At 40.0% G+C, this 62,088-nt stretch overlaps 3 protein-coding genes across 3 annotated transcripts; 1 reads left to right on the top strand and 2 right to left on the bottom strand.

Annotated features, from left to right (window-relative positions):
* Positions 1 to 15,526: 15,526 nt before the first annotated feature.
* On the top strand, positions 15,527 to 23,792 carry LOC129106897 (reticulon-4-interacting protein 1 homolog, mitochondrial-like). Its single transcript, XM_054618170.1, has 9 exons — positions 15,527 to 16,132; positions 16,243 to 16,394; positions 17,489 to 17,557; positions 17,954 to 18,078; positions 18,596 to 18,644; positions 18,983 to 19,119; positions 19,554 to 19,737; positions 21,500 to 21,595; positions 22,693 to 23,792. Exons 1-9 carry the CDS (start codon positions 15,835 to 15,837, stop codon positions 22,867 to 22,869), a joined length of 1,287 nt encoding a protein of 428 aa, XP_054474145.1. The 5' UTR covers positions 15,527 to 15,834; the 3' UTR covers positions 22,870 to 23,792.
* Positions 23,793 to 24,210: 418 nt separating this feature from the next.
* Positions 24,211 to 47,628, bottom strand: LOC129106896 (beta/gamma crystallin domain-containing protein 1-like). The gene is made up of 22 exons (XM_054618169.1): positions 47,378 to 47,628; positions 43,870 to 45,281; positions 40,024 to 43,384; positions 39,514 to 39,693; positions 38,591 to 38,629; positions 37,779 to 37,897; positions 36,479 to 36,635; positions 36,160 to 36,299; positions 34,570 to 34,696; positions 33,568 to 33,603; positions 32,202 to 32,362; positions 31,892 to 32,015; positions 30,821 to 30,966; positions 29,522 to 29,648; positions 28,754 to 28,783; positions 28,512 to 28,624; positions 27,884 to 28,016; positions 27,375 to 27,514; positions 25,865 to 25,988; positions 25,344 to 25,502; positions 24,790 to 24,952; positions 24,211 to 24,305 (listed from the first exon to the last, which is right to left on the bottom strand). Exons 1-22 carry the CDS (start codon positions 47,378 to 47,380, stop codon positions 24,217 to 24,219), a joined length of 7,083 nt encoding a protein of 2,360 aa, XP_054474144.1. The 5' UTR covers positions 47,381 to 47,628; the 3' UTR covers positions 24,211 to 24,216.
* Positions 47,629 to 53,700: 6,072 nt separating this feature from the next.
* On the bottom strand, positions 53,701 to 55,384 carry LOC129107493 (melanocortin-2 receptor accessory protein 2A-like). The gene is made up of 3 exons (XM_054618992.1): positions 55,267 to 55,384; positions 54,607 to 54,706; positions 53,701 to 54,178 (listed from the first exon to the last, which is right to left on the bottom strand). Exons 1-3 carry the CDS (start codon positions 55,382 to 55,384, stop codon positions 53,701 to 53,703), a joined length of 696 nt encoding a protein of 231 aa, XP_054474967.1.
* Positions 55,385 to 62,088: the final 6,704 nt, after the last annotated feature.

Here is a 62,088-nt window from a genome sequence, read left to right as displayed (position 1 = left end):
TCTTTTTGCTTTTCCTATGTTGTTAGAAAGTATAGATGATTAGTCAGAAATAACTGTGGCAATAATTAAAGACTGATTGACCATTAAATTGATTTCCAGTGTATTGGAATATGTTTCGCCATTGTTCATGACCTCAGTATGCTTAATTAAGTTTTGGTACAGCTCATCCCTTCCTGTTAAATATATCAGGTAATTTGCAATCAATGTCAAGCATCTGGTATTTATCATCAGTGTAATTCCTCATGTGACGTCTAAGTTTAGCACTGAAGCACAGGCTTTGTCACAGAACAGTTTGACCAGTTTTAAACCCTCCACCCTCCATCCTCCTCCTCTTCCTCTTTTTCCTTCAACAGGTGGTTTCCCAGAACAGCACAAAAGTCACACCGGGGGGAAACGCCACCTACAACCCCAACGCCACCACCATGGCCACAGACACCCACAGCAGTTCGGCCAACACTACCAGCCCTGCCGGATCTGGCGTCTCGCTGCAGGCAGGCACCGTCTCCTTAATGATTCCCGTCATCACGGCAGCCTCTCTCCTGCAGCGCTACTGTTGAAGCCCCCCGGACCCCACAGCCCCCTCTTCTCGGCCTAAGCACTCCTCCTCAACCTCCCATCTTATCACCCAACCCAGTCCGACCTCACTCTTTTCCCCCTTCACCGCTCTGCACAGAGACCACAAGACTAACACGGATGGACTCCACAGCCTTCTTTGTCCTCCTTAAATTCACGATAAAAATATGTATAATTCAAGATATTTCTTTCCATAAAGGGGGTTTAACCGTCACCTGGAGATCATCACCTTAGCCCCCTGCATGGAACCAAAGGGAATGGCAGTTCCCCAGCTTCCCTTTTGGCTTGCGTTTCCATAGTCACATCATCAAATTTTGGAGATGCTCAGGGCTGCGGTTGTCATGTCACATGTCTTGATTGAATTGCGGACCACTTGAGTGTACAGAGGGTTCTATTTGTGGCTTTAAATCCACCTGGCAATCAATATCAGAAGGGTTTTTGTCTGTTAAGTGAAGTTTGGCACATACATTAGGAGCCAGATGACACACCTTAGTTGAGTTCTTTCATAATTTGGCTCCTTGGTCTTTTTATTAGAATTGTCAAAGAGATGTATGTAGCAAAAAAGCTGCTACAAAACTTGTGTCAGTTTTGCCTTGTGATGTGTAAAGAGTTGTGGTCTTTTACAATGAGGGTTTGAGTGACACCTTCCCCCCCTTCATCCATGGGTTAGACCCAGGCAGTGACTGTATGTATATTATAACCAATATGGGAAGGGTTGATGTTAGATTTATATTTCCCCCTTATAGTTTATATTTTGTATAAATGGAAATGTTGTACTGTTTAATAGTTTGGGTATAAGATAATGGAAGAAATGACAATGTACAATAAATTATGAAAAAATAATGACAACTGTAATTGTTTCTTTGATTCATGTCAGTTTTTCAGTTTGCCTATCTCTCTAAAATGTTTATCTTTCCTGTGAAAGCAGCACTTAAACCAATATTTTATCAATGTTAACTATGACTAATTTAACTATGTTTGATGGTCTTCCGTTCTAACAATTTGCATGGATCTCAGTCCATAAAATGATCCTGATGCGCTTCATCTAAAGGGCGTGGTTGTGTTGTGTTCATCATTACTGAGCTGCCTGGCAGTCTAGACGGGTAGCTGCTGCCTGTAGACCAGAGATGGACTCAGCATTCCCTGATGCCCCCACTGGATCAGTGCCAGAGCAGCACTGACTGGATATGAAACAGCACCAGCCTCCATGGTATTTTAGTGATATGCAAAGTCTAAACAAGCCTGCTCACATTCAGATTATGATCCTTCTTTTTAACTCTACCAAGAGGAGAGAAGCTGTTAGCATGAAGAAACCTGCTGTTTCAGTTAGAAGTTTGAATACCATTATTTATATATTCAATTTACTGGGAAGCATTGAGAGGATGTTAAAGAGCCCTTAAGGGAACGCAATGTCATACTTGATTAGGCAGTCATACAAGTTTGGCTTCCCAACTTTGTCCCAGTGTTCAATTCTCCAACAGCTGCAGAGCATGGAAATATCTGTATAAACACTGATGTCAATTAGATTTATTATAGGTCTCAAACATAATTATGAAATATATATCATGGGAGAAGAGTTTACCTTTAAATAGAACTTGTAATTTGCCAGTATTAGAGAACAGTTTCTAATAAAGAAAGCGGTTGATTACATTTTTTTTACATGTAGAATAATACAGAAAAATTAGTGCAGTAGTGTCTATTCAATCGAAATTGTAGCATTTTGGAACAAATCTCTTACAGTTCAAACCTTCATAGTGGATGAATCTTCTTTCTTTTTGTGATTATCTTAAACTATAGTTTGTTTTGTTTTACTTAGTTTTTTAACCAAGCATTTAAGTAAAAGTATTAAAACTGATCAACCGAAGCAGAACTACCAAAACCCCTACTCTATGTGTGTGTTGGGTGATTGCTGTGATGGCAGAGTGAGTGGCGTGCAGCTCGGAAATGCCTCAGCACTGGTAAAGCCAGCCTCATGATTCATTAGCCGAGGCTATTGTCTCTCAATCCTCTCTGCACTATTAACCTCACTCCCCACACAACGCCGTCTCCCCACATCTCCCCTCCCTTTTGACATCACTTTTCAGGATCAATCCATTTACTGTCCTCCACCAGTCTGCTCTGCAGGGACTGTATGGATGTGGGTTTTCAAAATATGACTAATGGTTTTCTTTTCCTAAATGCGTTTGAAAATGAGTGTTTGTTACAACTGGAGTATTTGACTATTATGAGATAACAATTCACCAAACATTTGGTTTAATACACACTGAGAATCAGGGTCATAAACACAACCCAAAACACTGAAGGATCTGCAATTGAAAATAATTAATTACAACATTATGTAATGCAATGGTAGTGCCTCAGGTTATGATGTTATTTATTCCAGGTATAAATACCAAAAAATCTCTGAGCAGTCTTTCCTGCATCACGAAGCAGCAGCCAGTCCTGATAGAAGTCAGGCTGTTGAGCTTTAACAATAAATAATAAAAAAAAAATCTTTCAAGGCCTACTATTCTTTCATAAATAGAAAGGGTCAGCCAACTGACTCTTTGGTATAAAATGGATTGGCAATGCAATAGGAATTAATTTTACCCCTTCAAATAAACAACATGACATCTAGGGATGTAGATTTGTAGCTGGCTGCATATTTACTTCAGAAGAGTCTAAAGCAGAAGACAATCTTCTTTGTTCAGCCCTCAGTGTACAGAACATAATACATTTGCTTTAATTACATTGCATAGTATGACTGCATTGTACTAAACATGTGTCCACGGTCTATGGTTCCCTGTAAATAAGGGAAGCTCTAAATGCAACCAACACAATTCAATATGTATTACCATCCAATAAAACGTCCCAGAACACAGATGCAACAACTCTGTGACTAAAAAACTGAACACATATGTAGTATTTGTGCAGGGTTGTAGTGTTTTTTTTATTATCATTTATATATTTTATTTTCATCACTCAAAAAAAGTAACATTTGCACAACACACATTCAAAAACAGAACAAAAATAAGAATGACAGCAATCACATAAAGCTCGATTAAGAGAAAAATAACAATACAACCTGTATTTAACAAGGAAGTCCCAATATTTCAATTTATATAATTAAAAAAAGCATATGGCTAATTGTCCATGAAATTCTTTCCATCCCTTGTATACTTCAGAACCACTCAAACTAAACATGGTCAAATAAACAGAATCAAAAATGATTGACCATGTTGACACTGATACACTAATAGATTGTAAAAGGTATTAGGTAAGCCAGTTATTGTTCAGCAACACATTTTCACAACTGCTGGCGCAGATGCAAACAAGACTATTTGCATCTGAGCCTTAGAAAATGTGTTTCACTACATTTTAAATATAGAGAATTTGAACTCTGGGTTTAGCTAAAGATTGTTTACTGAATCATAGAAATTGAAAATAATATTCTCTTAAACTCATCTCATTGCTTTTTGCTTTCACTGAAAGAGCCGATTTCCAATTTTGACCAGAAAAAAAGGATTTTTGACTTCAAAAACGTTGCTTTTGGCTCGCTAGTGTATATTGGTAGGATTATGTAGAGTAACAGTTCTCACACACACACCTCACTATAGTACTTGGCTGAGTCACTTCTATGGCGATGGGTCTCGAGTGTCACAAGTTTTCTTCCATAACTGCCCCTTTCCTCTCTTAAAAAAATAAGAGGTAAACTATCTCATAAATTCAACCCTTTTTCCCCCAAGATTCTTGGTTCATTACTTTTGACATTGACAAATGGCTGAAACGTTCATGTAAAGCTCTTACCATCAGTCAAATTGGTTGGTGTATTTTTTCCTGTCAATGAAGCTCTTTAGGGCTTGGTTTATTGTGTCTAGTCCCTACTGATTGTTCTGAATAAGCCAGAGTTGCTGCTTCCAGTAACATCAGAAGCATTACTTCCTGTGTGCCAGGAGTCCTGTGTCTCTCCTGGAAAGACCCATTAGAGACAGGCCGTGAGCAACAACAGCAATTGTGTCAGCTGTCATTACGTGGGTATGGATTAAGTTGCTATTATGTAACACCAATTGGAAAAATAAAAAGTCTTAAAATGGAAGTATTCCAAACAATAAGTTTAATCTTTTATATGTTTAATATCAAGTTCTGTGATCAATTCATTGAATTTAAACTAGCTTTTAGTAATAGAAAGACCCTTCTGTTAAATTGTATTATTTCTCTGTAAGGTTCACTTCTCTTCTTGCTTTATCTTGATAGTCAGTTTACCTCAATGTCCGTACTATCTCCATAACCACGAATGACATTCAGTGACCTCTCCTCTGGTGTAAGGTGTGACACCCAGCAGACCTTTAATCATTGATTGACTTTATGAATTATTCAGACAGCCGCCAGTGTTGCAGGGACAATGTCACACATGCACATATAATGCTTTACTCCCAGGACACATGGACACCCCTCACCTTGAGGCCTTTCATACATTTCTTTGTGTTGGGATCACATGGCCATTATTCATGCTTTGTGTCGTGATATGGAAGAGAGGTGTTTCCATATTCACCGTCGCTCTGTGAACACTAGTATGAGTGTATATTTTTCTGTGTTTGTGTGGCTTTAAAGAAACTGATATTAGATACAGTAGTCCCGTTCCTGTCATTAAGGGCCTCCTGACTTGTGTCAAGTTTCAGGGCTGCAGTAAGATGATTCACTACAGGGGTGCTTAGGAACAATAACGTAGCTTTAACTAAAAAAAAAAAAGTAATGTGCCCTAAAATCCCCTTTTAAATTTCGAATGTAGCTTTTTGAACCTGGTCTCCAGCTGTACGGTAGAGTTTTTTAGCTTACACTCTATCCAAGTATTGTTTTGAGCTCATAAATAATCCAGCTCACACCTCAGACAAAGAGGTTCGGTGTCACACCTGTCCAACCCGGTGCTTGTTGCCTAGTACCCAAAAACCCTCTCACCACTGGCTGATTCATAGATGGGAAATGACTGAGGTAAAAATTGTATAGACTTCTCAAATGGTCAAATCTGCTACAGAAACTAATAGTAGCTGCTCACATGCTGTTCTCACAGTACAGTCTGTACAACTCCTAATTTTCCTGAGAACAACAACTAGCCTTTAATTTGCTTGGTAAAGAGAACAAAGGGTAGCTGCAGTGAGTGGCATCACAACAATCTATTATTGGGGACATATTAATTGAAAATAGGAGCTGTAGTGGGTATCTGTACCAGAGACATCAGAGTACATAAGATAATTATATAATGGAACCACTTTCTAATTTATCATCCTTTGCATCAAATTGAAAGTCAATCTCGTGTGCATCAAAAAATGATCAGTCTCTTGTGTATATAGCAGTTTGAACTGTGGATTGTATTCTGTTGAAGAATTGTTCAAGCTGAAAGAAGAACTTTAGGAAATGAAGTGCCCTCAAAGCCTAAACACATACGTATGTATTCAAAAAAAACAAAGCCATTCAAATAAGTGTGAGTTCTGCTGCTGAAAAAACTAATTTGTAAGCAACCAACACATCTGTCACATGCACAAGAAAGGACCTTCTGCATTTAGATGTTTACGCGATGACCAAGACAATTTACACACATTTACATAATTGCAAACCTCCTCTCTCAGATTTGCAAGGTTTCCATTTGAAGCATATGTACTATAACAATTTAAGGTTCATCTTTAACTATCAAATAAACATGCATTCAATGGGATGGTAATTTTATTTTATGTAAACTTCAAAGTAAATATATACTAGTGATTACTGTATGAGGATGGAAAACAAAGCTGCATATTAACAATAATGTTTAAATTGATTAAATCAAATTACCTTATTTAATTTAATAATATGCTTTCTGTGAAAGCTGGAAATAATTAAGTTTAATATTTACTGTGAATATTCGGGTATTTCTATACCCGCCCACATATCTACACATACTGTCCAACAATCAATCATTACATTTGATCTAAAGACCTTTTAATGTAAAGGCTCTGTGGAGATCAGGGCGGTAACATGTGATACATTTTGCGGTGATTAGATTATCCTGATAGTTTCTCAGTCTATTACTCCTCTACCCTGTTTATGCTAATCATCTGTTCCTGTCAGGATTTGACTTTCACGACCGGAACAATCTGTTGATGTACTTGTCTGTGAGAACATTTTCCTCATCTGCGGAGACTCACAGCCAGCCAAAGCTGTTTACAGCCAGTGAGACCAAAGACATGACGTGATCTAGATTTCTTGTCCTTACTAATAAAATATCTAAAAGTACAAATTAGTTCCTTGGGTTATTCCTGTTAAAGCTGACTAGGTTGCAACAGACTATTGATAAAATAAATCATATTTTGTCTCGCTATAGTCTGAACACAAATTTTTTTTTTCTCGAGTCCAAGAAAGGCTTGAAAACACAGTAGACAGAGAGATAGCAGGACATTGGTCATCAAAAAGCAACAAACCGTTTAAATTTCACAATACACCACTATAACAAAGAGATTATTCAGCAAAAAGAAATAGAATTGTCCCAGCATTCGTCTATATAGACCAATGTTTGTTTCTCTCAAGAGAGAGTAATATAAGTCATCTCATCACTGCAAAATATACAGCTTGTGCTGAGGCATAAATTAAATTTGAATTGCATTACTACAGCACCCTCAGACTTATTCCTGACCGGAGATGACACAAACTGCTGCTTCCTTCTTCACCTCCTCTGTTGAAAGATTCTGCTGTTCTTCATCCTGAGAGAAAGCTTATTTCCCCAAGCTCTTCACTTCTGTTTTTATCGATTGAGCTGCCAGAACAGAACCCGGGCAAGGCTGTTATCGGAGAATGTAGTATTATTATGACTCAGTATAAAACTCTAATGAAACAAGGTCGATGTTTCAGAAAAGGTTTAAATACAGCTTATAACAATGTAAAAGCTGTTGCTACATGTTGTCCTGTTTTTGTGTTGACTCATTGATGCCTGGGGCTTATTTATTTGATTAATGCAGATTACTTGTAAGCAAGCTGTGTAGACAACATAGAAATTTAAAAAACAAAACTTCAGAAAACACACCTTTCATCATGTTTTCTCTGATATGTAAAATTAAATCAATTGTAAATTAATCTTTAAAAGGGCTAAAGAAACATTTCAGTAAAATGATGCCTTTAATGACCAGAATTCAGGAAGGAAAAAGGAAAATGCAGACAAAAGGCTGTAAATCAGCTGAAAGGTCCTTCCTGCCAGATGGTCAGTGGTACATTTGTTTCTGCCCTACCCCGGATGGGAAGATTGTTGCTTTTTGGACTCAATGGGGCTCTCCTTTGCTGTATCAACAGACAGCTAAAGTGGATCAATTAGCATAGATGGTTGGCAGACCTCTATAAAGCTGTTTGGTTTCTCTCATTTTCACTAATAACATGTAGCTCATCAATTAGGTGCATAAATGGATCCTCTGATCCTGTATGCAGTTTCAGGGATTCATGTCCAGAGGCTACAGTTGCCATGGACACCAACCATTAGAAAGATGTTTGACACCAATCCTTGTAAACTGTCCTGCAGGCTAAATTTGCCCTTGCTAAATCGGGTCTAGATGAAGAGCATTTGTGGGCGATGGCTCTTTTCTTTGTGGATGAAGGTGGGTTTTTTAATTGTGTAAGCTGCACTTGACATGCAATCTGATAACATAAATCCTTTACTCGGCTGTTATTGAAAGTCTCATCATTTTGTGTGTCTCGTGTGACCTGTTTAACATGACATGAGTGAGCGCCCACAGAGCTAACCTGATTTCATTAGCAAATCAGGCTGTATCCCAGATTTACAGCATCACTGTCCCTGCTGTCCTCGGACACCAATCTCAGAGTCCTATGAGAGCGGCTCTGATCTAACTAACTGCATATCTAGGACAAACCATCGTCCCCTCTCTGCTAACCTTTTGAAATGACACCTGATGCAAGATAATAACACCTGTTTGCTGGGAATAGCGTCCACCCACTCTGTGTCGAAAGAAGCCCCAGCCAGAAACCTACAATATGCATGTACTAATCCTGCGCACAATGACTGTTGAATACATTGAAGCGTGAGAGAGAGAGTCTGCGTGTCTCAGTACCATCTGGTCAACGAGGCAACAGAGAATCAATGTTTTTTCTTCAAGCTGCACTCGCCTGTCTGAAACATCTGACAAGCTGCACACACTTAAAACTGGTTTTCCTGCCAGCAATTTCTGAGGGGAGCTCATTAAAAGTAACAAAAAATCTGACATTTTAGTATTCAATATGTGTCAAATTTAGTAAAAAAGCTTTTTGAATTTCAGCTCAGAAAAACGTACCTATCTGATCACCTGTCTACAAATGTTTGAAAACTAGTCCCAACAGCTTTTGTATTATTAAATTGTGACCAAAGCTAGAAGTTTAGAGCTGTTAATTCATTCTGTTATGTTGGTAAAATCTCAAAATATGCAGCAACGTTTGGACACCACAGTTTTTATAAAAGTCATAACAGGGATGATTTATTTGGGGCAAAGTGGCTTACAAGTCTCTCTGACAGATATTCTGTTATTTCTGATATATTTTATTCTGTATTCTGGTCATCCTCGTTTCTTTAACTTCATTTTTATAATCACTTTGACTCAGTGCTGCACCACCTTGTGACATCTGAATTTAACTGTGAAGGACATCCCCTGTACAGGAAACAAAAGGAATTTGTTCCGCAATAACAACATCCAAAGCAGAGGCCAACTAGAAACTTTGGCAAAAAAGATGCTGACTCTGCCGCTCTTAACTGAAGTGATGATATTCACTTCACACAAACCTTGTTTATTTGATATTGAAAACATATATGACCTCATAAATACCATTTTTCACAAAGTCAGCCGCAGATTTGCTCTGTCGATCAGTAAATTGACTAAAGTTAATTTTAAATCTCAGTGTGAGACACCAGGGTGCATCCTGCCTCTAGTGTGTACCAAGAATGTTTAGCTTACTTCAGTGGATCATTTAACAGGTGAGACTAGAGCTGATCTAGTTTTTTTTGTTTAACTCTTCAGACTCATTTTCAGTTCAGGCTAATCTTTTACATTTAATGAAATAGCACATCTTTAAAAAATTGATTTCATAGGTTAAAAAGAATAGTTTAACATGTGGGAAAATACAATCAATACTACTGTCGTATTTGTCTGATTATGAAGCTGGAGCCAGCTGGTTACCTTCGGTGGTGGAAATCATTAATCAGTTTATTGATCACTCGAGTTAGCTTAGCATAGAGACTGGAAATAGGGGGAATCAGCTAGCCTGGCTCTGTCCAAAGGTAACAAAATGACATCACATTATAACTATAAGCCATAAACAGCAACAGGACAAGATATTGGTATCGCAAGTGTCTCGTATCAGTTTGTAGTCTTGATAGTATTGACCAATCAGTCCATGAAGAGAGCAGAAGAGGCAGAATGCAAGGCAGAAATGCAAAATGGGAACCAAACAGCTATCAACTGTCGATGAATTAGCTTGTAAACTGGCTTCTTTTGAAACAGTCCTGTTGTATGCGTTGTCTCTCAACGTCAACTCCAGTCTTGCATCTCAGGTTGCTAATTAGACTGTAAACAATCAGCATCACAGAGAGAAGGAGCTCTTGGTTCCGATATTGGCTGGCTACACCTGAACCCGAGAAATATAGCCCCTTGTCCCCAGAGGCTTATCGGTCATCAGACAGATAGCTGATGGATTCCAAGATTTCACATTATATCTTGTTTGTTTAGTAGTCTTGTTGTCAGAGTGAGGTTGCCAGGTAACCACTGGTCTGTCCATTAAGTCACCGCATCGGCCCAAGAAATAGTTCACCGTAGTGGAGAGCAAGGTTGTTCTCCAATCGGAGGGTCGGTGGTTCAATAAATCGATGTGTCCTTGGGCAAGACACTTAACCCCAGTTGCTAAGGCTTGCCATCGGTGTGGACTGGATGTTGCATGAATGTTAGTTAGAGTCTGATGGTGGCACCTTGCATGGTAGCCTGTCATCAGTGTGTGAATGGGTGAATGATATGTAATATACTACTGATTGTTCGCTTTGGATAAAAGCGTCTGCTGACTGTAATGTAATGTAATGTAATGTAACATAACCCTCCATAAAACCACAAATTTTAAGCTTTATGGGTGCTGGTAGGAGGATTTTGCTGCGTTTGGCTGAAAAAGACTGTCTTGTACCTAAGATAGTCAGCTGCTGGTATATTCAGCGGACAGAAAGAGAGTTTTCTCATCTTACTCTCTGTATATTTAGTATATTTACAAATCAAATTGCATTGAATGTTCCAGAAGAGTAAAGGTCTGGATAAATATAGTCAACACTGTCTAATAGGCAAGGATTACAATGTATGAGCTTTGTTTACCTTCTTCTGCTGTGTTTACCATCACCACAGTTTGGGTGTATTTTGCCTTTGTTTCTTTGTTTCTATCCTAGCACAGTGTGACAGGCGGCTAATGTGTTTTGCTTTTAGCAAATATTTTGTACTTAGTTTACACAACACTATTGAGTTACGCATCATATTTAAACATATTTTCTACCGTGGTTCTTAGCCAAAGGTGCAGAAAAACGTTTTGCTCCAATGATCTGTTCTTCTGTTACAGTAAAAAACTTTTTTCAGCTTGACTGGATATCAGATATGATCTTACGTTCTGTTCCCAACAACATATCACACCTCTAACTGCATTGTAAACAAAAAAATGTGATGAGTGAATTTGATTAGCAACAGGGATGTCAGACAAAGAGTGAAAATATTGAAACATTATTCGATTGTTTTTGTGGACTTTAAAAAAAAAAAAAAAAGAGAGAGGGGTGGACCATGTTTAAAATGATTCCTGGTGAAGACATGTAATGATGGTGATGGAAATGGTTTACTGCCATAAAAATAATACAAGATGACAAACCGTAATTCCACAGTGTGCCTCATTATATCATACACCCAACTACTATGTTCAAAATTGTGGCTCTTGAATGGACTGAGGAGCCTTTTTCCTTGATGCTGTCTCGTTAGCGGCCTGTGAGCTCGACTCCTAGCCCTCTCTTCCTCCTACACTCAGCCGGCAGGCACTGACATTTGTATAACGAATGTGGTTCATTTATCAGACAGCTGCCCAATTAGGTGTAAGATACCCTTGACTGTGAAGAAAGTTTAGTTGTATTTGTGTAAATGCAAAGTTATCTGGTAAAAGAGCTGTTTGGATTACATTTAATCCCTACAGGTACAAAGTATAGTGGAAAAATACTTTAATCTGTGAACCAGAGAGAATAAATGTACAATTCTGCAGAAAACACACAAGTATTGTCCCCAAAATTTGAAAGTACCGGTATTAAGCTAGTGTTGCAGCCTTGCATCTTGTACTTTGGATGTTGTTTTGGTAATAACAAGTTGGCTGCACTTAAGGCAAGATTTTAAATGTTAATGTTTATGTTAAAAGGTTCAGTCTTAGAAGCTGTCATTGTCATTTTACATAAGAATAGTAATAGTAATAAGTGTGTCTTGTGTATTTATGAATATGTTAATTAAAGCTTAAGCACAACTTAAATTTGTGTTGATTGAATAATGTGTGATAGAATATGTTTACATACACTTACATAAATACAATTCACTGTGATAATCCTGTCAGTAGTTACATAGCACCAATTGTTGACTATACAAGGGGCGCAAGCTGCATTTTTTCCCATTAACTATAGTTTTAAGGCATTTTTGTGTTTTTTTTCCTGTAAGTAAATACTGTACATACTAGATTTGATAATTGTAAATATAACAAATGTAAAATAAAATAAATAAAGAGACTGTTGAGAAAAGTGGTAAATAGTGTCTTAATATATGAAACATTTGGGAACATATACCCATGCTTGTTTCTGTCAATCCCCCTGCAACTTTTTCAAGTTGTTTTTCATCTTTTGTGTAGTTGTGTTTGTGTCAGCTAAAGTTTTAAATCGACAGCGATAACTAAGCATGACGTCATCGTATACAGTATAGCGCTTCCTAATCCCCAGGATAAACAGAAACTGAACAGTGCATTATATTTCCGCTGCTGTCCTTGCAGTGCGGAGGAAGTCTACAGATAAGATGTTATCTATGAGAAGAACAGCAGAGCACATTTAGTGTCCTGTGTCACTGCTGTGCACTGGCAAGGGTGTGTGAGTAATATGATTTTTAGAATAAAGATCATGTACAATAAGCATACCAGATGTAATGTGAATGTATTTATATATAAGTAAGTAGAGTGTGTAGATTCTCGTGTTCAGCTAATGTATTAAACATGTTTTTCACTCACACAATGACACAACAGATATGCTCTCATTTTAATCCCTGCGGCTGTCTGCAACACTCAATGCAGCTACACTGCAGTTCACTGTGTAACGCTTCATGTTTCCTGTTCAACGCTTCCCCTGGACAGAAACTCTCAGTCCTGCTGTGTGTGTTCACTTACGTTAACTGTTAGCTCTGTTAACTGTATAAGCCACTGTTAGGAGTATATGTTGTCAGACACAGGGATGCACTTGCACGCACGCACACACACACACACACACACACACACACACACACACACACACACACACACACACACACACACACACACACACACACACACACACACACACACACACACACACAGTTCACAAACTCTTATGATACATTTTGTAGGCATGTGAATGCATGCTCACTTATGTGCCTCAGAGGGATACAACAGCAACCACATCCAGTTACACTGCACAGTATATGGCCACTATGGAGACCATAAATAAATCTAATATTAATTCTGTGGATCCCCTGTGTGACCTGTAGGTCTACCTATAACATATATTATTCTATTAACACACAACAAGGATGAGTTTATCTCACAGGCAGTGAATTTAACACCATTTACATCAAGTGAAAACCAAGAGTTATGACATAGATAAGGAATCATAAAAAAGCATTTGGGTTTCCTTTAGATGTATCTACACCACAGTCAATATCCACTGTACTTGTGTCTGACCTCTTCCAGAAAAATGGGGCAGTTACCAAGGAGAGAAACCAATCGTTAATTCTAAAAATATAATCTCAGAGCCCGGCTAGTGAGATGTACACAGTCCGCCTCTCCTTCTCTGTATCACGGCTCAGAAGATGTTGTATGTTGTAAACAAGGCCTGTGTGATCATTATCCAGGCAGTAAGTGGCCATTCTTGCCCAACCTCACTGCAGGCTCACTGTTATGATGTGGTGTGCCAAGTATCTAGAGATTTGTCTGCTAATTGGTTTGTTTTGCGCTAGGAGGACCTTAATAGAAGAGGGTTCAAAGAAAAATGAATGTATGGAACAACAGGTGAGAAACATGCGAATGCAAAATAACTTTCACTTTGTAATGATATATTTTATATATTTCTTGCACAGGATAGATAGATTACTTGAGGGGCAGGTAAAGTCTCCTTAGTCAGACATTGACTGCCCTGTCTCCAAAACCACTAAATTAAATTAAATTAGATCAGAGCAGTATTTTTTTAAGAGATGCCATGTGATTTGGGCCATAGGTCCCAAGATGGAATGCTGGCCTAGAAAAGCAACACATGATGTTTTCTGGGAAAGAATGACCCTCCTAAAAACACCAACTTAAGACAGATGCTGCTCTCATAGTCTGACCCATTCTTATCTTGGCGAGCTGGTCATCAAGACATTTTTAATCAGGGTTATTTTGGTCAGGGTACTTCCTGAAAGATGACAACCTCTCCTCACATTAACATAGAGGGTTTTTGGAGCAGCAGCCAGGAGTATAATTCATTAGACAGACCCACAGTAATGAACCAGCATTGACAAAGCACCCAGTTTTCAGTGCGCCCTCTTTCCCCTTGGAGTTGTGATCATAATGACAGCGTTATTTTGGTTGCCTGGTTTCATGCTGAATCATGATCACACAGCCACAGGCCCCACATTCTTTGTCTTTTCTCACCTCTTTCCCTTCTTTACTCTAGAAAAAGAAAACATTCATTCTGCCTCCAGATTGTCATTTGCATGAGACAAAGTGTGATTTGTTTTATTTCATTATTTCACCAGCCTATAATTAGGATAACATGAGGTAACTATGCTGCTTCTTTGTCTTGCTTTTCATGCCTCATGAGAACTCCTAATGGGAGGCCATGCAGCTTTTGTAGTAGTAATCAATAATGGTCAACAACAGGGCAGCTGTTTTGCTCTAAGCCCACTTTCAAATTGAATGATAACCATTTTACCAGCATAACGCTCAGTTTAAGAATTAAAAGGCAACAGAGATAAGCTTTTTGTAAGTCTGTGGTCCGTGTAGCAAATTAATCTTTAAGACATAATGCGCTAATGCCATGTTAGAATTGTGAAGTATAATGTAAACATTAACAAACCTCAATGCAATGCAACCTCAATTTCCCCATTGTGGGACTAATAAAGGCTTAATTATTATTATTAACCCCCTGTGTATTGCTCTGACATAAACAGATAATGTTTTTTTTCCCATTTGCCTTTGTTTTTCTTTGCTGATCTGTGCACAGTCCATTAGTCTTTGCTATACTGGCATGTATTCCACCCATTTGTCTCCAGCCGATGGAGCACTCAGCAGTCACTTTACTGTTGAGTGGACCTCTCAAGCATATTGGTTTATAATTTTTTCATGTACACGTGCATTTTTATGATAATAGACTATTATTGTTACATAATGGGTTTTTGTATTTGAGAATTAATGGAGCCAGTGAAATTCCATTTTTTCTTGTCTAGTCTAGTCTGTTTATGGTTTGTTACAGCATTTCATTGAAAACATTTTTTCTTATTAAATTATAATTTTATACTCTTAAACAAACATATGATATTGCTATTTATTATGAACATTGCTATTTTTAAAAAATATATCAGAACACAAAAGAATACAAGTATTTATTATCAAACACGTCAGAGTAATTCTCTTCCTCCATTGGCCAGAATATTTAGCTGCAGGATTGTGATTGGCTATCGTAATGAGTTCAAAGGTTAGCTTGTTATGTAGCCACCTAGCCGTAGAGGGGTGTGTTATCTGCTGGTTTTTGTACCAGTGGTTTATACTTCAGCCTAATGTGACACTGGATAATACACTTAACGTGCCCAAAGGCGTTGTCGCTTATTTATTCGACCCATCATCGTTATGTACATTTCTGCGTTTGCTCTGAGCGCTGACGACGTGGACATGCTAATATTAGCTGAGTAGCTACCTAGCTACCTAGCTAGCTTACTTAGTGACAAGTCCTATTCAAAGAGACTTATTGCATCAAAAGCTGACCTTTATAGGTACATCAAGGTGAAGGACGATCCAATGGGTTATGTCAGAGCTATGGCATCGACCAGGTTACTGTGTTTGTTTAACGCGAAAGCAGCAGACTCGACCAAAACATTAGCCAGGGCATGCTGGAGTGTGTGCCTCAGGAGACATGTCTGCAGTTCACCTTCAAGACTTCATAGCTGTATGTCAGCCTGGGTCATTGATCAGTATGGGACTAATGGGGTTATGAAGTACACAGAGGAAATCCCCGTCCCCACTGTCAGTTCTCCCAGTGAGGTGATGATTAAAGTCCATGCGGCTAGTCTCAACCCTCTTGATATATCCATGAGGGGTAAGTGTTGCACTAATTTCATCAAAAGCATTGTGAGCAAAATAATGACATAGTCTGTGATTTGTAGTTGGAATGATTTGAATATGCCTGCCTTGCTTTGTCATTTTCAGGTGGTTATGGAGCTAAATTGCTTAAATTAAGAAGGGATCCAATGTCTGTGATGGACAGTGATAATGAGTTCCCTCTGATTCTGGGTCGTGATGTGTCTGGTGTAGTTGTGGACTGTGGATCAGAGGTTACACATGTTGTTCCAGGAGATGAGGTATGAGCTGCACTGCACAACTGTCTTTTATCACTTTATTATATAGTAATTACATTTGGACCATTTTGAAATGTGTTCAGTTTTGATTATAGATTTTTCCATGACAGAAAACATAACATGGAAGACAGTATGACAATATAAGGATATTGCTTTTGCACAGACAAGACAAACCAGTGGAAAGAGGGAGGGGGAGAGTTACAGTTTTAAATTAGTATATGCATGCGTTTCTATTTAATATGCATGCATGTTATCTTACATCAACAAATGCTTTGCTCCTAAACATAATTTGTTTTAAATAAACACATGAGATGGTTAAGACCAGGAGTGAAAATGGCCGGTCCAATACTGACCTTGTTATATTACAGAGAGAGGAGGGCATGACATTGCGTAATTTATCAATGTTGTAATATACTAGATCCTCTGGAAAATCCATTGAGAAACCATTTACTGATAAAATAACCAGACACTAATGTATTTGTTTGTGTTTCACCCTGGTAATAACCCATTGATATAATGGAACCAGTGATGAGGTCATAAGCAGACATTTCTTCATTTGAATAGGTCACAAGCCCAAAAGGTTGTGTACCACTGATCTAACCCACCCAAAGATATTAGTAGCAAAATCAATGGCTACTGTAGTAAAAATGTAAGTTGTTGACTTTGAAACTTTTTTTATTGTCATCATATTGCCGACCCTTAATGCCTGCAACCTCATAGTCAATCATCCACGGATATTTCCTTGGAAGAAAGATAAAAATCTTTCTGCTTGGTCATCACATGAATAATAATCTGAGACCTCTACTGGGCTGCTTCCCACATTTCCACATTACTGACATCCTGCAGATACAATTGCAAATTCAGTTTAAAGTGAATGAGATTTAATAATGGAACCATACACTTTAAAAGGGTTAGGGTTACATGCAGTATTCTTGTCATCTTGTTCCACTAGTTTAAAAATATATTTGGAAAATGCATGATGAGTAGGGGATCTGCTGACTAAGAGCTTAATAGCTGATTAATCAGATTAAAAAAATAAGAGTAGGTGGTTAAATAGAGTTGTGTCCAGTTTGTTAAATGTCATATTTGTTTTCCAGGTGTGGGCTGCTGTTCCCCCATGGAAGCATGGCAGTTTGGCAGAATTTGTGACTCTAACAGAGTATGAGGTGAGCCACAGAGCTGGTAGAGTTAGGAGTTATTGATCTTCATCATCAGTTGACTTTTTAAATCGACTTTCCTGTCAGTGTGTGTTTAAAAAAAAAAATGGAAAGAGTTGAAGAAGGGCTCCTGTATGAATAGTAAAATATTTAAACAAAAGTCTGGAGAAGTGCACTCTGTTATGTAGTCCTGCAGTGTAAGAGGTAATCAGGATTAAGTTGGTTTGGTTGCAGGAGCCGCTGTGGCACCAATTATAGAGACACAAATTGCCCTCTGTTTTCTTCTTCTTTTATTTTATTCAGCAACTCACAGTAGATCTGTTGACTAGACTGAACTTTCAATTTGATAATAGAAAAGTATTGTTGATATGTTGATTTATTTCTAACTCTTGGCTGTTTTTGCAGGTTTCCCATAAACCAAAATTATTGAGTCACACAGAGGCAGCATCAATCCCCTATGTAGCCAACACGGCTCTGTCTGCGCTTGTCAATGCAGGTGGTCTATGCAGAGACAGCTCTTCAAATAAAAGGCAAGCACCAGCCTGATCCTGGATACTGTAACCTTGTATTGAACCCCTCTACCCCCTGACCATTAATACACAGACGTTATAACATTAGATGTATAAATCACAGTATCAGGGGAAAATAAGAACTCCCCGAGAATTATTACAAAAGGCCATCAAACCTTGAATTAATTCTTTAAGGTCTTGGAGTTTATAAATGCCCTTTGTCTGTTAAATCAGTCCAGTCATGCAGAGCTATACTTTTTGACAAGACACATTTTTTGTTGCAAACATTTCATTGGTGGAGCTGGTCTTCTGTTTCATTTTAATTGGCATCAAAAGGGTTTAAGATCCTGCCTTGAACCCATAGATAGAAAGTCTAACCTGATGTGTAATGTAATGGAACTTTCACTCCCCGTCGGATATAATAGGTACCAATCCTTCAAATCCCCTTTTACCTCCAGAGCCTTCCACTGCTTGAAGTAGCTATTCTTAAATGAGTCGTGCAGTAACTGAATGCTCCTCTGGGTTTTTTCCCTCCTAGAGTTTTGATCACTGGAGGATCGGGAGGCGTTGGAACATTTTCTATTCAGGTAAGGCAGCGTGTATTCCTCTAGCTGTACTGACGTGTATGTTGGACTCTTTATCCTCTGTATGGGGCGGCTGTGGCACACCAGGTAGAGCACTCGTCCCGTAACCACAAGGTTGGTGGTTCGAACCCCTCTACAGCCAACATGCCGAGGTGTCCTTGAGCAAGACACCTAACCCCCAGTTGCTCCCCGGGTGCTTCTTAGCAGCCCACTGCTCCTCCAGGATGGGTCAAATGCAGAGAATTGTAATTTTCCCCATTGTGGGACTAATAAAGGATTGATTATTGTTGATTATTGCTGTGCCTGTGTGTACATTTTTTTCTTCCTCTGTGTGCCACCAGTTATTGAAGGCCTGGGGTGCCCACGTAACTGTTACCTGCTCACAGAACGCAGAAGGCCTCGTTAGAGGGCTGGGGGCGGATGAGGTGGTGGACTACACAGCAGGAGATTCGCTTGAACAGCTAGAAATGATGGAGAAGTATGTGTTGTTGCAGTGAAAACTGTGTTGTTTTTTTGAAGTAACCAGACTATTCAGGTCTCTACTGAAGTATCATTAGAGTCAGTGCCAGTTCAGTAAAAGTGCTAATGAAAAAGAATCATCCAGGACTGCGATAATTGTTTGAACTTATTCCTTTTTAAACACTCCCCAAATGTGGTAAACACATTCCTGTCATCATGGCACCACAGCTCACTGACTGGCTTTGTAGTTTCCATGGAAACAAGGGCTCAAGTCCTCCCGTCCCTTAAACAAAACAAAATTGGTAAATGCTTGTTTTAGCAAGACGACAAAACATTCTTCATATCAGGGCTCCAGCAAGATGATGAAACATGCGATGCTCTTATAACCTCTAACCTACTTTGAAGAGTGTTTATGTTTCCCTTAAGTTTGACTGGCTGTGTTTCTACTTTCAGGTTTGATGTGATATTGGACAACGTGGGTGGGGAAACGGAGCAGTGGGCGATGGGCCTGCTGAAGCCCTGGTCTGGGGCAAAGTACGTCACACTGGTAACACCTTTACTCCTCAACACCGATTCCTTGGGCCTAATGGACGGGGTGTTGCAAGCTGGATGCTCCCTGCATAGCAAGGCCGTACAAGTAAGATAAGCAAAACAAACTTTCAGTTTCAACTGCAATTGATGTAGATTATACTGCTGTTTATGGTCTGACACGCACATCCATTCTCCCCGCAAACAACTTTTACTTTCCTGTTTCCATTCTGGTATTTTTCATGACGCCATTAGCATGGGTGTGGACCACAGGTGCTCCCAAACTGAAATGGAATACTTAATCATCAGTGGCATGGAAAAGACAACATTGTGTAATGGGTGTACACCTGTTCCAGTCAGAGTGTTTTACATTTTATTCTATGCAGATGATCAAATTAATCAAAGTTCACTTGAATTGGGGAATGAATGATCATGTTATAACTTGACTAAGCGTCATTGCATATTCTGTCTTTGCATATTCTGTCTTTGCAAAGGTTTCCGCATGAGCTGTAGAAATAGGACTAATAATTAAACCCTGCAGGGTGTATTTCATCTGACTGTGTGCAGGTGAAAAAGGGAGTTTGAGCGTTAAGAGTTTGAGTCCCTGCATGGGTGTACGCCTCGTGTTATTGCATGTAGGTCCTGTCCCTCCAGCTGCTCTATTAGTGGAGTGCATGTGTAATGAGGGTAGTGGGTGTATCGGCGAGGACAGGGTGGAGCAGCTCAAGGGACTGAGTCAAGTTGTTCTGGGCATTGGTGACAGCATTGGCTGGTAGTGTTGGATTTGTGTGGACGTGACTGCGAGTGTGGGCGTCCTAGACGTGATGTGTGTGCATGCATGTGTTTGCTGCTGAACCAGCAGTATTTAGTGTTTGTGCAGATTGTAGCTGGCTATCTCCCCCCCCCAGCAAATACCAGTGTTTGTGTGTTTCTTGCCAAGCCTCCGGGCCCCTTTGTCCACGGTCCCAGCCAGCTGGTCAGTTTGGCCGGGCTCAGCCACATCAGTCACACCCTCATTGCCCAGCTCTGGACAGCACGTCCTTTTCATTTAGGAGATCACAGCACAACTGAGCCCTCTAGTGTTCAACTTCTTGTCAGCACTGACTTATTTGGCAGAATCTATTAACCAGAGGCTAAAGAGGTGTGGCAAAGTCATACCACATAAAATATATTATGATCAAATATCAAGTGTTGAATATTAAGGTTAGTACATGGGGTTTCCTTTCTTTCTTTTCTTAATTTGTTTTAGATGCTTCCTGGTGCACCTTTTATTGGGATTGTGTATTTTTCCTTGTAAAATAAATAAACTGGCAAAACAAAAAAACAATTTTCGGTGGATGGAAGCCATGACTAGGAATAACAGAACAGTTACCATAAGAGGTTAATTGTAGAGGAATCATTAAATGTGAAATCTCAGGTAGGAAAACTTTTTAGTAGCTACTGTACATGTAGGTAGTAATGTTTGTATTGATCAGTTTTTCTTCCATGTAATCAATGCTGTTACTCTCACTCTTGGCATGTTACACTAGTCAATGTGGATGTGCATACAACATGTCTATTTTGGCATTTGTTTTGTCTTAGTTTTTTGTTTTTTTTATAACTCATAATATCCTGATCCTGATTTTGACTCTCTACAAATGTTCCTCTTTCAGTAATGAGCTCATTGTATTTTTATCATTATGAAGAAGCTCTTCATGAAAACATAGAGATCAAAGTAGGACTCCTGGGGACCTTTCTTTGTAGATATCTAAATATTTACATACCCAGATATATACCACTATTTATTTTTATATATGTATAAAAACCCAGTCCGTGTTATTTTGTAACCAGTGAGGTGAATATCTGCCTGACTTCTAATTTATTGATTTTAGAACATAATATCAAGCGGAGTCTTCTATCGGTGGGGATTTTATGCTCCTGACGGACCTGCCCTGGACGAGGTCAGCAGGCTGGTGGATGCAGGGAAGGTACTGTACTGCCTCATTACTGATATCATACATGCAGGCATACTTGTCATTCATATCCACTTAAGCTGACACGAACGGGGAGATGTAAATCCGCTCATTTACACACCATCATAGGGAAATTCATGGTGGAATGGAGATTATACCACATATTAAATATGAACATACCAGGGATTCCATACATGCCTGTATTCAAGGCTCCCCCTGGGCTTTGTTAAGGAGTGAGCATGGCATTCCCGCTGTGCACGCTTGGCTTCTGGGCGATTGAGTCGGGCGCCAGGAGACGGTGAATAGATTTTTAAACAGTGCTGAGCAGCCATTTGCAAAAAAGCGTGTGGGACCTCTGTCCTTTTGTCCCGGGGCTTACAGCGCGGCTCACTCAGACCAGTGGCGGGAAGCTATGGACACACACACACACATAGCACCCCCCCCGCACAAAAAACACGCACACTCTCTGTCTGCAGGTCCTATTCTCAGTCAGAAGTGTGGATGATTTCCAGTGTGACGCTCCCCATTCATTGTTAATGATGAGAGATGCTGACCAGAATAACAAGCCCGGCTGCTGGTGTTGTGGGACTAGCAGAGGATTGTCCAGCCTCATCACATTCCTAATCCCCCCCACACCTTTTTCACATTTACAGCTATGAAAGCAGGGATGATGTAGCAGTAGGAGCTTGTGGATATTTGCTTGTCTAAATTGATAAAATGATGATGATGATTAAAATGATTACTATAATTTCCCAGTGGTGTACATTGGGGGGGGGACATCTTCAGTGTGCACCTTAGATCTGGGTCCAGTAATATTCGAGATATAATAGTTATTTATTTTGTCAGGTTTACAGCACTCACCGCATGGAGTTTATCCCATCAGCACAACACGAGAAAGCATATGCTTTTAGAGAAAAATGCAATTGACTTAATCGCCAAACTATCTAGACTAATAGTTCCGTCTTATAAAGCAGCCCACTCATCCATTTCCCCTGTTCAATGGCTGATGTGCTGTGGGTATGAATATGATCTCTTAATTGTTTCCTGACTTTGCTTCCTGATTGATTTTAAGCTCATATTCATGATATTTTTTCTGCTGGATCATTTCATAGATCCTGCCGGTAGTGGAAGCCCAGTTTCCATTTACCCAAGTGCCCCAGGCTTTTCAAAAGTTGGAGAATGGCCACGCCAGAGGGAAGACAGTCGTGAGGGTGGCTGAAGAGGATGACAAACAGGCCGGGGAGTTGGTGCAGAACAGTCGCTCAGAGGCTGAGCAAGAAGTGCAATAAACGGCCGAGCAAAACTAGAGACAGTAATTAGAGTGCCAAATGAATTGAACTGTAATCCTTCTCACCTTTTCAAAGGCTACGCTTGACAGCAGCAGACTGTTAACCAAAGAGAGCAGAGGTGCTGCTGTTATGCCGCAAACTACAAGCCTCACCTGAGCTTGTAATGGCAGCATGCCAACTATTGCTTTTCTTAAAGCTTATACCTTCCTGTACAGTCCTGAAGTTTTCACAAGGTGTTTGAGTTATGCAGCAATCCTGTCATGGTGGAGTTATAGCATGATTACCAGCCGTGGACTAATTAATGCCATTCAGGTCAGCATCCAGCCGGTACGACCAGGCTTTAAGTAGCTGTCTGATTGCTGCAATCTATCTACTAAGGTGTCACGATAATAAGCAAAGAGGGCACTATGAGAACAAAGACCTCCGCCAATCCACTCCAAATTAATTGGGTTCTTACTTGGCCCATGCTTCACCCTTTAATCAAGTTTCATTAAATCATGGTGGAGGTAAGAAAACACCATTATCAGCTGGAAATATTCCTCAGTAATGTGTTTATCCTCCAGGTGAGGAAGAAGAAGAAGCATGATAAGACTTTTGGATTTCTTTTGCGTTTGTCCATGTCGTAACCATGGGAATATTTCCCGAACATTATGTTGGATCTCACATTGCGTGAATGAGGCTTACAGTAAGTTAGCTGAACAAAAGTAAGTTATATAAAATTTGGGCAAAAACAAATAATGGAACTTTAAATCTGAGGCATCAAGTCTGTAAGTTGTTGTAAACAAAGTGCTGCTCAATGTGCTGTACAATGTTTTAAACAAACTCATTGACAAAAATACTTTTATTTTTCTGAAAACAAAAGAGTTGTGTGGTGTCATTTTGATTAAACAGAGAAAAAGACTCATGAGAAAATTGTAATTTTTTTGTTTCCTAATATTGCATGCAGCTTGAAATATATATATATATATAAACACATACAATATGACGTTGCATAAAAATATAGAAACATTTTAACACTGTTTGACATAATTATCAGATGAACAGATTTGATCAATGAAAAGACAAAGAAATAAGCCTTAGGATATATTACTGGTTTAAGTGTAAAATATGAAGTATTTAAAGTTCAGACTCTTGGTAGTGATACATTCTCAGAATCTTTTCCATAGCTCTCCATGTTGGCGTCCTCATTTTGTAGTCCATCACAGCAAAGGTTGAGCTCCTCCAATGACGTACCTCGGCCTTGAGCATTATTCTTGCAGCTGCTTAACGGAACCTCTGGTAGAGGTGTTTCTCTGATGATGATGATGATAACAATGTGAAGGATCCAGTCCAGCCGCTCATGTGTTTTCATATAATCTCCACATCCCACTGTTGTTGTAGACTACTTGGATCAAGGTTTTTAAGAATCACTTGTTTTTTGTCGTATTGAGTTCCCCCTGAAACAGAGACATTTTTTCTCATTATTTTTTAAATAACCATTACCATATAATGTTTCCATAATATTATATGGTAATGTTAACAATAATTAGATTTTTCATATATGTCATGTAAAATATCATGAGTAATATCCACAATACTATGCATCTTAGTGTAGAGGAGGATAGTTTGTACACTGACATGATTTAGTCCACAAGGTGTCAGTAATTGACAGTGATGCAAATAAAGCCCTCAGACATAATCACCCAGTTTTACAATTTAAGTGGAACTCCAATAAACAGGAATTTAATTGGAGATGACTATTATTACAGTGCTGTTGGTAATACTGGCATGGTGTGAACATGAGTCATTAACTAGTGTACAGAATTTGCATCCTAAGTCACAGTAGTAGTGTAAGACATTTACTGTCCTCATGTCTTGTAATATTAAATACAAATTGTGTTATTTAAAAGGTGCACGTCATGCCACATATGGATGACTAACCTTTGACGTCCAGGACCAGATCAGAGGTGGGGCTGTAGCGGATAAATCCCTCAGGGGTGACGCTCCAGAGGTGGTCTTGGTTGTCCGGCTCTGGGGAGAGACCTACGCGGCTTCCTGCCATCACCACGCTAATACTGGGACTCAGGCAGCACTCCTCCACCAGCTGGAGAAACAAAGAGAAGAGATCAGAGACACTTTTCTTTATTGTCTATTAAACTGTCTATTATTAAGACACCTCACATACGCTTTATACCGGTGCAATGAACCAGTGTTTCTTATGATAAGGGGAGGTTTCAAAAAGGCTTCAAAAAATTGACTGAGGTTATGTTGAATTGCCAAGGTCTATGGTACTAAAACCCACTTCCAGGCTTGAGTGTTGAACTTTACTTTGGACCATGATTTGGGAATTCATTTTGACATGATTAAAATGGTCTGGACTGCAGCACTGCTTGTACCCATTGATCACCTCTGCTTTATTCAAGACTCGCTCATGACTCATTCAAAGTACTATTCACAGGTCAGACTTTGTAGCAGCATAATGATGCTACCGGTACCTTGCAGTGGAGATGTCCATCCTGGTAGAACCAGATCTGTTCGAAGCCATCAGTCTCCTCTGTTTCTTGAACCCGCATTAGTTTGACATCATCCAAATCGCCGGTCACCGTCATCATGAGCCCCGTCTTTCTGTTCCTTAAACGGAAGTGCACTCGCTTCTACTCAGAAAACACACAAAAACAATCACATAGGCTCAGTGCTTCTGCTCAGTGAACAACAGGCTTCATAATTCCTTAAAGAGATATACAAATATGTCATAGTAAGCTATATTCAGCTCCATACAAACCAATCTAACAATAATGTTCTCCACCAAACAAATAAAAATATAAATAAAAATAAAAATAATTACAATGTCAGCTGCTACATGGTCTTAACTGTAACAATGGCTCAATTAGCTATAATAAGTAGTCTGATGAGGCTTGCAGCGTGTACTGTGCAGTGCTAATTAACGGCATTTGTATTTTTTGGGTGGTGTACATATTTTCTAATGCATAGGACTGAAATGTGAATGAGGGAATACCTGTATAAGAGGGCGGAGGGATCCAATTTTCTGCCAGCTGCTGAACTTGCGCCAGTCTGGCACCTCACCAGGTTTCAGCAGAATCTGAGGACCCCGATAGTTCATTCCCTCGTATAAAACCCACCTAGTGATGAAGAAAGACAAAAACACAGTCAAATTATACATCTTCAACAACTACTATGAAACCAGCACCACCTGCTCAGCTTTTCTCAGTTCAATCAAAAATAGCTTCTGTTTACAATAGTGTTTCTGATATATAGAATTTGGGATGTTGGTTTGTTTTTTTCATTAATGTATTATTTCTCAATTTTAACAGTCTGCATTGACAAGAAAAATAATGCCTTTTTTATACGTTTCTTTCTTTCATTTCACTTCTTCCTTCAGTCGATGTTGGTTCATGTAACATCTTGGTTAAAAAATGGTCAAATAAAAACATACAACTAAATATTAGTTTGAAATGTTCTGATGTTATAAACCCAGGTTGTCTCGCTTGTGCTGCTTGTGATCTTTGAGTTGTAGCTGTATTTCTGAGTCCTCGTCTCTTCCAGGCAGCGCTGTGCCAAAGGTAATCTTCTAAAATGTGCCGAGCTTCACAGCCGTTCAATTTGTCTGTGACACTAAACGTTGCTTTTAACTGGGCTCTCAATGGCCATGTTGTTTGGCTGAGTGCCCGTCTCTCTCTGCAGTAGGAATGTGCCACTACAGAGACAGTTCTGGCTCACTGTGAGCCCTTTATTTCCTCAGCGTGGGTTCACAGCCAAGGTCTGAATCTCGCACATCAGCAGCAGATTTCCATCATCACTCAATCTGTCAGTACTGCCACACATAAGATGTGCTGATGCTGCACTCTATGAAACAATCATGTCAGGCCAAAACCACTACCTATATCTCAAGGAGGCAATCTTCCCTACCTGGATATCAGACCTGGGTTACAGTAAATACTGGTGTTGCAAATGCAAAGGTAACCACTGCCAATTCAAACGAGCACCAAGACAATTATTTAAACAGAAAAACCTTGACGTTGCTTCTTTTATTACCTCCAAATCCTTCATCTTGAAATTGAAGTACCTTGATTTGTCTGTTGATATTTCACCTAACTCTGTGAGTTATTGTTGCAGTCGTGGCACACTCCATGGGTGTGGTTCGCCAGACGCAACGGGCTAAGCTTAAAAAAATATTTGACACGTCGACTTGGCAGTTAATAACTAACTAATTCCGAAGACATTAAAAAGAGATTAAAAAGCAACAGGGACGTAGAATAGGAGAATCAACCTGAGGGGGCCCTGAAAGGCTAAGTGAAAAATGAAGGATATTATTCTGTTTATCATGTTCCTTGCTGAGAAAATGGGTTTGAAAGCACAGTTCATTCTCCAGTAGAAACACACACACACAGGCTGCTATGCATTTACTTGTCAATCTCACACCAAGAGGAGAACTTGGGTGACGGCGGAGTAGCTGCTTTACATTCCTACAGAACGAGTTACCGCTCGCATAGTTGTCATATACTCACATGCCTCCCTCCACTAGCACTGATTGGACTCTGCTGCAGCCTCCAGCCAGCTGAAGGTTGACTGATCCATCTGTCAGAACCACCCTCTTACCCCACAGACCGCACCGCTCAAACAGAGTGATGGATGGCAGTGAGAACTCCTGCCGAGCGAGAGGTGGAGAGAGAGGGAGAAAGTGCATTAAGGAATACAGCGGGCGGAGAGCTGCAGGTTGAAATGAAAGGGTTTCTTGAGGTTTCCCTGGAGACGGGGCCACTCTCACACTTCTCTGTTAACTGTAACATGTATGTTGTTTTCTAAAAAAGACACTCATGTTGTAGATCAGCAGTTGTGACTTGTTTAACATTTTACATTTTATTATTTGCCTTGCACCGTCTAACAAAAGGGACGCTACCTGGTCGGTGAAGTTGTAGGTTGTTTTATTAATATGAACATGTAATATACGTATTGATAAGTTTGACTTATAAGGGAGTGGGTGTTACAATAATTACAATGTAGAAAATAAACTTACAAAGCCAACAGTCTGTAGCGACAGGATGGAGGAACTCGCATTGACACAGCCCATTGCTCTCAGGTCTGGGTAGCTCCCCACTTCTAACACGTACATCCTGCCAGTGAAGTTTTGGCCTTCAAATGCCAGCCAGCTGAAAATCATTTGCAAAAACACACACACAGATATTCAAACACACACATACATAATTCTCGAATGATGAGAATTTAAAGCTATTGGTATGATATAAGTGTTACATTTGTAATATGTACAGTCAAAATATGAAAAATAAGCTTGGTTATTCATGATTATAAGGATGAACAGACTACACATAAGCACAGGACTTAACAATATATTATAGCTGCTGCAATATAGGCCATTTGTATGTAAGTGGAGCAGTGACAGCCTGTAGCAGATCTTGAGTCCCAGAGATACTTTTGTAATATGAGCAATAGAGCAAGAGTGCTTCAGAAAACGAATAATATGCAACTACAATTGTATCAGGTCACCTTTGGGAAATCCAAAACGGCCTATTCCTGCTTGTGCAGGATGTTGAAAAGACTTTCAACTTCCTACCATTTCACTATCATCATAACTCAAAATAACCGCAGATTTATATTTTGTCCTTATTGTGTGCGGCATCACTCACCTTCCAGCCAGAACCTTGCATGAGGCCACAGAGACGCCGTCCTGCAGGGAGGCCACACTGTCCTCCAGAGGGATAACAGAGCCTTGAAAACCTGGATCAGAGAAAAGCTGCACCTGGAGCACACACAGCAAGACAAACAGTGTGAGTCATCCCCTCTGAGCCTCTCACACACTGCATCAGATAAGACCCGACGCTATCACAGCAAGATTAGTTCTGTTATTTCATCCTTTTCAATCGCTTACCTTAAACTTGGCTGCATTCTCAAAATTGTCCTGAAATGAAACAAAAGCTTAATGAGAGTCATTTACATGCATTGGATCACACACAAAAAGTGGCTAAATTGCATAGGAGGGAAAGACAGAAACACCAAATGACCATTACTTCTTTGCTTTATAATTTGAACTATATTTCATACTGTTTTATTGGTCTTTTCAGAAAGAATTTCATTTTAGTGCATTTAGTCACGGCTATATTTTTCATGATATCTGTCTGTTTGTTATCATCTTGTTTGAAATGGAAGTAGCTTCATGATGACTCACCATTGCAATTTAAGATGTTTTCACTTTTTAGGTCTTATGACAGATATTTTCCCTTCTGCACAGCACAATTTACTATTGCTTTGCACACGACTCATGCTTGCAAAAATAATCTACTTTATAAAGAGTTGTCTGTCATCTAAAAGACTCCTTCTCTCCGTCTTAGGTCATTTGATTTGGTCACAAGCACGAGTTTTGTGACTTGTCACATGCTACGAAAGCACTAAGCCACAGTGGGATGACAAGGGGAAGTGAGAATATAGCAAGCACTCCAATGTTGCAATATTGTACAATTATGAATTGTAGAGTGCTAAAATTACAATCACTGTGATGATCTGAACCTAATTGTGCTCAAGTGAACACGCCAGCTGCTGCATTGATAGAACACAGAATATCACAATTACAGGACAATCTGCCTAATGACTGGAACAAAACATCACGATTTCATAACTTTGTCTAAATCATAGCTCTTACCAACACGACAGGCATTGCTGAGGCAACTCTGGGCTGTGCTGATCCCCAGTCCTCTGGGCTTCCATACAGGCCTTTCTCCAGAAGGTAGCACTCGCCACAAAAACCCGGCTCTTCAAACACAACCCAGCTGAGAGAGAAAACAGAAGGACGGCGAGCATAATTACCCTTTTCTTTCGCACTGACATTTCAGAATTGTGTTTTCTCCTTTCTCTCATATCTTAATTAGTAGAGAAACACATTCCTCCAAACAATGTAAACCACAAGAATTCAAGGGTTTTTCCATTCATCATGTATGTCAACAAATCTTGGTCAAAGTCCAAGTTGATAATGGCCTCTCACATGATAGCATCTCAGCAGCTATGCACTGTATGTAATATCTCGGCAAATTGGGCCTGTCTGGGGTAGCAATGCGAGTGTGTGTGTTGTTGTTGTTGTGGAAACAGGCTGTGTCTGTCTGCATTTGTGGGCTTGTGTGTGCCACCACACTACAAACAAGTCCCTCTCAGCAATGTCAAAATAACACACCGAGCCAATCACAGGCTCGGAGGGACGGCAGCATGACATGGGCGAGGCTGTGCAATCTAATAACAGTCTAGCGGCGCAGCAAGAATAACCCTTCAACGTTGCAAGAGTCCAGCCTCCTAAAGGAGGACAAAATGTTACACTCCACACTGTTCACCATTTTGTTAGCCGCTCCCTTGGGTAGCAACGAACCGCATGTTCTGCATTTCATTATTTAGATTTGAGAAATGAATCATTCTGATTTGCTTCTGGTTTTGTTTACTTCTGCATTTTTTTTCATAGGATAAAGAAACAGAAATAGAAACAGATAGGAAGCACAGCCATTACTTGGATCTTCTACTTTTTAAACAGTATGTGCTGTAATAACACAGATGATGAGACAGAACATCATCCGAATATTTCTCAACGAAAAAAGGGTATGAAGCAGCATGCTCCAAAACCGATTTACACTGAAAGGAAGTAAGGTGTGGCAGGCTAAACATTAGAGAGAAAGGTAATCTGTCTGGACCTGTCATCATGGGCGCAGCCGCCTGACTGCTACGCAAAGAACGGCAATAAACTCAATGGGACTGAAGTAATTATTAAGTTGAAACGCAGGAATGCTGAAGTCTTGTAATATAAATACAGCATAGGACTTCCAATCATCAGTGACATATATGATGCAGTTTGCTTTAGCAGGATAAACAATAGTCCTGCAAACTCTCCAACCTTTTATTTCCCATAACAACTCGCACAGCAGTGAGAGTCACAGGGAGATGAATAATGCTTGTCACTTACACGCCACTGATGACATCAATCGACTGTGTCTTCACGCCATAGCCCGTGCCATCCATGTCAATAACAGGCACTGTGAGGTCAATGTTGACTCCCAGCTCACCGAAATGTTTGTCGCTAAACATTTTGAGGTGTGGAGACATGAAATCCTGTAGAATAAATGCATCTGTTGAGCATCACACCAAGACGATACATCACAAATGAGCATAGTCAAAATCAACATACTCTATGGTGGTGGTTCTTAACCCTTTGGAAGTAGAAATTAGTAACAAAACAAGTTAAACATTCAAAATATTATTATTAAGAACATGAACTGGATGTTTCCTTTTGCTAATGATAAATTACTGAACCGCCACACTGATAGTGAACTCTGGGGATTGATATACCTTGTCATATTTGCGTGACTTTAGTTTTGACTGACATATTTGCTTGATGAGCATTACTTATAATATTCATAACCTGTTAATTTCACACATGTTGTTTTGCAGTCTGAATAAATAGCCTTGCCAGCTTTGCCAGTGTGAAAGTGTGTTTCTTTGTTTTGCCCACATGAATCACATTCATTTAACTCAATTAATTACTTTAAGTTAATTTGGTTTATGAATTATTGGGACATCAAAAAGTCAGCAGTGCCTGCTGCTAATAATGTGATTATTATTTTATTATTTAACAGCTTCATAAAAACAAAGCTTAATTGCCTAGCATTTTATTTACTTTTGTTCACACTGCTTTTTTATTTATGAATCCATTGTCCTTTGTGCATTTAATTATTATTATTATTATTTTAATAGAGGTCTCCCTGCTTGCTTACCCTGTCAACAGTGTGAGTTTAGGAAGAAAGTCTTGGTCAGAATACTTTTACATGGATTTTCCATTCTGTCGAGAAGAATCTTTTTTGGAGGGAACACAGAATCCTTTCCATTTTTTAACTACTTCTGACCTACACAAACCCAAGGTGGTCGAACCATTATTAAAACATTAGAGCACAGCTATTTTTCATCACATACTGATGTATTGTCCGTTAACTTTGGTCACACAAAGGTGTATAGTGAGCTTGCCCAGTATGGTACTCACAGCCGGTATTGGTCGCAGTGACCCGAGCCGGTCTGAGCCTCCCCAGTCGCTGCAGTCCAGGTACTCTCCTTCCTCCAGGATGTACTGCTGGCCCTCAAACCCAGGCTCGCTGTAGCCCACCCAGCTGGAAGGAAAGAAGTGCAACCACTTTGCTGGTTAGAGCTGTATTTGTAAATCGTAACTGCATGACATAACTTCATAATCACCTTCTGGCAGCAAAGCTAGTCCTGAATACACTTTGCCAAATGTCAAGATTACCACTTAACTCGATCCTGTGTAAGCACAGAGAATGAACAGTAAAAAGACTCACAGTCCTCCAATGATCCTTAAAGAACCCACAGACTTCAGTATTGTCGAGTCTAGGTTTGCTCCATCAATAGCGATGTCTCCTTCACTTTCACAAAAGCTGAAAACGTCACTGTCGATTTCCAAACAGGAGCCCTCAAGGCCAGGCTTTTCATACACCACCGCCTGAAATAGACAAAGAACAAGGCTTACATTAATCTTGACTCGTCAGCTAATTGAATAGATAAACTGCTGCTAAATTCAGCTCTGTCCTTGTTAATAATTAATATTTTTGTGTGTTTTTTCTCTCTGTATTTTTGTTCTTTGCACTAAATTGAGTTATTTTATTCATAGTAAGACTCTTTATCAAGGAGAGCTGTTTGCATAATAAACCTCATTGTTTCCTGATAAAAATACACTTGGTCAGTTTGAGTAATGTTTTTTTTTCTTTCTTGTTGAATATCTTGCTGTGGTTCTGCATGACCATGAATGAAATGAAAATAACATCCTTGGGTACTTTGTCTGTTGAACATTTGTTAGCACAATATTAGGTAAATGTTACACTTCTGCTTCTGCAAATGTTGAATGATAGGACATAAGGTCAAGTCTAAAAAAAGGCTGCTTATCTTTTATTCTGAGATTTGAAAATGTCTGCTACCAATATATACTCTGTTTACACTGTAAATTCAAGGACATCACATCTTTTTTTGTCTAAAAATAGGATGAAAACAACACTCGCAGAAAAATGAAGAATTCAATGCACACTTCCAACAGGGCTTTTATAAAACATGTTCCCCATTAATTTAATAAAAATACAGTTCATCATTTGGTTACTTTACAATTTGAATATTTAAAATGACATTATATTAACATTAATGTAACAGTCTGGCTCTCTGTCCAGAGACTTTTTGGGAAGATTAACTGGCATTTTCATCTTTTTGTGACCTTTATTAGTTTTTCTGTCTTGTTTTTATGTGATCAGTTATCTAGAGGTTTTGTTTACTGGGTTTTCAGTTTGATCAGTTTTTCCTTGTTTCGTGTTATTCATTTATCTTTTGTCTGCTTCCTGTTTAATTTTGTAAGTTTTCTCCTCATGTGTCATTTTTGTTTTACTTCTTGCCTTTGTCTTTTTCCTGCCTGTTTTTAACACACCTGCGCTCACTAGTTAATTAACTCCTAGTGCATTTAGTCAGTTTGTTCTTCCTGTTTCAGTTGTCAATTCCTGGTTGTTCTTTGGATTTACCTTAGTTGCCTGCCTGTTTTTGGAAGTTTATCGGTAAGTTTGCTTTTCATCATTTAATCACTGAGACCACCTGCTGCTTCCCATTGGGACAATAAAGCACATAGAACATGCAAGTGAAGTAAATTGCAGAAAAGTATGTCAGTCCTACCTTGACTTCATGGGGATTCTCCACTTTGAAACCACCCTAAAACAGAAACATCAGCAATTAAATGTACACTGTGAAAAAAACAATTATGCAAAAGGTTCTATTTTCTTTCAAATTTGGTCATTTATGTTAAACAGTGACAGGGAGCAAAATAAATTAATAGAATACAATAAAATTGTATCATATTAATTGTACATGTCTTGGCTAGCAAAATGAGTTATTGTTTAATGGAACCAAGAATAAGAATCTACAGTCAGTAGTAGCAGCTCCATGAGGCTAACTTTATCTGTTCATTTCAGCATGCTATCATGCTCACAATACCTGCTAAATATCCCAAATGTTTATGGTGTCACCATCATCATTTTTGCAGGTTAGCAAGCCAACTTTTGTTAAGGAACACTAAACACAAAGTACAGCTGAGACTGATGGGAATGTCATTAATTTTGCGGGTATTTGATCATAAACCAGAGTATTGGACAAAGTCAAATTTTAACCCGATAAAGGCACAAGATGAAACGTCAGGGGACCTTCAAAGTCATTATAATTCATCCTGAGGGGGGACATGAATGTGTGTATCAAATATGGCAATCAAAAGTTGTCAAGACATTTTATGCAAGCCACGAGTATGAACTTCCTGGTATTGCTAAAGAAGAAGTCAGGCTATTAAGATTCATCCTCTGGAAATTATGAATGTCTATACCAAATTGTCTCTCTATCAGTCTGGTAAATGTTGAGATATTTCCCAGTAAAATTAATATTTTGACCTGCTGGTGGCATGGAATGTCAGAGGATCATCAGAAGTCATTAGGATTCAGAATCATGAATTTTGGTACAAACTTTCATGGCAATCCATCCAGCATTTGAGATATTGAGATATTTCAGTCGGAACCAAAGTGGTGGGCCGACCAGCAATGCCACTAGTGTTGCTAGAAATGGCAAATTCAAATATCCCATCCATCAACTTTCATTTGCAATGTACATGAGATGTTGCACAGAAAAACAAACCATTTTAAGTGGTTTAAGAGATCCAACAAAGGGTGATGGGAAGCCCCAGGTCTCAGGGAAAGGGTACTCTCCTGTCTCCAGAACAGCTATCATGCCTTGGAACCCGGGGTCACTGAACACCAGCCACCTGAAGTAAAGAGGGACACCCACATTGCATGTTAATTGAGTATTAAGTAAAAAAGGTCCATCCACATTATGCCTTTTGGTTCTTATAAAAGCAAGTCATGACCTTGCATGGCTTGTTGCTTTTATAAAAGGCGTAATTATCATGAAGAGAACAAACTCACTGTTACTTTGTTTTTCCACATCAGCAGCTACAGGTATGACTTGCAATTTTTTATTAGTATTATGGTTGTATTATTCGGTCAGGGCAGAGTTTTAATTAGGTATTTCATATTTATGTCAGACATTAGTTATCCAACTAAAGCATAGAACAAAAGCTATTTCTTTATGAAAAAATATCTTGGGAGTAGCACGCTTCAGTTCAAAGCACTTTCTTTTACAATTCTCTTTTAGTGTGGGCAGCCTTTGATGGAACTATGCCCCTACCTCTGGCATTTTGATCCATTATGTAGCACAACACAATGCTCTTAGCAATCACCACATGTGCACCTCTGACTGAAAAGCTCAGTCTGTGCTGAGGAAACGATACCAAGAACTGATGCCAACTTTAATGGTGCTGAAAGATCCATAATAAGGAGCCAGAGACTCAGTTTGGTCAGTCAACTCAATTGAGCTAGGCGCATGTTACAGTAAGTTTGTCAAACACAAAACTACTTCTCCTGAACAGTGGCTCCACTTGTCGCAGAGCTTGAGCTACTGAAGCATAATTAGCTGGCATTTGACAATAATTAGTTTTGATGAGATGTTGAGAAACGCTCAAACAATTTCCAAAATATCAGGTTTCTACCAACATCTAACTTTCACCAACTTCCTCATGGGCCGGGCACAAAATGTCCTCGAAGCCGACACCTCTCACGTGGAAAAACATTCTCCCCTTTGCCAAATTCTCTCCACACCTTTGCCTGTTCTCTCCAATTAGTCTCCACCTCTTAGCTTTACAAGTGCCCCCACACCCACTCTGTCTATTCCCTAACATGCAACAGCAGGACAGACATTCCTTAAGAGGGAAATGAGTGAGTCCAAACAAAGACAAAGTTAAACCCTGAGGAACATAGTCCTGATCATTATCTTTTAGATGTTTTTCAAAACCAGACACTGGGAACATCCCATTAAAAAGACACTTTACATTTCTGCTGGGTCTCACTGCCAGTCATTAGTGTGTGTGTGTGTGTATATATATATATATATATATATATATATATATATATATATATATATATATATATAAACAACAGCACTGGGGTTTTCTCATTAGCTGCACTTTATGCTTTGCTGTTACAAAGCAATGACACTAGTTCTTTCTTCATTAGTGCCTAAATTGATTGCATTTCAAATAAAATCGAATCTCCAGATAACCACTCTACCACTCTGATCAATCACATGAGTAGAAGGGTCTTGCTAAATATTAGACTATGTCTGCTTGTTACTGTCTCACAATGATTGTTTTGCTTAAACATCCACACTTACACCCCAGAGTGCACTTGGATGGAAGCAGTGCTCAGCGGGATGCTAAACGAGCCCGTCTCTACGGTTTCGTCATGATAAGGTGTTACTCTGCCGTGGCCCTCCGGTTCAGTAAACAGATCAATATGGGGCAGGCTGTAATCCTACAGAGCGGGGGAAACAAACACAGCAATTAACAGCAGTGGCACATAGTCCTTAAATCATTCTGGGCTGAATATTAAAGCAATATCACATATTAGCCTTGTTTCAGATGGTCATATAAGGTGGCAGTGTTGTAGATATTAAAACGCTCAAGGCCCAAGTATATATCCAATGCACTCACCCAGACGGCGTGTCGAATTGAGCCAATTAGCATTGGTGGGTTGTTCTGTGGTTCTGCCTCTGGTCCTGGCTCTGACCATATATTTGTCAATTCAATGCCTCCCTCCTCCAAGGCGATGCAGCGCCCCTGGAAGTCGGGTTTCTCGTAGAGCACCCAGCTGTAGTGAAAACAAAAATCCGAAAATCAAAAGTTGGAAAAAAAAAAGAAAGAGACTAGGATAAATGTATGTGGTAAAAGTGAAAAGCAAAACATTAACATTTTGAAATTAGGCATATTTGATTTCTTGCCATAAGTTAGTTGAGTAGATCAACACCACTCTCCTATCTGTTCCTTAAATATGAAGCTACAGCTACAGTCACCAACGCTAGTTTAGCTTAGCATAAAGACTGGAAACATGGGGGAAACGGCTAGCCTTGCTCTGTTCAAAGGTAAAAAACACCTGCCAACCAGCATCTCTAAAGTTCACTAATTACTATGTTACCTCCCTGTTGTGTGATGCGTGCAAAAACTGAAGTGTAAAAATTTCAATTCTTGGCCAGGCACAGTCATTTCCTGAGGTCTCTGATGGTTGCCTGGCAACGACAGCACAAAATTCCCCTAAACTGAACTTTGTCGATTTTACAGTTTGATTTTTTTTTATACGGATTCAACTAACACAATATGTTTTGTTCATTAGTAACCTTTAGAGGTGCTGGTTGTTACTTTTTGACAGAGCTGGTCATTATCTAATGACGGTCATTATCTAATGTTTTTTACTCTGCTGTGGAGCTAATTTGGTGTCCCACTTTAGTTTGTTATAGTGCACACGAGCAAGAACGCAACATGCACACACACGAGCATTCGATCCAAATTCCTGCCAATGGTTGCACATTATTCCACTGATCTGAAGGTTGCTGTAACACGTCAAGAAACAACACAATGTTCCAGCAAAGACAGGGAACAAGAAGAAGCATGTTTCAAAATTAAAAACGTATTGTTTTACAAGGAACCAAATGCATTCAACACATTGCCAGGCCTAAAGGAAATAAATACTTTGTTTTGGCAAGTAACACTGAAAGTAAAAAGAAACTTTGTTAACTAGTGAATGCCGAGCGCCCATTTAAGTAACAAGTGTGAGAGTGGATATATAATTGTATGTTATAACTTCCTTTGTTGGTGTTTCATTAAAATGAATGATACATTCGGGGGACTTAATAGGCCACACTGGCATCCCACAACCACTCAACACTTATTAGTTCTACACTTCATTTCACATTTTCTCTTCCTCATCTAAAAGTTCTGGCTGAATGTAGCTGCTTACCATCCTCTAACAACGTTCACAGATATGAGAGGTGAGAGCTGCAGAGAAGTAGCATCTGCTACATCCCTGTAAATCTCATGCGCCTGGCCACTGAACTGAGGTTTTTCAAACAACACCATCTGTGGAGACATGAAGGATACCGTCAAAAAAACCAACACATTAAGAAAAAAAACGAATGGCATTGCATGCTTGCTCCATCACATGATTCACACAGCGCTGACAAAGACCTTATAGCATAACACTTCCTTTCTATCCTCTTTAATGCCACAGTAAAAGTGTATCTTTGCACAAACAGGCACAACATTACTTAAACCACCAGTGCCTACTGTTTATGTAGTGCTACACTTTAACATAACAGTTACATTTTAGTTCATACAGCCGGCTGCTCTGGAGATAGAAGTCAATAACACATTATTTTAAAAGCCCTCATTAAATCTACTCTTATGAGATTTTTCCATGCAGTGCAGTTTCTGTTTCGTTTAGTCATTACGGAGGACCCTAGCAGAGCTAAAGCTAGAGGTAGACTGAAATAAAGGAGTGTGTGAGCAAGACACTGAAAATGGGAAAAGAGAAATCTCTCTTTCTTACTAATGAAGTTCTTCAATATTTGCACTGCGTTGGCAGCACTAAACTCTATGATTGTAATCACATCCAGCTGAGCATTTGCACTAAACTGTTTTTTTTAATACTTTGTTTACCCCCAAGAACACCATATGAGAAGCAGATGTTTTCACAGAACAGAGAGCTGTCTGTTCAGATTCCTCTCTCCATCTTGTTTCTATTGTACAAGGGCAGAGCGGTGCCTACTGTACCTTTCCAGGGCGCTTGTGGAATCCCTTGACAGTTCTTATCTGGAATGCAAAAACACATAATTTACATAGCTGCAAAGACCACAGACCATTGCAAACGTCTATAAAAATGCTAAAAAAGCTAATCTGCATTTGTTTGCACTGCAACTCTGAGCCTGTTGAATGTGCCGACCTTTTAGTTTACTTCCAGGGACACAGTGGGTCCATGGAGACTGCACTGTTCTGAATTTGTACTCATGTACCACACTGGGGAGTATACCAAGCAGGAAAAGGTTTTGCTTAATACAGCATGCAAAATAAACAAATTGTGTGTTTGGAAGCAAAAGACGACTGAAAAAAACACCAGTAACTAGAAAGCCTGTCACTAACTTCCAGTTATTTAAACTAATAATTGGCATATGCATTTGAACATACAAAAATGTGAAATGTTCCCAAAGGCAAACACACTTTAACATATATATTTAAAAAATAATGATGATATGATCATAGATTGAGTTTAATTGGAGCTATTCTTTCTAGGGAAGTTTTCCCTATAATTAGTACCAAATTACAAAATTCTCTTCAGAACCCTTCCAAGAAGTTATTTTTGGAAATGTATAATAACGCTTTACCACAATGATCACTAGTTTCAGGCCGACATCCTTTTTAGGGACTAGCAAGACAAAAGATCCACTGTTTTGTGGATTGAGAAGTTTCTGTACTAATGATGATACCAGAATGCAAATAGAGATAAAAACCAAACAACAAAAAAAGGGGAATTTTCCATTAAAAACCGTAGAGCAGCTCTAAGGGAAAAGAAGGATGTAGAGAGTTTCTAACTCAACCCCCAGTGCAGTGAGCAGTCTAAAGATATGCAGCTTTAATTTTAAATTTTGTAAAACTAAACCATTAGGAACCTTTTAATAGTATGAATGCCGCACACTTACATTATTTCTAAGTATTGCCTGTGGCAGAGCCGGAGGCTGTTTTAGCTCAGGGAGTGTAGGATGTGTGACTGGAGTGATCTCAGGAAAACATGGAGGCACAGCTTCAGGAAGCACACGACCTGGTTTCACAGCCAGGTCTGCTTCACCTCCAGAGGCTGGAGCTGACATTTTTCCAATAACCTGAAGCACAAATCGAAAACCATCAGGTATGCATGAAGGTTGAAGGTTATTCTTGTCTTTCTCTGCTTTTATTTATATATATATATATATATAAATATAAATGAAAGTACAGCAAATTGTTATTTAGAGACTTGAACAGAGCTTCTAGGAGTATTTCCTTTCTTTAGACAAGTACCAACACAACACTCTGACTGTTGATGCTATCATTACTCTGCTTACTTCAACTTGTGTCTGCAAGATGTATGTTGCCTGTGAAACCTCTGTGCTATGAGAACAACTTTAACATTCATTCATCATTTTCAGTTGGAAAAAAATATCAGAAAAACTGACCTCAGTTCTGACTTGCTCCTGTCCTTGTATGCTGTGCTCTAGTTTCGCTGGCTCTCGAGGGAGGTACTTCTCCAAATAGTCCGGCAGCTTGATGTCGTTAAAGGAGGGAAATGGAGGCACTGAGTCACTGACCGCAGCCTCGGCAGCCTGGGCTTCCTCTCTGCTGCCCAGGGCCGTTGTTTCTTTGAGTGGAGCTGTGGCAGTTGGGCTTGGCGGGGGTGGCTGGGATACACATGGAGGGCTTAGCTTTGGGGCTTCGCTAGGTGACACATCCCCAGAGTGGGTTCCTTCGGCCTGCTTTTGATCTCCATTCCTCTTCCCTCTGAAGATGGAGGAGGTGAGGCTGCTGAGGACACAGCTCCCCTCCAAGCGAGACTTTACTTTAATCTGGTCGTCTTTCTCTTCCTTGACGTCCTCCTCGTCTTTGACAGGGGTGCTGTCCCTGAGGCGAGAGTGAGTGTCCAGTATACTGAGCAGCATGCTCCTGTCTGCCAAACTAGCCCTGGCAGGCTTCGGGCTGGATTTTGTCTCCTTGTTCTTTTGCTTGGAGGCTAAGAGGCCCGCGGTTGTGTCTACATTGAACTGATTCTTCTTACTCAAGCCAAACTTAAACTCATCGGGGTCAAAGGTCTTCTCAAAGCGGGCCTCTCTGATGGCGGGCATGGCAAACGGTGGCTGAGGTGGCCGGAGTTGGTTGTGTTTACGTGGCGGGAGGGAGAACGGTGCACAAAGCTTCTTGATTTTCTCAATGAAATCATTGTCATCCAGCTCAGGAGTGTCCAGAATATTGCTCTCACTTCCAGAAGAGCTCAGTTTGGGCTCCGAGACTTTGAGCTTCCTCCTGGGAAAGTCCACATCCAGCCAACTGGAAGGAGCATCTTGCCCGGTGGCAGAATCGTCTTTGCTTCGTCCCTGTGGGAAATGGAGCTTCTTCATGGTTGAACGCTGGGCTGTGCCTTGGATCGGCTTATTAGCATGTAAGGAAGTGGTTGCTTCTGGAGTTTGACTTGGTTTGTTCTTGACCGGTTCCTTTTTGACTGTGTGGAGTTGTGAATGTGGGGATATATCACCATTAGCAACAGGTGAAGGTTCATTCATTAGTGAATGGAATGTATTCTCAGCTGTCTTCTCCACAACATTTACTGTTGAGCTACAAACGGCGCCATCAGAGGGGCTCTGCGTTATTTTCTTTGCGCTCTTGAGTGAAGTGACATCACTTGAATTCTCCGTATTTTTTGATTCCTCACACTGTTGGGGTTTAGGAGCTAGTTTCATTATACCTCCTGAGACTTCTGATTGCCCTGATTTGCCAGTTGAACTTTTCCCCCCATCATCCTGCTTTGCTACATCGCTGCTCAAAGATTTAGAGACAGACAAAGGCAAAGACTTTTTATCAGAAGATTCATTCTCTGATATATTATCAGTCTGTGCAGCTATCAGGGCTGGAGTACCGGCAGCGGCTTTGACAGTCGCTTCGGCAGCTGCTTTGGTTGCTTTGGTAATTGACTCTGAGCTGGAGAATTGAGCATCATTAGCTCCATGTGCACATGAGTCATCTGGTGAATTCTCCGTTTTTTCCACGGATACAGAATGAGCCTGTGGTTCTGTTGCTACCACCACTGGCTCTGGCTCCGTTCCAGTGCTTTCTGTAGACTTTGTTTTCAACTCTGAAGGCTCAGTTGTTGCCTCTTCTCCTTTTGACGGGCCTTTCGCAGTCTTGGTCACACTAACAGCCTCATTAGTTGGGGTAACGGCACAAGCAGCAGCTTTCTCTGGATGTGTAGTCTTTTTTTGTGCGACACCTTGTTTTTTAACAGGCGGGGCTGATGATGCACCGCTCCCTTCTGAGGACGGAGGGGCTGGTTCTGGTTGGGTTGTTTCTGGTTTTGTTAGAACTTTAGCCGGCTGCGTCTCATCCTTTCTTTCAGCATTTTTTCTTTCATCATCCCTCACAGTACTCCCCTCTGTCTCTGAGACACCTCGTTTGCTTTCTGAAACCTTGGCCTTTTTATCTGAACGCAGGAGCTGCTGTGCTTTGTCTTTGTTTTTCTTCTCAGTCTGAATTGTTTTTTCGCCCTCCACCTTTTCCAATTTGCCCCCATCTTTAATCTCAGCCTGCTTTATTAGTTCCATGTCCTTGTTTGGGCGTTTCGGTATTTGCCCTGTTACTTTTTTATTTGGCTCGGTAGATTCAGACTGCACTGGCAATTCTTTAACTATTTTTAAGTGTTCAACAGGTGTCTCTTGCTCCATTGAACCAGTCTTCTCAATAGGTCGTTCAATCGCCGGTGAGGGGGAGGAGGCTGAAGTTTTCTCGCTGTCCTTGGAGGCCTTTTCTCTCCTCTGTGTGAATAAGAGGCTGTGTTCCCCTGCCTGTTTCTCCTTTTGGGGTAAAATAATGGGATCCTTGTCAATAGGCATCTTGGTTCCACTGCTGCAAGCAGCAGTATCGGGTTCATCTTTGTTGACAGATGGTTCAGCCATTCCCTCCTGTCTGTTCACAGATTTGTCAATATCCTCCTTTATCACTGACGACTCCAACTGTTCATTCTGTTTTCCTATAGTAGCGAGCTCTGGCTTACTTGTGGAGCGATCCGGTTTATCTTCACTATTTGGGCTGATGGAACTGGTTGGGTCCCTACCTTTTTTTTTTTTTTTAGAGCGGGAGCCTGTTCTGCTAGGGCCTTTGGACTGTGGGCTACTGCTATTGGTCAGTTCTGTAGAACCACCCGTATCTTTAGCTGGGGTATTTGTTTCAACACTGTTAGGTTTCATACCCTGATCGGCTGTTTTCATGGCCACTGTGTCGTTTGTTTTGGAGTCTGTTGACTGTCCTTTAGTCGTTGTAGTCTTTACCCCCACAGCGGTGGTATCTTGTCCATCTGGTTTTAATGTTATCTCTGACTTTGCTTGCTGTATTTGCTTTTCAGTATCCAGTTTACCCTGATTGTCTAGTTCTGGTGACTTTGACGCAGCAACTGCAACAGACGCAGAGGCTTTTCGAGACATTCTTGCCATGTCTGGCTTATGAGGCAGCGCTGGCTTTTCCTGTGTTTCAGATGCTTCTGTGAAGTTCTTCGCACGCTCCTTGATGGTCATCGGCTTCTCATCCACAGGTGATGCAGAGCTTGACCTGGCTGTGCCGCCACGTTCGGCTGATCTTGGCCTTTTTTCTGACAATGCTGAATCTGCTTTCGGCTGTTCCGTGGTTTTCCTGACTGGAGAAACATCAGCACTCCTTGGACTTTGGAAGGTCCGCTGGTTGGCAACGGCCGCCGGGCGCTCAAAGAGGCTGATTCTATCTGCAATGCGGCCAACGACTGGCTTAGGCTCCTCATCAATGTTCTTCAGCTTGTGTTGTCTGTGTATGATAAGAGGTTTAAGATTTGGATTCAAGCATACATTTTATATCTGGCAACATTTAAAGTTGATTTTGACTAAAGTATCAAACTAACACAACTACCTTATTGTGCAGCCAGTTGTCTGCCACAGACTAATGTTGTGATTAGTTAATTTAAACCTTAATTGTCCATTTGGTCTGTACTTTACAGAAACAATGTTGATGTATAGGGTTGCACTTTGTGTCATGACTCATGCCATTGTTCCACTATCAACACATTTCTTTGACAGCAATGGTATGTTAGACAAACAGGTAGATTAAAATGTCTGTTATTTTGGAGGCACATTTACTCCTAACAAATGGGGCATATTTAAGTGAAAGTTATTGAAAAACGTTTTGATTTTCATTACAGTTTATGGAAATTAGAAAACTAATTGTTTCATTCATTCACAAATCACAAACCGCTCTGTCTCTATTCAACCAATTACATTTAGGTGAAGACTTACCTGGCATCGATCTCTGTTTTGGGCTTATCCTTTGCTTCATCTTTATTATTCTCTACCGCTGCTTTTAATTCCTGGGTGTCTGCCGCTGGACTTTGCTTTGGATTCAAAGGCACATTCTTTGTAAAAAGCTTCACCTCACTTCGAGAAACCTTCAAACTCCTGCGTTTGGACTCGGGTGTCTCCGTCTTCCGTTCTACTCTGTAAAGACTGTCGTCGTCCTCCATGTTTGCTCTCCCATCAACCACACATGCCGGAGTGGCTGCGTTGACTGAGTTTGAATCCTGGACGTTGTCCAACAGCTTGGCTGAATCAGGGCAGGAAGTCTTATCCTCCGCTCCTTCAGGTGAAGCCTGAGAGGTGGGGTTGTGCTCGGAGGAGGAGCCAACAGGTCGCTCTCCCATGTGAGTCTTTGGACTTTTGCCCTGAGGATCGGTCACTGAGTTATCTGGTGCAGGGATTCCCTCTGGGACAGGTTGGGTGATGGGAGGCATTTTTTCCTGGGGGCTGTTCCCTTCATCTCCCTGAGAGTTCTTCCTGATTTTCCTTCTGGCTGCGTTTTTACGTCCCATGCTGTCAGCCTCTGTTTGTTCTTCAGGTTCAGACTCTGACTTTGACTCTTTGGGTGATTTCAGTGACACCCCCACCAGGGCACTGTAATAACTCTGTGCCCCAACAGAAGGCCTCACATTTGTCCTTTTGTTCTCTGCACTTGTTGAACCTGAGCTCAAATCAGAACTTGGCGATGACTTTACTTTGGTGAAGACCTGTAGGTCCTTTTTTGTGACTTCGACAACTTCCTTTCTAGTACAGGTGTCCTGGTCGAATTGAATCACACTGGTCTCCTCCAGGTACACGTGGAGCCTCCTGCCTGCCTGTGCTTGTCTCTTGGCTTGAGGCGGAGCCTGGGCCTGGTCAGATTCCGATACCACTCCCTGCTTAGAAGAGGAAGAGAGATGTGTCAGATGACTGGCATTCGTCTCAGGGTTCCCACTCGCTGAAGTACCGTCGCTGCTCTCCTCCCTCTCCTTTCCCTGCCTGACTCTCTTCTTCCTGCAGTCCACAAACTCCTCCTTCTTTGGATCTCCTCCTGCTGTTTCAGTGCTGCTCGCAACAGAGCCGTTTCTGCGGGCAGACTGGGTGGCGTCCCCCTCTTCACGGGGGGAAATGTCTCTGGAGAGACGGAGTGGATTGGGATTGGAGCTCTGGTCCTTCTCCTCCTCCCACTCATGTGTCCTTGCCCGGAGTCTCACAGATTCCTCACTCTCTTGTTCTCCCTCTGACTTAGGAGCCTGATCGCTAGTCGGGGAGGCATTTTCAGTGGGACTCTTCGGACCCTTTCCCTTCCATGGAGAGAACCAGCTACCAATACGACCCAAGACCCCAGTGCTCTGCTGCTCCTCGGGGCTCTCAGACTAAATCAAAGCAGAGAATAACTCGCATTAATGTCTCCATGTGCAGTGGCAGTTAATAATGCATGCATATTTCCAGGGAACATACGCAAACTTTAGTTGAGCTGACAGCAGTTACACGTGGAAGTGCAAATATAATAACTTGCCAATGAACAAAGGAAATGGAGTGCAGGCTTAAATAAGTAGAGGTTTGTTCATAGACATCTTTTTAGTACGGCCATGCATCTCTCAGCATAGCAACTACATGCAGGAGTTCTTATAACCTGTAAGCTTACCGTAGAAAATACCATATCATTCAGATTCTTTATGTAGGTTGTGAACATGATTTTGGTTTAGAACACAAACTCCTAAAGAGCATAAAACAAAAACAAAATCATTCAACCAGGATAAACAGTAGTAGTGTGTAAAAGCAGAAAATGCTCACAAATATATTCCGCCTTAGCAAAGTGGTAGATCCATCCTTAACTCCCTGAGGAAAACCTTTTGGCAGCAGTTTCACGTTCAACTCACCCTTAATTAGACACAGAAGAAAGTTCCCCGGCCCTCTCAAAAATCTAAAGTCAGTTTGCACAGATTAGATCTGCACTAGATGCTTGTCTAACTGAGGAACATGCTGTGTTTAGTCCTCCTTGCATCCACAACTGGGCAGACTGTTACATCGCAGATACAGTACGGGCACTGTGGAAGTTCTGCCCCTCCAGTGGCGCACAAGCAGAACGGTGATAAAAACGTTGCCTTCACGTGCTCCTCGTAAACCGCTGAAACGAGTGGACCTGATAGCAGTTCCATTTGAATAAAATTTGTTAATCTGGCTAGACTGGTTTTATTGTATAACTGGCTGCAATCACCGTCCCAACGACTCCCAGCCACATTGAAATCACTGCGATACTTTTAGCAGTGGTGGAATGTCACTTTTACTTTACAAATACAGGTGCTTAATAGCCTAAAGCACTTAAAGACAAATTCCAGGTACTTGTTCTTTACTTGAGTTTTTCCATTTATGTTGCTTTATACTTTTACTCTATCCTAAATCTCAGAGGCCCTTTTTACTCCACAACAAAAAGCTTTATTTATTTATGTATTTTTTGTATGTGTGTGTGTGTATGTATGTATGTATATATGTATGTATGTATGTATGTATATGTATATATATGTATATATATAAAACTGGGTAGATTAAGAAACCACAGCTTTAAGGGCCCAGAAATGTAAAAGTATGGCTATTAAAATAATTCTGAAGCTTCCTGTATAACTGTTTTTTTTTGTTCTACCTATTATGTGTTCTGTTCTACTGTCATTTCATCTTGTAGCAAAGACCAAGTTGGCTAATAAAGTACAGACATATGGAAATTGAGATGTATTAAACTAGTTGCTGTAGCTTTTGCCAATGTTGGGCGTGAGTTAAAAATTCCTACATTTGTTCTAGTAATTGAAGGCATCGAGAGGCAGTGTTCAAAGAAACTTTTCCAGGGGAAATGACGCACTGACCGTGTGGCTTTCAGGGCCTGTTTTGGCTCCTCAAACCTGCGTGCTCTTTGCTTCATTTGGCGGGCATCTCAACTCAGTGTTTCCATGCAAGCTTGGTCAAGGAATTTAACCCTTCAACTACTTTATATGCAGGTGTTTTGTTATTATCTCGACATTTAAATTTTTAATGAAATATAGAAATTGTTACTGGACAAAAAGGTTTAAATAAGGCCTACCTAAGTCCACTTTTTAATGTGTCGCAAATCCCTGATTGCCTTTAGGTGTGGGAGTGGCTCTGGTAATTATTGGTTTGAAAAAAAAGTCAACGGTCATGTTATTATATGTCATTAATGTTCTCACAACACCTATGTTACGAGGTAGCCTACATCCAGAAAAGTGTTGTAATATAAAATTGCTGTTACAGAGATATCATTTCGCTTAATGATCAAAATCTAAAGGTTTGTTTGAAAGCCCACGCAAGCCTGGTGCAGGTCGAACAGGTTCCCAGCTCCCTAATACCAAAACAAACAATGCACCTAAAATATTCCATCGACCCAAAAGCCCACAAGCCACCAAGTCACCAAGTCCACCTTCTTTACAAACCTGTGCAGAGACAGAGAGTGAGCTCTTACCATGACTAGCGTTTCTCCTGCCTTCTCGGTCGTCTCGGGAATAATAAACCGGTCCGCAGCAGCCCTCTGTGAGGTAACCTGTCCCCGTCTGCACCTTATTAATATTTAGTACCGTGCGGGTTTGAAAAGGAGAAAATACTCTTGTGTCACTCTTGGAGTATCCTACGCCAGAGATGGCATTGTGACTGTGGCTTAAGACGTGTTTTTTTGTTTTCTCCCACAAGGCCCGGGACAGGTAACACACCCCGAGGCTCCGAGCAAGGTGACACAGCAGGCAGCTATGGCGGTTGTGTTGTGCAACTTAACAAAAACATAACTGTATTTGTGTTTCACAGGGTTGTAAGAGATATATATATATATATATATATATATATATATATATATATATATATGGACACAGGGTAGTCTAGGGCACTACTGTGTTTCACTTAATAAAAAATTCTACATATTTACTGGTTGTTTAGTATTTTATTAAACTGTAAAAAAAATAATTATTAGTCTTGTGGATTCTCTCTCACATGTATTATACTTATTTATTGTTATTGCAGGCCTCTCAGAATCACCTGCATGACCTTTTATCTGGGCCAAAGATCCCACTTTTAAAACCAATGGCTATACCTACAACCCAAAACCTGTTATTCACACACACTCTGCACGCTGAACACACCTCTACACGTTCACATGCAAAAATATTCTGTCTCCCTATCGTTCCCATGACTTATTAATGCGCTGGAGAAGCTGAAACCTGTCTCACTATACGGCCCATGAAAGATTTACACGTTGCCTTGTTCTGTTCTCATGGCAAACCGCATGGGGATGGGTGACAGTTCACAGGCTTGTATCTCTAGTGTTATCTGTTCAGACCGATCATTTTTTTACGTGGTGAAAGAAAATTGGTGGGTTTAAAAAAAGATTTTTTGCATTTCTACTAGAACAATTGTTGGTGTACTCAGCGGTGCCAATGTGTGAGGCAATGTGACAATCATGCCACTTATCACAATTATCACAGAGAGGAGTGGAAGTTTAGTTTTTACTGGTTTGGAGGTTATTAAACAAGCAGTTGAATTAAAAGAAAAGAAAAAGAAAACAGACGTTAAAAAACAATGGGGGAAAAATGCACCACTCAATGTCTCCTAACCTCTGCTGAGTCATATAATTGGCCCGGATTAACCCTCGAGCTTGTTATACACGGAGAATGCAAATGTGTTGAGGCTGAGTCACACATTCTTCTTTGAATCTACTTTTATAGACTCCATTTATAATATGCATTGTAATAAGAAGTTGTATAGTTTTATTTTTTTCAAGGCATTGGTTCCAGGGATAAATTTACCAGCATGTGCCAAGAATCGTTTTCAACATGGCGCTGTGTCACATCTACACAGTTACAGACATGCTTACATGGCAGCTGCTCACGGCATGCGGTCTGCTTGTGTTACACAGAGCGGCTCCTTTTTGTGTAAACAGCTGCTTTGTTGTTGTTGAGGGCGAGAGAAAGAATTACTCATTCTTTGTATCCACCCAGATTTCTTCCTACTTAGCGAGAGACTTGAATCAGCAGGCTGCTGGGGCCCAGAGTCAATAGTCTGAAGTTAGAATGAGAATACAGTGTAGGCTTTATTGTGCTGCCGGAAGTTTTGTTCCATGTAAAGCATCTGCCTATTTTTCTTTAGACTTTTCAAATAGGACAGTCACTGTGATCTAAGGGGTTGTCCTTTTGCAAATTTCCCCGCTGCGGGACTAATAAAGGATTATCTTATCTTATCTTATCTTTATAGCTGCCCATTATAGAATCATTATTATATTCCTTTATTGATCCCCATGGGGGAAATTCGAGTGTTGCAGCAGCTCAACTACACAGACACAGACAATAAATACACATACTATACAACAAAATAAAGATAGAACAGAAATAAGAATAAAAATAAAAATGTACAGTATATCAATGATGAATTGAATGATGAATGAAAATTGATTGATTGACGTGAATCAATGATGTTTAGGACGGCCATACTTTTGTAGTAAGGGAAAAGACTCTGAAACTATGAATTGTGAACATTGATTGTATGAAAAAGTGATATGCCAACCTAAACAATGCATTTTGGATTGGTTTGATTACAGAAAATGCTCTTCAGTGCAACAAGTAGAAATGACCTCCATTGTAGATCACAATTGTGTTAGGTAGGTGCTCTTAGAAAACAGGGTAAACAGGAAGAAAATCCTGGCACTCGAATAACAACGAATAACAATGAGTAAGGACATTTACTTTTTTTTTTTTATTGCAGTGGTTAAATCATTAAAAAAGCCAACATTTTGCACATGTATGGTTATCTCAAGGTATAATCTGGGCTGGCAGGCTTGAGGATCCACAGGGGTGATTTCAAGAAATGAGTTTTTATTTACAAAAGAATTAAGCAAACAATTCATAAAATACATAAGGTTGAACTAAACAGATCTGAACTCCAGCTATAAAAAAAAGTAACTGCTCACAAAGGGAAACTTGTATAAAAAGGCTGATGAGATAATTTTTAAATACAGGGTTGAACACAAAGTCAAACACTACCAACTAAACTACAAATAGAACATAACAGGACATTTTGTCAAACCATTTAAATATTCAACAAACTAAATATAGTCTTAAAGAAATTAAGAACATCTCTAAAAATAGAAATCCCAATGATGAATTTGAAATTCAAAGCATTAATGTAGCAGAACACCTCTATTTGCTCTGTAAAGATATAGTGGAGTAGTGTTTACCTGAGGAGATAAGGAAGTCACACTCCTGTGCGTGTTATAATCTGAGTTTCTCTGTTCTTTGGTCACGTAGCTGGTCTGGGCACACATGCAGTGTGTTTGCCCCACTGGCAAGCTAATCACTGCTTTGTCAGAAATGTTGCGGTTGTTTCCACTATAAGCACTGTTAGCTTCCAGCTGGTTCAGCCGTTGCTATGTTGAGAGCAATGTAAGGGCAATCCTTCATTCATTGATATGGTCTGAATTTAGCACATTTTAAAGTCAAACTTAACTAAAAACAAAGCAAAGTTTGTACAGAGGTTAACAAAATGTGTGTGATAATATAAATGAATGTACTGCCAACAACACTAAAAGAATCATGAGAATCACAGATACAGAAGCAACGTGTCTGCTGATGGGCATGAAGTCAAATGGTCAAACTCAATGAGGAAAAAGTGAACTGTTGCAAACAATGAACTATAGTGGAAATAAAGCTAAGTGGAGGAGGGTTAACGACATTTAATTCCGCTGTGTGCTGGCAGGTTTGGTCATCACAGTAATCCATTACGGTGTTTCTTACAAAACAATAAGAGCAAGTTTAATGAGTGTGTTTAAGACTTTTTTGGAATATAAGGCCCAAATCCCTCCGCTACACTCAGCTGCAGAAAGAGCAACAGAGGAAGACACTTTGAGGCTTTTATGTATGGGTTGGTGCAGTGAGTCATCAGCAGTAACACTTATGGTGTATTTCTGTTGTACATCTGCTATGAGACCTTTGAGCCCCACTGATGAAGAAGAAGACTGCTCAAATTCTCAGACAACCAGCAACCTCAGTTGTTTAAGTAACTCTCAAACATTTCTTTGTATTTGAATGAGATTTATTAAATTTGCCTAAATTATGCACTTCACATTTGAGTAGATAAATGCTAATGCAGGATAAGGGTTTAGTGATACTCCAGTGAGTTGAACCACAGAGGCTTTTGAGACTCTTCTTCAGTACATTTTTTCCTCAGTGATTATCTTTGAAGCTTTCAAGTATCATGTTGTCATGTAGACATTTTTACATCACTGTCCTCGCTCATATCATGACAGCGTGCATACCACACAAATATGTTGTGTCTTGTTTTCTTGCAACCGAAAATGTAATTATCATTAGATTGACATTTTGTTTTGAACACCCACCAGATCCCAGAGAGTTTTCTTTGTCAACAAAATGCCAATGTTTTCTCTCCCCCGTTGCTGCTCAGTTGTTGAAGCGTCATTGCTGCTCACCGACTGTCAACCTCAATGCCCACCTTGGGGCATTTAGTAGAAAGAGGAAATGGCAGACTTGCTGCATGTAATTGCTTAAACTCTATTGCCCCCTCCATTGGTTGTTGATGCTCACGACACCCTTGAAGGCCTTTTTTTAAATATGGCATTACTAGTTAAATGCCATCTGAGTGTTGTACCTGATCTCTGTCCCCTTGACAGCTGCCATGACATTTCACTGGTGAGAAAATACTGCCGCTTATGTAAACATCTGATATTTCACTGAAAATGAGAGAATAATATTTTCTCTGAAAACTGACACATGCTATGTCAGAGGACAGAACACTTGGTTCTTGAACATTTATTCTCACTGGCACATCCTGGAAATTGTTAATGCTCTGTTTATAAAATGACTGATTTGGAGTCAGTGTCGCGTTAATGTTGATAGACTCTCTGGCATTCCAAGCACATCTTTCCGTCAGCTAAATATACATAGTCTTGGGCATTTGCTGAAGGACAATGATGGCAAGCAATGTTCCTTTGCATAATCAACAGACATGGCTTGAAGTAATTTCATTTGTTTTGACTGCAAAGAGGATTTCTACATGGATTAAGACCCACACGGGAGTTCAGCACTGCACAGCTCAGGTGTCTGTATTATGACTCGTGTCTAGTGTGTAATATCTTCAAACATCGAACATATTCCCAACACATTTTAAAGGTTCTTAATTAGAAATTCAGAGAATTAATACATCAACAATTTATTATTCATATAGCTATTTGCTTTGTAAAGACTTAGAGCACTAATGTCGACCTGAACAGAGAATGAAATCACTCTCCCTATGTGTGTGTGTTGTCCGAACTCTGTGCTTTGTTGACCTAGCCGGTCTGCTCTATACGTGCATGTGAGTCCAAATACTGCTGTTGGCACTGTTAGCAATTGATATGCTCTGAATTCCAAAATTAGCATCTTTAAGGACATTTCCAAACGCTACTTTAATTTGATCCTTTGTTCATTTCAAAAACATATATTATGCTAAATTGTCACCAGAAGACGCCAAAGATATTGCTTGAATTAAACCCTGCATAAATCATTTTGGCTAAGCTACAAGCTTTTAACACAGCATGATATTATCACATTAAAGTTGTTTTAGGGAATGTTTAGCAAACAGCTTATTTTCCATCCAGCTGTTACAGAGCAACATTAGCATTGATTTGGAGTTGTGTCTCTGGCCACCTCCAATACTCACTCTTCCGTCAATTCCACAAACTCTTGGGAAATCTGTATCTTTTTAATTGCTAAATACTCTAGTTTGTTAGGTAATTTCCCTGTGTGACGTTTGCTGCTTGGCGGGTAACATGCAAAGAGTTTATCAGATGTCGTTCTGCTGGAACAGCTCCCAGCAGTTGGCAATGGAATCGACGAGACCTCTGAGAGTGAACCCAACCAGTCAATGCAGGCAATAAAACAAAAACAAAAAACTACACGATGCTGAAATGCTTTGTTAAAGTTAATACAAATAACTATTAAAGCAGCTTCAAGTTCTTTTTTTATTGTTATTACCTCTGGCAAAGCTTGAGGAAATTGTAAAACTGAGTGTGATCTCGTTTTCATAATGTGTAATGTTAAGAAAAGGCTTCACCACACCACTGTTGAGTTGAATGACCAAAACCATTTAGGCTTTATTTGGACAATCAAAAATCATTTTTAAAGAGATCTGTCTACAAAAGTATTCTATCACATTGTCACCCGAGGTCTCAGGTTACCTCCACTGTAATACAACAATGATATGAAACCTTTTTTTAATAGAGGGCTCTTCATTTTAGAACACAACATATTTGACTCTATGCTTTTAATCTTGCTGGTAGAACACCTGGAATTTGTGTCCTGGTTAGGTGGATAATGTCCATGATCATTATCATTGCACAAGAAAGCATGAAGGCATATATAGCAGAACGAATTGTACAAAGCAGAGATCCATTTCAGGTAGAACGCAGCGGCATCAATTTCAGAGGAGCCTGGTACTCAAAGTAAATTGCCCCATTTGTGAGGTAATTTTATCTTCATGTAGAAATGTCACCAGTTGCAGGCAAGTCGCACATAATATTGAATTGCGGGCCATCTTTTTTACTGTCTTTCTTGTTGATCTGAATATATGCTTGCTGAAATGCTAAAAATTCTCCAAGCGGAGACGCTTTTTAGGGAAAAGAACTGCTGTGTGGCAGGTGTGTGTGTGTGTTTCTCTCTCTCTCTCTCACAAATCACAAATGGCCATGTGAAAGGAAAGCAAATACTACGATACGGTTATGTCCATGCCTGCGATGTATCTGTAGAAAGGGACTTAGCGACTGTCACAGTGAGCGTCCTGAGAGCGAGACTGGCGCTCCAGTATGACGGACGGCTCATACAGCAGATCTTCCTCCCCAAGTGTTGAACTGTGCTCCAAGTTCACAAAGTTAGGGATGTTGAAGTGGGAAAAGAAGGCACATTCTCTGTCTGTCTTACTCTCCTCTATTAGTCCTTTGAGAGGTTGGTGTTCCCCGGCCTCCTCAGCATCGTCTTCCATCTCGTCAATCCCAGAGGAGCTGATCCCTCTGGTCCCCTGCTGTGCTCGGGCCCCGCTGGGCTTTCCGACTCTCTTGTGCTCTGGTTTTTGCTTCCCGTTACTCTGATCCTCTTCGTTGATGTAGAAGTGAAAATATGAGCGCGACTCCGTTAGCAAAGGGCGAGAGAAGGCTTTGTCATTTTCGTCCTGCGGGGTGCCGATGTCTACGAGACAGCTGCCTGGCCGATGGCGCTTTTCAGCCGAATCTGGGTTTCTGTGGAGAGAGAGAGAGAGAAAGATCGCAGCTGCTAAGTGACATTGAAAAAGGAGAATGCTTAGAAAATATCTGGGGCTTTGATGGTCATTTTAGTCCTGAATGAACCTGCTGCTGAACACTTCAGTATTTCATGTCTTGTTTTCCTCCTTTTCACTATTCTTCCATCTGTGTGGTATATTAAAATACTAAAAATCATCCCAGCACTCATCCCTTAATGCATCCCTCTCACCCGTTACAATCCTCCCTCTCAGTGCCTTTCGCACACATCATAAGCTCAGACCCGGACATGAAAGCGGCCCCGGCTTTGAGATGAGAAGTGTGAGAGCTGAATTGCTGGGGCTCTCGCTCGGTGCTGAAACTATCCCTGTGGGGCCAGAAGTGAAAGTGAATGGAAACATGGGCTGTGGACCTCCTAATATACTCACTCTTGATGTGGAGCTCCTGTCTTTGTGAGCAGCGTGAGGACAAAGAACATGAAAATGACAAACACAGCAAGTCCAACCCAGAAGCCGATGACAATGGAGTCTGAAATGTCAGAGGAGAAAGAATCTCATTTTTAGTACACAATGTAATGATAATCCTTAAACCCATCTCCGCTTAGTTCAAATGAGCATTCAGCACTCTAATAATTTGAGCTCATCATGTTATTAAATTGCTGCTGGCCATTTTATTGTCTCTTCAAGTGGCTTAATCATTACCATTGGGATTATAAAACGCCAGTAGAGGTGCATCATGCCTGATGTATTGCTACTAGATCATTTGTTTATTGAGAGGCAGGTGGCGTGTGTCACACTCCAGCTGAAGCAATAAAGATAGCAAGGAGTGTGTGTGTGTGTGTGTGTGTGTGTGTGTGTGTGTGTGTGGGGGGGGGGGGGGTTAATGAATAATTACTAATGAACCGCTGTAAATCTTAGTAACCCTGTTTGCTGGCACACATACTTCGCATGCACAACCCCACTGGCACGCGCTGCAAAAGCTTGCGAGCGCGCGCACACACACACACACACACACACACACACACACACACACACACACACACACACGGTAAAAGCAATGGAAGATTGTCACAGTTGTATTCAGCTTACATCTGTGCGCTTTGAGTCCCTCAAAAGACACGGGCTCCTCGTCGTCATAATATTCATACTGCCAGACGTAGTCACTGCGGCGAGCGCTGGTTTGGCTCCGGTTGTGGAAGTCGGACATTTCCACGTACCTGAACAGCAGAAAAAAAAAAAAAAAAAAGACTGAAATCAACCCAGCAGAGATGCTAGTCTTTATATAAACACACACACACACACACACACACACACACACACACACACACACACACACACACACACACACACTGCTACCACAAAGCCATGGAGTTTACAAACCACAATCTCACAAGGATGTGAAGCCTCTCAGTGTTTAAAAAAAAAAAAAAAAAAAAAGTCCTCAGCCTGTGAATTCAGTGAATTCGTCAAACAATATTCCTTAGATGTTATTATGTCCGCCTTCGGGAATTTCACAACGCACCAAACACGTGTGATAAAAAGCAGGGAAATCCATCGCTTCACCGTGACGCCAAAACTCCATCCATCCCTCATGTGAGCCCTGTTAGCGAGGCAGCAGCCTTCTGGTGCACATCACCGTCATCCAGCATCCAGCATCCTATAATACTGTTGGCTCACGCACTCCCTGAGATACTGTGATTACACTGCAAGAAATTATTATTCACTGAGTGTGGTGTTGGGGGCGAGGATGCCGGTTTTCTCCTGGAGGAGGTGTGTTCAATGCAGTTGATACGTTGTTTTTTGGGGGGGTTTTTTTAACCCCATTATAGAAGAATTTGGATAGAAACATTTTATTATACTTCATTTGTAGGCTACTTACTATCAGTTGATAACTAAATAATACTGAATTTGTTGCAGAGTGTGCTTGGGTGTGTGGAATTTGAATGAAGTGTAAGTGCATGTAAATGTTTGACATATTTACACACAGGAGGGTGTAAAATGTCAGAAAAATTAACTCTTTGAAAAGCCATTTAGTCTGGGGATGTTTTTGGAGAAATAAGGTAAAATAGTCACAACTTTTCCCATTGCAGATTCCCTTGTTTTCTGCAAACATATGGTCGACATCTTGAAACATAACAGGCTTTGGAGAATTCAAGTATCATTATTTCCTTTTTCATTAGCAATACATAATGTCAAAATGCAGAGAATAAGACATAAATGCCTAAATCCAACATTCCAATCAGAGGGAATACCAACTTCTGTCAACCCTCCCACCTTTACATCTACTCTCAAATCCAAAGGGAATAATGATTTTATACATCATGCATGATTGCATCTCACAATTTTATGACACACCACTTGAGTTGAGGAGACACAATCTACCTGTGTACATATTAGAGTTCTTTGGAACAAGTCATAGAATTCTGGGAATCAATGAGACATGGCTAATATCAAGCAGCATGTTGTAAAATTAATTACCATACATTAGAGATTCCTTGAATAATTGTTTTCATTTAGTCAGTTGTTTGGTTCGTTCCTTCTTCATTTCTTGGTATCTGTGAAGTGTTACTGTGTTCGCTATGTCAAAGTATGGATAGAGCATCATTTTAGGGTTATCACATGATAATACAATATCATTTCCAGCTTTTTTTTGTTCAGAATACATTAATCTATAATTCAAATATCTCACTTATTTGATCTATTTCTCAGAATATGCCAGTGCCATCCCACAAATGACAACAACAGCACACTGAAAAATAAAGCAATTCTATTTTTATGTTATCCCATCTCAGTTGAGTTTCATAATGTCACCAGTGTGTTGTGAGGACATTTCTAGATTTTTATTACTGAGCACTGTAACAAAATCAGCTGGTGAATCCTTCATAAAATATTCGAATAACATGCTATTGAACCGCAGCAGTAATGCATTTGGGTTAAGTGGTCAATTCTATGAAAACCCCCAAGTGCAGTTTTATAATCTACCACATACCAAGTCTCCAGATGTACTCTCCTTTTGCCATTTGAGCGAAGCAAGCGGTTGTCGAAATGGTGTAAACAAGCAACCGAGGCCACTAATTTAAAATTTACTTCCACTGAGGAGAATTTGAAAATGGGTCTGCTTGTGGCATGAAATGCTTATTAAAACTCTAAAACACTACATAGTTAATACCCTCTTTTCATCCTTGGATAGATCTTCATTCAAGCGACCAGCTTCATTAGGAGTCCTGCATTATTTATAATAAAGAAAATCTTTGAAGTACCTCTTAAGTAGACCTAGAGCCACTTCAGGCTGCCATTCATTGATATTCGCATCAACGAAATTAATTTTCCACATCACAAAAATCACATTCACATTCAAATGATCATGAATGCATAAAATTCATTAAAATCCCGGTGCTATTAGTGCCCTTTATATATTTTACTGTTTTGGAATGATCTTAATGTAGACCTAGAGTTGTATTTTTCTTTTGTAAACTGTCTGTCACATTGTTTAAACTTAGGCCTGTTGCAGATCCATTAAATTAAAGCCACTACGTATAGAATTAGATTTCTTTTTTTGGCGTCATCTGGTGGTAGGATCAAAAACAGCGTGGAAGAGCTATTGGCCGACAATTCTGCAAAACCTGGGATTACGTTCATTGACTTTTTTTGATTGATTTAGAAAAATTTCTTAAAGATCTTGACATGGCAACCAGAGTGTAGTTAAGGTTAGAGAAGATTAAGACTATAGTTGATATATGGTGAAGGTTAGTCAACTAAAACACTTGGTTCTGAAAGATGTGGTGATGCTTACAAAAAGCGAACATAAAGTGCTTGATTGTGAAACAACACAAATGAAAGTTGAACACAATAAATTAACTGAATTAATTACTAGACTGCCCAGATTGTGACTGTGATCGTTTCCACAAATTAAAACATATGCCATCAGAATAATTTGAAAGGTGGTAATCAGGTATTAGGCATGCACACTACTAAAACCCTAACTGCGAGAGGCTAAATCACCCGGAGCACTGAGACTTGAGATGATTATGACATCTGGTGATATTCTCTGAGAATATCTGTTGATATATCCCATCTCAATTATTAGTTTTGAACGATTTCTCACAGCTGAATCATTCTTGTCCCCAGATGAGATTATTGCCTCTTTCTAGTCCCTGTGATGCTCAGTTAAAGGAGAGACTTGCTCCAACCAATCTGCACAATACTACAGAAATAAGAAAGGCTTTTGTAGTGAACTCGACACCACAGCGGATATTTCCCCTGGAGGCCCAGACTTTCACAAAAGGAAAAAAAAGCAATCTGTTATCAGGTCATAGGTAAAAAATGTCACACTGTAATCATATAAAAGCACCAAATAGTATTATTAAAATCAGTTGATTAAAGCTGGAAGGGGTGGAAAGGCTACTTCAAGAAAGGCTTTCTGTCTAAGATGTGTCGTATTCAGCTACAGATTAATAATGCTTCTGTCAATGAATGCTTTGTTTTGTTATTCTCTGGACTGTTTTTTTCTCCTCTTAAACAACCGTGGTGATTGTGGTGACATGATATCCTTTGGGGTTGTCACAGTGAAGTTTGTAAGGGCTTTGATCCAAAGAAATGTGTCCACTGGTAGCCGGCAGCTAAATGGTCAAAGTTCTTGTCAGGAGTCAAAGCTATGTGTCACCAACACAACTGATATGTGCCGAATGTAATTAGAATACCAAATGTAAAGAAGACCCCTCACACATGGTATTTTTTCTCTTTATGCCATTAGCCCTCTGTATTTAAGGGTCATATTTAAAACCTGTTAACAGACAGGGCAACTGTGGCTCAGTGGAGAGCAGGGTCATCCTCCAAGCAGAGGATCGGCGGTTCGATCCCTGGCTCCGGCAGTCCATGTCGATGTGTCCTTGGGCAAGGACACTTAACTCCCGAAGGCTGTGCCATCGGTGTATGAATGGGTGCGAATGATTAGATAGATCCTAATGGGTGTGAATGGGTGATTGATTAGTAATGTAACGAGCACTTTGAGTGGTCGGAAGACTGGAAAAGCGCTATACAAGTACGGTCCATTTACCATTAGATATGAATCCATATTATCATTCGCGCTATTTACCGTCTACATATTCTCTACCAACTCCTTTGGGAAATATCTAGCTTTTTAGCTTCTGAATGCTCCAATATGTTCAACACTAACACTGTGACAACATGTGACTAAATGTGTTTTTCTGCAGCTTAGTGCTGAGTACATAGTGTTCAGTGGGCTTTTAGTGCTTTGTGAATTCAAACAGTATAAAGTTGCAGGTCAGGCAACTAATCAATGAGCTGAAACTGGGTATAAAAGCTCCGCAGAGGGGATTCAGGTGAGAATTTGCTGTATAGGCTTATCACTATGAGCAACCCCTTTCACAATGTCATTCGAAACAATATTATTTTTAAAATATGGATTATAGCTCTCAACTATACTCAAAATGTTTTATTGAGAGAGTGATAAAATGTTATGCTCCAATATTATCCTGTATCTTTATTTTTACAGGAACTTTATCAAAGCTCTACTCACTGTACTTCTGTTAATTTAACTTCAAAACAGGCTGCTACACCTTTGAAGATAATTTGAATCATTTTCTTAATAGCAGGTTTCTATGTGGATTTCTGACACAGTTACAGTATACATTGATAATTTCAACAAATCTGAGTTTAAACCCCATTGAAATGGTCTTCCCCTATCATCAATATATGATAGCATAATCTATCACTGACTGCTGTATTAGTTCTGATTAAGATTCAACATCTACTGGTTAAAGCTGGGTAGGTCTTCACCACAATATAGTAAAAAGGTTGCATTTCTGTATGGTTGTATACTTTGCTTCTGCATTTTATCAACACTCTGCTTGACGAGCATTTATCCATCAGTTCACTGCGTGTGTGCTATGGGCCAGTATATTTTGTGTTTTGCTTCTTAATTACTTTCACCACGTTCATTTGCTTAATAACATTCTGGTCACAAATCGGCTCCAGCTTTAAAGCAACTACCATCCCAACCAGTCAGAAGCTGCTAGAAACGTTCAAGACTCTGTAAGACATATTAAAAGGCTCTGCATCAGCAGTGTTGTTACGTGCAGTGCATAATTCTGATGTTGCTGAGATAAATTCACAATTCCCTCACCAGCGATGAAGTCTCATCCTTGACTGCTCAAGATCAAATAAATGAGCTTTCTTTATTTGTCTCCTGTCCCATCATGTCTCTAGTTTCTTTCTGTCTTCCTTTCCTGAAGAGATATAACATTTTCACTTGCTAATTAACTGCATCCTAATTCCCTTATGTATCTGAAGTTTCAGTCTCAACTTTTGCAGAACATCTCTTCCAATCTCTTCAAATTTGAATTCATTAAGCCTAGATACTGCAACGGGAACATCGCACTTCCACTTACAACACTCGGCACTCAAGAACATGCTTAAGCTCACACCATCTCCCTTCTCTTGCTATCCAACATCACTCTTTAGGACTATCTCTTTCTTCTTTGTCACTTAAATTGATCCCGCAAGTGTCATTTTTCAGTGCATCAGCTCTGATTGATGAGCCTTCCAAATCTGTTTTTTGTCAACATGAACCCAAGACCGTGCTACACATTGAGCAGTTGCTGAAGTTAATCTCAGTGCAGAGCAGGACAGGAAAGACGTTTGCCTTTGACCGTTTCTTGGTCTCTGTGGTAGAGGGTCAGTGACTGTACTGAAGATGATGGAGTAAGGAAGAACCAAAAAAAGGGAAAGTTAAACAACAAATACTATTATTGCATCCACAATTTACCATTATATTGCAGGTCTTGTAACATTGTAGCTCCTTCAACTTAAAAGCCATATAAGCTTAGCTGTATGAAATACAACCTCCCTTACTCTGTTACCATGGTACAGCCTCTTATTTTCAGTTATTGATTTAATTGTATTCTTTTTGTGGTTAGCAATTGAATTTATAGTATTTCTCATATATTGTCTGCTTCTACTTTGAGTGCACTCTCATCCCGTCATATAGTTTCTGAGGGGACAATCAGGATTTCAATGAAACCAGAACCTGGAATAGTCTGACTTTCTGCATAGCCTATTCTCCAAACACAACACAAAGCTCATAGAAACCCATGTTAACAGACATAAACACTTTTACAGTGGTAGCTGAGGTAAATCTTTAAATGATAACACACCTAAAAAGTTTTGGATTGCAGCTCCTTGAGGTTGGGATTTTTAATACCAAACATGTTTGTTTAAACTGCCACTAGTGGACACCAGATGGATGGACAGTACACTATTTTATTTTTTTCAGCTGGTTTATTATTAAGTACATTTCAAGCCCTGTGCCTTAGAGGTCACTGATTATTCTGTAAGGATTAATCATACATGAAATACCCCCTCCAGAATGCAAATACTAGGTGGAAGATATGCACTATCGCAATCAGTGATGTGTATTTACAATAAAGGTATAGAATCTATCAATGGAAGCTGAGGTACAAATTAAATGAGCTCTTATGTGTGTAATCTGCACATAAACAGCTCTTCATTGATTAGATGGTGATTCACATTTTAAAATGTGCTGTCTGAACTCACAAGCTTTCCCCCTTAACCCCCCCACCCCAAAGAAACCAAACAAAGCTCTAATTGCGAGATGTGGGCAGGAAGGTGGTATGAGAGTGCCCTGAAGCAGCAGCATCTCCACTTTAGTAAATGAATTAGGACTCGCTTCGCCTCCCTCCTGTTGTCACACAGAGGAATGTTTTCCTTGTTAAGCCAGGAGTCACCCTGAGCCCCGGCATTACTCACAACAGCGAGCAGAGCAGGGCTCAATTCCTCAGAATACATTTAACAAATGCGTCTGGAATATTTATTTGCACATTCTATCCTCTTTGTTTTAAACACTTTGTAGCTATATTTTTATTCTAAATA

This window comes from Anoplopoma fimbria, chromosome 18 (genome assembly GCF_027596085.1).
Source record: "Anoplopoma fimbria isolate UVic2021 breed Golden Eagle Sablefish chromosome 18, Afim_UVic_2022, whole genome shotgun sequence".
Taxonomy (NCBI): Eukaryota; Metazoa; Chordata; class Actinopteri; order Perciformes; family Anoplopomatidae; genus Anoplopoma; species Anoplopoma fimbria.
This window is presented reverse-complemented; position numbering and strand designations above follow the sequence as displayed.

Excerpts from the sequence above, each read along its gene's own strand:
- LOC129106897 (XM_054618170.1), top strand. The coding sequence starts at position 15,835 with ATGGGTTATGTCAGAGCTATGGCATCGACCAGGTTACTGTGTTTGTTT. Across the intron at positions 16,395-17,488 it reads ATGTTGTTCCAGGAGATGAG|GTGTGGGCTGCTGTTCCCCC; the intron begins GTATGAGCTGCA and ends TTTGTTTTCCAG. Across the intron at positions 21,596-22,692 it reads GGCTGGTGGATGCAGGGAAG|ATCCTGCCGGTAGTGGAAGC; the intron begins GTACTGTACTGC and ends ATCATTTCATAG.
- LOC129106896 (XM_054618169.1), bottom strand. Across the intron at positions 38,630-39,513 it reads AGGCAATACTTAGAAATAAT|ATAAGAACTGTCAAGGGATT; the intron begins GTAAGTGTGCGG and ends TTTGCATTCCAG. Across the intron at positions 28,784-29,521 it reads CAGCAATGCCTGTCGTGTTG|GACAATTTTGAGAATGCAGC; the intron begins GTAAGAGCTATG and ends GTTTCATTTCAG.
- LOC129107493 (XM_054618992.1), bottom strand. The coding sequence starts at position 55,384 with ATGTCCGACTTCCACAACCGGAGCCAAACCAGCGCTCGCCGCAGTGAC. Across the intron at positions 54,707-55,266 it reads GGGACTCAAAGCGCACAGAT|ACTCCATTGTCATCGGCTTC; the intron begins GTAAGCTGAATA and ends CTGACATTTCAG. Across the intron at positions 54,179-54,606 it reads ACAGGAGCTCCACATCAAGA|AAACCCAGATTCGGCTGAAA; the intron begins GTGAGTATATTA and ends CTCTCTCCACAG.